This window comes from Lontra canadensis, unplaced genomic scaffold (genome assembly GCF_010015895.1).
Source record: "Lontra canadensis isolate GAN:19392208 unplaced genomic scaffold, GSC_riverotter_1.0 scaffold167, whole genome shotgun sequence".
Classification (NCBI taxonomy): Eukaryota; Metazoa; Chordata; class Mammalia; order Carnivora; family Mustelidae; genus Lontra; species Lontra canadensis.
This window is the reverse complement of record NW_022631161.1, coordinates 1,084,751-1,156,839: the sequence shown is the minus strand read 5'-3', so window position 1 is coordinate 1,156,839 and position 72,089 is coordinate 1,084,751. Positions and strand designations below refer to the sequence as shown.

Genomic DNA, 72,089 nt, shown 5'->3' with positions numbered 1-72,089 from the left:
TAACATGAAGCTCGAGGACAGAATAAAGTAACCGACATTATTTTATCAGGATAAAAAGACTGTGAGGAGATTTACAATAAGAAGACAAAGACTGCAGAGTCAGCAAAAGATAGATCAGCTGGACTATATCAAAATTAAAGACTTTTGGGCATCAAAGGACACTAGCAACAGAGTGAAAAGGCAACCTGTGGAATGAAAGAAAATCGAAAATCTAGGCAAATTATACATCTGAGAAGTGGTTAATATACAGCATATATAAAGAACTCCTTAAGTCAACAACAACCACAAAAAGCCCAATTTAAAAAAGGGTGAAAGACTTGGACAGGCATTTCTCCAAAGAAAATACACAAACAATCAATAAACACATGAAAAAAGGCTCAAGATCACTATTGGAGAAATGCAAGTCAAAACCACAAGATACTGTTTCATATCTATTAGAATGGTTGTTAAAAAAAAAAAAAAAAACAGAGAGTAAGTATTGGTGAAGATATGGAGGAACTGGAACTCTTGTGCACTGCTGGTGGGAATGTGAAGTGGTACAGCCATGGAGGAAAACAGTATGAAAATTAAAAATAGAATTACCATAGGATCCAATAGTTTAGTTTTGGGATATACACCTAAAAGAATGGAAAGCAAGAACTTGAAAGGATATCCACCCATGTTCAGAGGCAGCACTGTCAGAAGCAACCAAGTGGCCATCAATGGTGACTAGCTAAACCCAATGTGGTATAGTCATACCAGGACTATGATGTCGCCTTAATAAGGAAGGAATTTCTGACCCAAGCTATGGATGAATATTAAAGATAATAAGCAAAAGAAGACAGCCTCAAAAGAATTAATATTGTAGGATTCCACTCATGTGAGATACCTAAAGTGGTCAAATCCATACAGACAGAATGTAGAATGGTAGTTGCTAAAGACTTGTGGGAAGGAGAAAAGAGGAACTAATGTTTAGTGAGAACAGAGTTTCCATTGTACAAGATGAAAAAAGATGGGAAGACACATTGTGGTGAGAGTTGCAAGACAATACGAGTACCACTGAACTATATACCTCTTTAATAAATGGTTAAAACTGTAAACTATGTCAGGTCAATGTTACCACAATTTTAAAAATATTTTTTTGAAGACAAAGACTATGAGACTCATGAATGTATACTGGCCCATCTGCCAAGTTAGTCTCATGATATGCCAGGCAGATGCACTTCACATATCTCCTTTTCACAGTATCTTCCCACTTCCTCTGGTTCGCATATAAATTTGTGAGCCATCAAGGTGAACTGTGTGTCCACCTGCTCTGACAGGACTGATCATGGCACTCTGATGTAAGGGCGGAATCAATGGCAATAAGAAAGAAAGCTTAAAAGCTTAAAAGGGTTGGTTGAGCACCATGAGGTGAGGAGAATCATTGAAAATATTCAGACCAAAAGGACCAGTGAGCCTGATGAGATTCTTGAACAGCAAGTGCCCAGCTACATATAGGGGATACCAGATGACCTACTACAATAGGACAGATAAAGTTAGCTGGGGCAGTATGTCAAAATGACCTCTTCAGACTCCTAACAGGACGAGTGTATAGGCCCTAGGGATTGTTTATCAGATACTCAATGCAACACCAGAGAAACTAAAGGGTCTCCTTTGGAAATGTCAACAAAATGCCTCATGGACACTTAAACAATCTTGCAGTTTGGGATAGCGATGATATTCCATGTTTTAGATCCTTAGAAGTTCTGGCCTCATGTATTCTTTTTTTTTTTTAAGATTTTATTTATTTATTTAACACAGAGAGAGAGATCACAAGTAGGCAGAGAGGCAGGCAGAGAGAGAGAGAGGAGGAAGCAGGCTCCCTACTGAGCAGAGAGACCGATGCAGGGCTCCTTCCCAGGACCCTGGGATCATGACCTAAGCCGAAGGCAGAGGCTTTAACTCACTGAGCCACCCAGGCACCCCTGGCTTCATATATTCTAAAGAAGCAAAAGTTCTGACTGGTTTTTTCCATGTCCCCTGCTTCACGGGGCTCTGAGAACCTCATGTTTGCTGGGCATGGTCAACCCTTCCATTACACAGGTTTACAGGAACTTAAATACCAACAGATAGTGAGGAATAGAACACTGACAATGAATAAAGGACATACCAAATTTGATTCCTGAAGGAATGGAGAACTAATAGCAAATTCACAACAAATAAAAGAAAATTCCAACAAAATAAGATGGAAAAGGCTCAAGAAGGTATTTTTAGCGACAAATGTGAAAAATTTTCAAGGAGCCATTGTGCCAATGAAGCTTCTGACAAGGTGTAAATATATAAATTTCTGACCCTTGGAATGACAAGCTTCAAGAGCAGATGCTCGCAAGTTAACAGTGGTCTAAAGGATACAAGCCCCCGCTGTGCCTGAGGTTAGCAGTGAGGGAAGAAGAGAGAGACAACACACCTCATGGGGGGATGTGGGGAGAAGAGCAGGAAACATGAGGAGCTGCCCATCTGCGCCATCAGCAAAAAGCTCACCTCTAATGACCAGCAGCACGGGGTTACCCAACCACCCGCCCACGTGCCTGGAGCACACCCCAGAAAGACGGTGTCCCAAGACAGGCCAAACATCAAAGGCAAAGACCTGCCCAAGTGGGCAATACGTAATCGACCTATGTGTTCTTCCTCTTTAAGCTGATACACTTCTTGGTCTCCAGTTGCTCAGTATTCACATCCTCCAAGCCACATTCCATTTCCTAATGACAGCCCTTTCTGTGTTTGGAGTTTAAACAAACCCTGACCTGCCTAGTGATGACTGGCTTTATAACAATATTCCACAAGACCGATGCAACTATTATTTCTCACCATTCAACCTTGCTGAGCCTACATAACTGCTAGGTGTTATCCAAAGATGTCTATTAATCCGTAGAAGCAGGGCTCCCCAGGTGAGTAACTGCCCACATTGCATGTGACTCGCCAACCTCATTTCCTTTGAGTAGAGGTCTCTACAGCTGAACACACTGTCTGTCTAGAATATGGACAGGAACGAAACCACATTTTGTAATCACATCTCTATGTGCCCTGATGACCTAGCAATAAAGGGGAATAAAACATGCATGAAGTCATCCAAAGATGACTTTAAATGGTCTTGCTTTATGTTGCAGTAGTCTTATTTCTATTGAAATGTCATCAAGTCCTACTTGATAAAATGGACCCAGAATGGGGAGGGGGTGGGAGGTGGAATGGTAACTGTTCCAAACCCTAAGAATACCTGGACTTCTCCCTGTTTCTCCTTTTGTTCATCTAAAAGTATTTTGAGGTTCAGGTGTGTACAATTCCTTTTCAGCCCAAGTCAAGGATTGAGTATCTCTCACCAAACTTCTATTATTATTATTATTATTATTTTCAGTTAGCCAGCATATAGTACATCATTAGTTTCTGATGTAGTGTTCAACGATTCCTTAGTTGTGTGTAACACCCAGTGTTCACCACACATGCCCTCCCCAATGCCCATCACCCGGTCACCCCATTCCCCCTACCTCCCTCCCTTCTGTAACCCTAGTTTGTTTCCCAGAGTCCAGAGTCTCTCGTGGCTTGCCTCCCTCACTGATTTCTTCCCATTCAGTTTTTCCTCCCTTCCCTTGTTGTCCTCAGTGCTATTCCTTATGTCCCACATATGAGTGAAACGTCTTTAAAGAAAACCTGGATTCAGAGTTAATGCAGATCAGTCAAATGGAGGTTGGGCCAGCTTTTATAATGAGACACTGACCTGAATCCCTTGGGTCTGTATCACTCACTATTTATAGGGCCTTCCTGAGTGTCTTTACCCCTCTACACCTTGATTTTCTGTCCATAACATGGTGGTGATATTGTTTACCTCTGCTGCTGTTGAAATATTAAAAGAGGTAATGAAGGCTGCATGCTTGCCTCGCCCCCCATAGGGCCAGGCACATGGTTAAGTGTTCTAAAAACCAAAGGTAAAGAAGGCCAAGAAACTTCTGCCCTCTTCTGCAAAGGAGGTATGGTGGTAGGGGGAAACAAGTGGAGGAGAAGGAATACCAATGCAAAATGCATGGACATGTCATAGGTTCCCTAAGATACAAAGCTACTACCTTAACGTCCTTTCCAATGGAAACAAAATAGATGCAAAGACTCATCTTATTCAAGCGTCTCTCTAGGCAGGTGCAGAAATTCCACCATAACATCAGTAGTCTGACGGGTTCCATTCCATTTAACTTCGACTTAACTTCAGATATATTCAGATGCGAGGATGAAATCATTTCTTAAATTAAAAGGTCTTCAAGTATGTCCTTTTACCCCCAATCTCTAGGAGGAAGGTGAAAGAATCTCCATATTTGTCTCCCATTCCCACTCATATTGAACCTGCCAAGCCCCATCGGGAAGTATTTATCCCACCTGTGTCTCTAGGTGAAAAAAATAATCCGTTTTCCTCATATCGCCTCAAAAAATGATAATTTTGGGTCTGCTTTGAAGGATAAACTTCAACCAGCTAGCAAATTCAAAACAAGCCCAAGGTCAGTAGCACACCAGTGAGACCACTATTTGTTACTTAGACATGAAAAACATTTGACACGCCAAAGAAAAGGAGGGTTGATCCATTAATGAATTTGGCACAGCAGCATCTGGAAGGGCAGGGGAGAACAATGCGCTGAATGGGTTCAGAACCCAAAGAGTCCTGATGAACAAATAGGGTCATCACCTACATGTTTCTGCCTCTCTCCATAAGATGTGAACTTCCTTTGAATCCCGTCATTTAAGACCGTAACCCTTTCCAGCTCTGTGCCTCAGGTTGAAATGCAGCATAAATGAAAATTTAATAGCTTTCCACCTGCAGCACCTGGGCTGAAAGATCGTACCAGGCTTCAGACAAGCTGAAGGGCCTCAGCGTGTTACAGATGCAACAGCTGGTCCAGTCCGTGTTCATTGGCCAAATGGCTTCTGTAATCCCAGCGGGAGCTGGCAAAGATTCTCTAGAAAGGTAGTTAACTCAAAGCTTCCACATAAGAAGCATCTGTCATCTCAACCACATTGTGGGAGACACCAGCCCCCTCGACTGTGGCGAGTGATGAGAAGGACCACCTCAGAAAGAGCAACGATGTTAGTAAACACATCCTTCCTGTGGTGACTTAGCCAGTTTCTGTTGCCACGACCTCAGGTTGTCAAACAACATCTGGCCCCGAATCAGACTCATTTGCCCAACACTCGCCTTGGAATAAGATGAACACTTGGTTATGCATGATCCATTTTGGTCCTGTTCACTGCAAGGTACTTTAGCTACCTATTTATTCTATCAATGGAGAATACATATCCTAGGTCATTGTATCTATGCTACAAAGTTTGTTAACTTTTCATATGATTATTTGCCTTCTTGTGTGTGTCAAATAATTTTCGCCAAAGCAGGAAAAAATATACAGTGGAAAAAAGACTGTCTCTTTAATAAATGGTGCTGGGAAAATTGGACAGCTATGTGTAGAATAATGAAACTCAAACATTCTCTTACACCATACAAAAAGATAAACTCAAAATGGATAAAAGACCTCAACGTGAGACAGGAATCCATCCATCAGAATCCTAGAGGAGAATATAGGCAGTAACCTCTTCGCCATCGGCCACAGCAACTTCTTTCAAGACACATCTCCAAAGTCAAAGGAAACAAAATTGAAAATGAATGTTTGAGACTTCATCAAGATCAAAAGCTTCTGCACAGCAAAGGAAACAGTCAACAAAACAAAGAGGCAACCCACAGAATGGGAGAAGATACTCACAAATGACACTACAGACAAAGGGCTGATATCCAAGATCTATAAAGAACTCTTCAAACTCAATACACACACAAATAATCATGCCAAAAAATGGGTAGAAGACATGAACAGACACTTCTCCAAAGAAGACATACAAATGGCTAATAGACACATGAAAAAATGTTTATCATCATTAGCCATCAGGAAGATTCAAATCAAAACCACAATGAGATACCACCTTACACCAGTCAAAATGGCAAAAATTAACAAGACAGGAAACAACAAGTGTTGGAGAGGTTGTGGAGAAGGGGAACCCTCTTACACTGTTGATGGGAATGCAAGTTGGTGCAGCCACTTTGGAAAACAGTGTGGAGATTCCTTAAGAAATTAAAAATAGGGGCGCCTGGGTGGCTCAGTGGTTTAAAGCCTCTGCCTTTGGCTCGGGTCATGATCCCAGGGTCCTGGGATCGAGCCCCGCATCGGGCTCTCTGCTCAGCAGGGAGCCTGCTTCCTCCTCTCTCTCTGCCTGCCTCTCTGCTTACTTGTGACCTCTGTCTGTCAAATAAGTAAATTAAATCTTTAAAGAAAAAAAGAAATTAAAAATAGAGCTACCCTGTGACCCTGCAATTGCACTACTGGGTATTTACCCCAAAGATACTGATGTAATGAAAAGAAGGGCCATCTGTACCCCAATGTTCATAGCAGCAATGGCCACAGTAACCAAACTGTGGAAAGAACCAAGATGCCCTTCAACGGACGAATGGATAAATAAGATGTGGTCCGTATACACTATGGAGTATTATGTCTCCATCAGAAAGGATGAATACCCAACTTTTGTATCAACATGGATGGGACTGGAAGAGATTATGCTGCATGAAATGAGTAAAGCAGAAAGAGCTAATTATCATATGGTTTCACTTATTTGTGGAGCATAAGGAATAACACGGAGGACACTGGGAGATGGAGAGGAGAAGTGAGTTGGGGGAAATTGAAGGGGGAGACGAATGATGAAAGACTGTGGACTCTGAGAAACAAACTGAGGGCTTTGGAGGGGAGGGGGCTGTGGGGTTGTGTGAGTCTGGTGGTGGGTACTAAGGAGGGCACACATTGCATGGCGCACTGGGTGTGGTGCCTAAACAGTGAATTCCGGAACACTGAAAAGAAATAAAATAAAATAAAATGGAAAAAAAAAACAACTATTCATATTTTTTTTTTAAAAAGTATTTTCAGGAACGGGAGGTAGAAACCTGATAACAACCCTACTAAATGCAAAGTACGTTCTTTCTCCAGGGGAAGTGAGCATGTATTAGGGAGATAGTGTTTTTTCATATAAAATGTTTGTTTGCATGCATTGCCTAAAACACGCCCTATCTTCTCATGCAATTACTGGTTAGTGAAGAAAGCTCTTTACCTGAATTGTTTCTTGAGATCAGCTCCTTTGTTGATTCATACCCACTAACCATTACGGAACTTAATCCTGTCCTATGCCAGGGGTTCTCAGCAAAAGGAACAAGAATATTGCAAATACACAATGCTCATGTTCTCACCTACTCTCCAAAACTAGTAAACCACACACTAAGAAACCAATAAATACAAAAACAGACCCCTTCATGCTCTGTGCCTACCTGAATTTATATTGTTCCCATTCTACTCTTGGCTTTGTCTTCCATTTCTAGATCTTTTCCCATCTTTTGGCTTTATCTTCTCAAGGAGCAAATTAAGTGGCTTTAGTAAATACTCCTACATTGTCCTCCACTACACAAACCTTCTCACACATTTCCAAGGTGAGCACCTTATCTAGGTTCCCCTTGACTCCCTGTGATGAGGAAAGGGGAAAGTTCAAAATTTCTAAGACCATGAAATGGGATGCAAAAAGCCATCCCAACTTGTAGACTGTTCCAAATTTTAATCTCAGAAGAAAAAGGTTTCTTTAAATGATGATCATTTAGGGGGTGCCTGGGTGGCTCAGTGGGTTAAAGCCTCTGCCTTCGGCTCAGGTCATGATCTCACGGTCTTGGGATGGAGCCCCACATCGAGTTCTCTGCTCAGCAGAGAGCCTGCTCCCTCCTCTCTCTCTCTCTGCCTACCTCTCTGCCTACTTGTGATCTCTGTCTGTCAAATAAATAAATAAAATCTTTAAAAATAAAATGTAAGAAATTGATCATTTAAAATGAGAATCTTTGGGGAATGTACTTTAGCATCACTTCATCAGAAAAGCAAATAACACTTTGTTTCCTACAGACATTTTACAACCTACAAACTGAGTCAGTTAATACCTGACATTCAGCACAACATCATGGCCCCAAAACTGTTAGGCAGATTATTCTGGATGACTTCCTAGCCCAAGACAGTGTCCTACAATTCCTACCTATTACTAGCTATCCACATAGCCTAATTATTATTCCTGCCCCTAGCTTTACACTTTAATTTTTTATCATTACCAAGCCATCAGACATGGATTTGGAGCCAAGTCAGACAGGAAATCATATTCCACTCTTATTTTTGAGCAACTAAGAGTTCTCACGTGAAATGAAATGAATTTTCGTTTATACCAAATCCAATAATACAGCTCTAGTCCATAACTTCAGAGCTACACTCTACTAAATGGAAATTGAGCTCATCTGATTTGTGGACCTCAGCACATGAACCCTAAACTCCACTTTCCAATTCTGCCACTAAGTTACTATGTAGTCACACCTCAGTCATTTTTTTTATTTGTTATGCTCTATTTATAAAATGGCAATAATCCAAATTATTCAAGCCAGGGATCTACTCATTTTAGGATTTGATTTAAAGCTGTGTTTCTAGAAGCCCTAAAAATTCTGAAGAGTTGTTATAGGTGTCACATACAAATATTTTGTCCTGTTTTTTTTATTTCTAATGGATATTTTTAACACTGTGAGAATATACTAGGAATCACTAACTCGTATGTGTTATAGATCAGGTTTTAACACCTTTTCACAATCCCCTTTCCAAGATACAGCCCAGTGAACTCATTCTTGGGTGTCAAGTTCAGTATAAAGCTACTTCTACCAAGTCTGCACATATAAATGAACTTTCTTTAAATATGTTATTTATTAATAAGAGTACAGTTTCACCCTGGTCTTTTTTTTTTTTAAGCTAGTAACTGTCTTACACTCCTTTCTAAAATATATAATAAGGTCCTCAGAAACATGAAAGCTTTCATCAAGGACTTCATGCTCAGTTGTCCCTATTGGACACGTGTGATACGTGGCCTTATTCTGTAGCCTGTGGGCACTGTAACAAGACAGCACCAGTGGTACAGCAAGAAATGACTAAAGCCAGGTTACAAAGGTGGTTGCTTACCGGCAGATTTTGCAACCATGATGGGCAATCATGCTGGATTTTCAGGGTGACAAATTTGAACTATAAAGTGTTAGCAAAGACCCTACTTTGGGTTACATATAATCAGATAGGATCTCCCACAGGTAGAACAGAGGAGAATGCAGAGTACTCATTCCCTGAACATCTCCCAGCCTGACCTCTCCTGGTTTCATTTGCTAAGTACATGTCCTTGGAGCTTATCACAGTCAACTCTGCCTTCCATAAGGCTTGTGTGGTAAGAGAACTTGGTTTTTTCATACCAACAACCCAGTTCTATAATAACATGCTCCTCCCATTTTTTTTTCCATTTAAGATTTGGATTCATTTGCCTGGAACACAATCTTATCATAGGATAGTCTACTGTTCAATGATAAATTAATTTCCAACAGATAATATCTTGGTACTATTGATACATCCTTCAGTACTTATAAAAGGTCTTGTGTGCTTCTTTTCTGACTTTAATGTTTATGATAAGAAATACAAGTGGAAAAAAAAGAAATACAAGTGGTAGCTAGACATTGTTGATGGTTCCATTTTTATTTATTTTTTATTACGTTATGTTTGTCACCATACAGTACATTATTAGTGTTTGATGTAGTGTTCCATGGTTCATTGTTTGCATATAACACCCAGTGTTCCGTGCAATCCATGCCTCCTTAATATCCATCACTGGGCCAACTCATCCCCTCATCAACCTCCCCTCTAAAATCCTCGGTTTGTTTCTTGGGAGTCCATAGTCTCTCATGGTTTGTCTCCCCTCTCTGATATCCACCCCCTTCATTTTTCCCTTCCTTCTCCTAATGTCCTCCATGCTATTCCTTACATTCCGCAAATAAGTGAAACCACACGATAATCGACTTTCTCTGAAATTTTGAAATGAAATTTCCCATGATACCTACCTTGAGTTTCTGGATAAATAATTACTACAGAGTGTTCTGACAGCATATAGTACTCTGCCACCATTTTCAACTACCTGTCTACTGAGTCAGGATTTCCATAATATATATTATTACAGCATGGAGTTCTACAGAATAGGATTCAAATGCTGGGGGGAAAATGTTTAAAAATTGCTATTTTGAAGATATAAATTCTGATAATATTTTCAAACCAGCCCGGTCTGTAGAGCCAAGCATGGACTGTGTAGGCCAAGCTGTATCGTGCCCCAACTGCGAGTAAACATCACTAACTAGGAAGAGAAGAAGGTTTCTTACCTCCTGCCAACCTGACACACGGTTGGAACTGTGCTCCAAAATCAAATATGTGGTCAGTGCCTAAAACTAGAAAAGTACATTTCATGGGGACATATGAAATTTGGACTTTGCCTGCATCAGAAAGAATGCAAGCAGGTTTATAATATCACATGATATTATCATATTATCTTGTTAATATCATGTTATCAACGTTATCCTAAATATTGGGTGCCTCTTGCCTGGATTTTGTATTTTTTTTAAGATTTTTATTTATCTATTTGAGAGAAAGAAAGTATGAGAGACGGGAGGGTCAGAGGGAGAAGTGTAAGTACTTTCTGCTCAGCAGGGAGTCTGATGTGGGACTCGATCCTGGGATTCCAGGATCATGACCTGAGCCAAAGGCAACCACTTAAACACCTGAGCCACCCAGGCACCATGGAATTTGTATTTCTGATAAAAAATTAAAGCAGTTGTTAACTGTTGACGTGTGATCAAACATGATTTCCAGCTCTGCTCTTAGCCTTCCTGACCCTTTAAGCTCTTCCTTTTGACTCTATTCATTTACGTCTTAGAAGTGGGCTACGAGTTCAAAGTGAAGCTACCCCTGTAAGTTATGTAGTTACAACCTCCCAATTAAAGTTGTAGAATATAAGAAATAGCGCAGAGGATCATAGGAGAAGGAAGGGAAAAATGAAGGGGGTGGATATCAGAGAGGGGAGAGAAACCATGAGAGACTCTAGACTCTGGGAAACAAACAGGATTGTGGAAAGGGAGGTGGGTGGCAGGATGGGGTAACTGGGTGCTGGGCATTTAGGAGGGCACGTGATGTGATGAGCACTGGGTGTTACATGCAACTAATGAATCATTAAACACTACATCAAAAACAAAGGATAGGTAGTTGAATTTAAATCAAAAAAATAAAGGCATCTTGGGTGCCTGGGTGGCTCAGTGGGTTAAAGCCTCTGCCTTTAGCTCAGGGCATGGTCTCCGTCCTGGGATTGAGCCCCACATCGGGCTCCATGCTCGGCAGGGAGTCTGCTCCCCCCACCCCTCTGCCTGCCTCTTTGCCTACTTCTGATCTCTGTCAAATAAGTAAATAAAATCTTAAAAAAAAATAAAGGCATCTTTAAGGATATCAATAAAGTGACTTTCATTAAGAAAGTACTTACACTTTGTTTTCCATTTTTCGTTCACTCTTCAAAAACAAGAACAATGTGAAAAGAGTAGAGAGTGATACTTTTTACTATGCATTTTTAGTAACTAAGAACTAAAAAAATAAGAAGGACCACCCATTCCCCAAACATATCTGTTCTTTTAAACTTGGTCAATGGCTCTCAACTTAATTTAGTATCCCCATGACACCAATCACTATTGTGTGCACTCAACAGAATTCAACAGGACTCAATTACTGCAAATTATATTATAATTATTCTTTTTTTTTTAAGATTTTATTTATTTATTTGACACAGATAGAGAGAGAGATGATCACAAGTAGGCAGAAAGGCAGGCAGAGGGAGATAGGAAGAAGCAGGCTCCCAGCTTAGCAGAGAGCCTGATGCAGGACCCATCCCAGGACCCTGAGACCATGACCTGAGCTGAAGGCAGAGGCTTAACCCACTGAGCCACCCAGGCTCCCTATTCTTAAATCATAAACTATTTTGTCTTAGATTATTTTCCCTTAGCATTTTGTATAACTGATGCCTACTCTTAGATTCTTAAAGTGAATGCATTTAATTATAAAATCAGTTATGTCCTTACACTTTCTATATCACTTCTATGTTATATAATTATTTAAATTATACCGTAACCAAAAAACATGTGCCCGGAATTATGAGTTAACCATAATGAAAAGTTTAGTGTCTCTATTAGTTAGTATCTTGTGGTAGAAGGTAACTTAACAACTTTTCATCTCAAGAAAATGACTTGGGTTCTCTCAGAGTCAAACCCAGTAATTAACATTCTGATTCCAATCATTAATTTGAGAAATGGAAGGAATCCCCATAAGAAAGTAAGAAAGAGAGATCAGGAAGAGAAGACCAGCACTGAAGACTGTGTTATTAGCCTTGTAATAGTATAGGAAAGTGGAGCCAATCAAGGGAGAACTTCTGACAAACACAGTGTGATCCTACCTGAAGAGCAAGGACCACCAGTCACTGTTTGAGCGCAGCTCCTGGGGAGCTATTAATTCCCCTCATTTCCTTCTACCAGGTGCACAGGCTGAGCAGACTTCTACAGCTTCAGAAGAAGCTCTTGCACTAGAAAATGGCAGACACCGGCAAGTTGGAAGCTGGCCAAGTGCACAGAATGGTAATCGGTAAGACCTGTGGGAGGGGCACCGAAGGAATGGCCAATAGAAGACAAGTAGCAAACGCAAATTCTGAAGGTCTCACAAGTCATCTTAGCAGATGAGTAAAGATAGTAAGAAATCTCTCTCAAAAGAAGCCCGAGATACACGATTCTTCATAATGTGAACAATGATTGCTAAAGACCATTTATGAAACAGCTCCTGCTTACCAGGTACTGCCCAGAATGCCCAACATCCAGGATCTCATTCAGTAGTCCCAGCAATCCTATTATTATCCTCGCTCATCCACAGATGAGGACATTAAGTAATTACTTACTACTTAAGATTAAATAATAGGGATTAAGTAATCTACCGAAGTAACAGATACCAACCCGGGTCTGGCCAATGCCAGAATTTATGCTCTTCTATTGTTTTCAAAGGTCCCTGGATTGACAGCTAGGGCTTTGTTTGCATGAATATGTAATCAGATCTGGAAATTCTATTTAAAGAACATCACAGGCCTTCTCCCTCGGAGAAAAACCTGTGTCTTAATAGCTTCATAATTCCAGCCTGGGTACGAAAAACGAGGACACCTCCCACGCTGGTGGCCCTGTCGGAAATTCCGACAGTGTGGGCTTTTCACCAGGAGCCCTGACTGAGTACTTTGCGCCTGCTCCTTTGTGGTTAGCACTTTTAAACAGCTACACGTTCCATGCATTACAAAATCACCTCTGCTTCTCTCTCCTCTCCCCGGCTGACTTCCATTTGCACGTCTGAGGACGGATGGGACAGTTTCTGGTCTGCGGTTTGTTTCCTAGCCTGACTTTTCTTTCACCTCTTCACATCCTACATTCCAGCAAGTGGAAATGTATTCCAAGACCTTCAACTAGAACTTTAAAATTGATTTTCAAAGAAGAGCTGAGTGTTAGAACTTGAAAGCGGTCAAATATCTAATGAGGCTCTACAAGAAACCTAAATTCTAATCCATGTTCAGTGGTATTGGGGGTAAAAGAACATTTCAGATTCACTCGTGTTAATCCCGTTTCACTCCTGATTCTCCAAATCATTCTTAAAACCTTCGAACTTGAAGTCTTCTCACGCTATCCTACATAACCCACTTCCAATCGAAGAAACTGGACTATCATGGAGGTGGGGCAAAGACTTCCGTTACTTTACCAGCTTAATTTCAAGACAAAAGCTTTGAAGTGGTCAACAGACAGAAGGAATTTGAGTTCAGTTAAACCACTAGCTAGGAAGGCAGCCCAAGAAATAGCAAGGAAGATCAAATCCTGGTACAACAAATTCTGTGGAGAACATTGGTGTGTTTCGTTATAGTAACAATTCGTGGTAATTGGTGGTTTGATAAAGATTACCTTTCTAAGAACAAAGGAGATAGTGATGACACACCCTCAGAAATGGAGAGCAAGAAGGCTCTAAATACAGTAGCTGTGTGGAACTTATAAATGGCATCCAGTTTCTAAGAGGGAAGATAAACAGCATATCCCCACTCGGGGAATTTCATTACTTTCAAGCCACAGGGTGTTGAGCATTGCCATGATTCGGGTTCCTTCTTACACTCTGCATCTGACCCATAATTTTCTAAAACGTTTTATTTAAATTCCAGTTAGTCGACATACAAGTTAATATTAGTTTCAGGTGTCCAACATGTGATTCAACACTTTCATACATCACCCGGTGTTCATCACAAGGGCCCTCCTTAATCCCCATCACCTAATTCACCCATCTTCCCACCCACCTCCCCTCTGGTAACCATCAGTGTGTTCTCTACACTCAAGAGTCTATTTCTTGGTTTGCCTCTCTCTCTCTCTCTCTCTCTTTCCTGTTTGCTCATTTGTTTTGTTTCTTAAATTCTGCATATGAGTGAAATCAAATCTCTGACTGAGTTTCATCTAGAGTAATACTCTCTAGTTCTATTCATGTCTTTGCAAATGGCAAGATTTCATTCTTTTTGATGGTGGAGTCCTAATATTCCATTGCAAATATATACCGCAACTTTGGTATCCATTCATTAGTTGATGGACACTTGGGCTCTTTCCATAATTTAGCTATTACTGATAATGCTGCTGCTATAAATAATGGGGGAGCTTGTGTCCCTTTGAATTAGTATTTTTGTATTCTTTGGATAAATGCCCAGTAGTGCAATTGCTGGATTGTAAGTTAGTTCTATTTTTCATTTTTTTTAGCAATCTCCAGACTGTTTTCCAGAGTGGCTATACCAGTTTGCATTCCCACCAACAGTGTAAGAGGGTTTCCCTTTCTCTGCATCCTTACCAACATCTGTTGTTGCTTGTATTGTTAATTTTAGCCATCCTAACAGGTGTGAGGTGGTATCTCATCATGGTTTTGATTTGCATTTCTGTGATGATGAGTGATGTTGAGCATCTTTTCATGGGTCTGTTAGCCATCTGGACATCTTTTCTGGAGAAAATGTCTATTCATGTCTTCTGCCCACTTCTTAACTGGATTTTTTGTTTTTTTGGGTGTAGCATTTGAGAAGTTCTTTATAAATTTTGGATACCAACCCTTTATCAGGTATGGGATTTTGACCCCTAATTGTTAATCTCAATGTTGACACAGGAATACACGCGTGCATGCGCACACACACGCACACACTAAGAAAAAGAAATCTTTGCTGCGTTGTGCTTGAAAGAATCACAGGTTTTCATGAGTGTGATTAGAAGCTGCCTTCACGTCCTAGAAATACTTCTACAGAAGTGCCTCACTTTTCTCAAAAGTAAAGCTAAGGAGGCTTTCAGGAGTGGCTCCCTTTCCTGAGCCTGGCATCAGTTTTCTTCTTTTAAAATACACACTAGGGTAAATATTTTACACCCAGAGACAGATCAGGCGAGGCATTAAAAATGTGCATAACTAAATTCACAGAGACATACTGAATTCATCTTTATGATTTTAAGATTATTTCTTCAATGCCTGAGCAGATCTGAGTCTCTCTCTCTCTTACACACACACACACACACACACACACACACACACACACACACTTTGGTAGAAGAGACAGGGTTGGATAAATAAGGAATTCAGGGGCACCTGGGTGGCTCAGTGGATTAAAGCATCTGTCTTCGGCTCAGGTCATGATCCCAGGGTCCTGGGATCAAGCCCCACATCAGGATCTCTGCTTGGCAGTGAGCCTGCTTCCCCCTCTCTCTCTGACTGCCTCTCTGCCTACTTGTGATCTGTCTGTCAAACAAATTAAAATAATAATAATAAGGAATTCAGCAACCATTTTCAAAGAAGGAAGTTCTGACATTTTTATAACTTCTTCAGAAGCAAAAAATGTTCCCTGTGGCAAGGTCCAGTCATAACTCCATGGCCTAACTGGAAGGAAGCCATAAAGGCAGGGCCTCTCTGTTCCAGAGGAAACAGCCCTGCCTATGGGGCCAGCACAGGTCTCGCCCAGAAAGGTTTCACTGAGAGATTTACAAGTTAGCACATGTTCCCTTCTCTGACAACCCGGGGTATATGCACATCTCCTCAGGTGGCACTCCTCATTTAATCATCACAGTTATTAACATAATCTTTTTCTCAAGAGAAAGAACCAAGCTATGGATTATATGCAAAGGGTCCGTACAAGGAAATTTGAGCAAAGGTCTCTAGAATACCCTTTCTTCCTCATGAGGCTGGGGTCAGGAAGAGAAGGTAGAGGGGCCTGGGAGCTGGAAGGGCCCTTGGCTGTGACCTAAATTCTAATCATGTTAAGATTTCTGAGGCTGGGGCACCTGGGTGGCTCAGTGGGTTAAGCCTCTGCCTTTGGCTCGGGTCGTGATCTCAGGGTCCTGGGATCGAGCCCCACATCGGGCTCTCTGCTCAGCGTGGAGCCTGCTTCCCCCTCTCTCTCTGTCTGCCTCTCTGCCTTCTTGTGATCTCTCTCTGTCAAATAAATAAATAAAATCTTAAAAAAAAAAAAAAAAAAAGATTTCTGGGGCTTTCTGCCCCAGAATCCCTCATCTTCTGTTTTTTGGTTTTGGGTTTTTTGTTTTTTTGTTTTTTTCCCAGCTGCTTTTTCCATTCAGCTGTTATAGGTACCAGACCCCTTTTCAGGTCCTGAGGTGATATTTTTTAAATGCCAAGAAAGCTCTGCCTTGTATAATCTCAGGAGTTTTTCACTGATTTCATGTTGCTCTTAATGGAATGAAGGCTTGATGGCCTCTGGCCAAGTCTCATACAAAAGAGAAAACAACTTCCCACGCACTGGTCCACTTGACTCCAGGGACCTACGTAGTCCCATGCGGGACCGTGGTCCCCACACAGAAGACTGTGAGCTTACCATCTATGTTGATGACCAGTTAGATCCACCCCAGACACGGTCACCTAAGTGACTTTTCTGAGACACTCTTGTGACAGAGTCACTTCTCTGCCTAACAGCTCCAGTGAATTCCCTTTGCCCAAAGAACAAAGTTTAAGCTTGTGAACATGGCCCATGAAACCCCGCCTCCCTTCCCGTCCACATGTCCTGTCACTCGTCTCCCTCAGATTTCATGCCCCAGACATACTAAAGAACATCTTAAGGGTTTGGAACGGATTGGTCCCTCTTCCTGAAATTTTCTTCCTTCCCTCCATCCCTGCCTGGCAAGGTCCGGAAAATTTCCTACTCATCCTGCAGATCTCCCCTATCACATCCCTTGAGAACTCCCTCTGGTCCCCCTACCCCTACTGCTAGGCTTAGGTAATTGACCTTCCTGTTTGTACCCACAGAGACTCTGCTTCTTCTATTAGGCAACTTATCTCCTATGCCGATTAATTAATTAATTAATTCCTATGCTTGTGTATGTATCCATCTCTCTGAACTATGAGCCCCAGAGGGACTTAGGTCTTATTTTCTTCACGGCTGTGTCTCAAAACCCAACACCATACCCGGTGCATGACAGCAAACCAACTGATGAATGACCGAATGAATGAAGGAAAAAAAAAGGAATGCATGAGAAGCTGGCCAGGTATATAAGGCCAATTCCATTACTCACTCCCTTACCAGCAACTGAAATCACAGCCCAGGACTTCCAGTGGTCCTCCCTGGCCCCGCAGCATATGTGAAATCCCAGCAATATCCTTCCCACCCCACACACCTCCACTTCCAATCACCTGTTCTCCTTGACCCTGGTGATACCACTGAGCCTAAACCTGACCAGTCTTCTCCCACCACATCTGAAATTCTATGACACAGGTGCAGCAGCTTCCTTTCATAATGCTGTGACAGGTCACAGAAGAGACAAAAATCCTGCTACACACATCAGGGAACATCATGAGTCTTTAGGGCCTGGGCGATGCCACTGTCCACCATATACATTTCTATAGTATCAGCCCTGCCTTCTCTCTGGGAATGAAGACCCAAAGAACATAGTTGAATTCTCTGGACTTCCATAGATGTAAACAAGCTCTACCATGAATTATAATTTGGATCGAACCAAATATAGAAGCCTGCACCATGGATATAACTAAGGTTTGGCTCCATGACTTCCCTTCTGGGAACTACATGTGGTTCATTGTTGTCCCCACAAGGCGTAAGAGGTAAACTTCAAACTCAGGTCTTTGCCTGGTTCTCAGAAATATCCAAGCCTGGGTCTGTGTTTCTAAGACCAGAGGTTCACTCTTTTTTTTCTTTTTTTTAAAGATTTTATTTATTTACTTGACAGAGAGAGATCACAAGTAGACAGAGAGGCAGGCAGAGAGAGAGAGAGAGAGGGAAGCAGTCTCCCTGCTGAGCAGAGAGCCCGATGCGGGACTTGATCCCAGGACCCTGAGATCATGAGTCGAGCCAAAGGCAGCAGCTTAACCCACTGAGCCACCCAGGGGCCCCAGAGGTTCACTCTTTACAACACTAGAGCCTGGCCATGTATCCATAAGTATGACAAGACTATTTCTGTCTGCCTGGGACCCTGAGATCTTCCACATTGCTCATAGTAAGTCTCCCAGGACAGTGAAACTTTACCCATAAAGAAAAGGTATACTAACCCCAAGTTCACAAACCTTTTCCTCTCTTATTATTTATATGCAACTAATTCTAGGAAGACTCCATTTTGAAATGGAAATGTAGTTGTAAGGATGAGACTCACTTTGGGATTTCCTCCACCTTGGATATGGGCTTCAGATTTACCAAAAAGCCATTAAGAGCAAGGTTCATCCCTGTGAAGAGAAGCCCAAGGAAGTATTTAGAGTCAAATACTGGCCATGGTTTCTCAGCTATACCCATATGGGATTTGACACCATACCTAGAAGTCCTTAAGCAACTTGTGACTATCCAAGAGCCTGTGTGTACCCACTCTTAGCTGCCCCCACCATGGCTTATCTCTAAGGTTGTCAGATTTACTGAATAAAAATCCAGGACATCCAGTCAAATCTGAACTTCAGATAAATAATATTTATGTTTTACCATAAGTATATCCTACATAAGATGCGGAGTATACTTATACCAAAAAATGTATTCATTGTTTTTCTGACATTCAAATTTAACTACATATCCTATATTTTATCAGTCAAATCTTATTCATTACAAATGGTAGAGACTCATAAGGATCCCTTGGATGCCTCAGAGAAACCTTGGCTTTTATTTATATACCCTAAACAGTGTGAACCTGAATTTTCCATTCCAATTAACAGGCCATAATGAAGTATAGCCTCAATTTTCAGGCTTTCTCTGCTTGTCATTGTCAATATCTTTTTTATTGTAGAGATGTTGATTTTTTTCAACCTCAATAGCTCATCAGGAAGTATGTAAAAGTTCATCAGACAAAAGAAAAACAACATGAATCTGAAAAATTACAGGAACCGCCTGGTGTTTAGTGAAAAAGTATTAGGAAGATTGAAAAAGACAAATTTAATAAGCAAGTCTCTCCAAGGATATTTTCATAGCTTCATATCCTCCCACTCTCTGAAAATATGATTGCATCAAGAATGCAGAACCGCTAACTGTATGGAAGGCTTCCTTGTGGGTCTATCAAATTGAAGATGCGGTATACTAAGTGAGCTGACTAGCTGCCTCAGGGGCCTAGGCAGTTGGTGGAGCTCTTCCAAGGGTCTGGATGGAAATATGAGGTTTTTCTATGGGTCTCCACCTTGGTCCCTGGTATTACCACACTCTTGGCCCTTATCAGCTCGAAGGAATGTTTTACCCACCTTCACTTCTTTGTTGCTGTTCAGACAGCATACTAGACTTGACATTACATAAATGAGTTTAAGAAGCTACTTTTTAAAATTTGGTAGGCAATCTTAAATCTGTAGCTTACCTTCATCCAGATGCATAAGGGTTTTTAAAAAGAATCAGTTGACGTACCCCATGTAAAAAATCCATGCTTGTTTTAGAGATGTAAAAATGGAACATGGTATTTAAAGGTTTTAGTGGCAAAATCACCCAGTCTTCCAGAGACAATAAAGGAGAATGATTAAAAGCATGGATTTGGACTTGCTCCAACGTCTCAGGCAAGCCCCCGGAGTAGATGATCATGCCTTGTCTGCCCTTATCTGTCACAGGGGGCTTCTAACTGTACCTTTTCGGTGGGTAGGTCGTGAAACTTACATATGATAGTGACACATAAGCCATTAGAAGAATAAGTGACACAGAGTTAGCACTTAGCAGATGTTTACGATTCACTCTTGGAAAATATCTCCATGAAAATGGTTACTTTACCAGCGGATGAGTCAATGGGAGAGAGTAAATGACAATCACGGCAAGCTGGTGGGGACCCAGTTCATACGTATGTGAAAAAAGAAAAGTGTGTATGTGTGTGTGTGTGTAGAAAAATGTATGAAAGTTTGCCTATCAAATGGTTCATCATATTAACTCTGAGGATTGGAATACACTGGGGAAGAATTAAAGAAAAAAAGTTTTGTTCCATTCCTCTATCATTTGAGTTGTTACAGATTTAATATATTCTTTGTGAAATTTTTAAAGATGTGTCAGGATAAATGTTTTGAAGTTTTCCTGCCATGCCTGTATTATTTTGGAATTGCTGGCATTTCTTCCTATCTTTGGATCTACACTCATTGAGTCAACAGACCATTCTGGAGGGAAGAGACAATAGGACTGAAATGAAGTGAGAGAAAAAAAGCCTGGGAAGTGGGGACACCTTATCATAACCATCCTTTGGGGGAAAGGATACGATGACAAATGAGGCAAATGTCCTACCCTTGTGATGAAAAGGACTCCTTGGGCTGAGGGTGGATGGAATCTTAGGGCATGTACACAAGAGAACCAACCAGAAGGGAACACACACACACACACACACACACACACACACACACACGTAGAGCAAGCACTCTGATAAAACTCTGCTTGTCCCCAAGTAAGCCTGTGTCTCCAGTAACCAGCACTTCACCCATAGCTCCCCAGCAAGATACACACCCAGATGGAACCCATCCAACTTCTTGTGTGTCCACTCTGCCAAGACATTCAAAACCAACTTGTGGCATGGCCCATACCCCTAGAGAGACTGTGGGGGTGGTCATGAGAGGGGGGAACCCCTGCACACACTGGGTGAGATCAAACAGAACCAGCTCAGAACTCCCCTAGGCCAGAAGTTATCTGCACAAAAAACACTCTGGCTACCTGGGCCAAGTGCACTTCATCAATCTTGACATTTCTTAGTACCTGATATGACTACAATGTACAGTGACCTCAGGCATGGATAAATCCTCCATCCACCCCCGTGGAGGCTCCAGGCTAGTGCTATCTGGTCCCAGCTGAACTCAGGGCTACAGAATGAGACCAAATTTCCCAGATGGCTCCAGGAGTTGTTCCCACAATCCCTTTGGCCAGATAAGTCTCATCCTACAATATAATAATGGGGCCTGCCTCACAGAATCATTTTGCAGACTAATAAATCCACACACGTACATAGAAAAGAGCTTTCTCATTAACTGCTAGTGTTATATTCTATTTCCCTTCCATGTTAGAGAGGTTTAAAGATGAAATTCTCAAGCCTCTCAGAAAAAGGGGAACTAGCTGTTCTGTTGACCATCCGGCTTCTCACCACATTCTCAGCATAAGCTGATTCTAGGTTTAATGAGCCATGAACATTTATTGTTCAGATTTTGAGGAATAAAACATGGAGTGCCTCAGAGAGGGAAGAGCTTGGCCAAGAGACGAGGGAAACTGTTCTCCGGCATTGAGATGATGAGAGGAGGGGTGTGGGGACCCAAAGCAGCAGGGTGCTCAAGTCAGATTCTTGGATGAGGTGAGGAAATGGTAGAGTAGAAGATCACCTAAAACACCTATGAAGGGAACCAAAGGCCTCTGCACTTACAGGCTGCTCCAAAAAGCATGATAAAAATGGCGGGGGCCTGTCAGGTTGGATGTACCCATTGCAAATGGGACAATGGGTGTCTCCACTGAACCTGCCTGCATAAGTCATTAGAGATGAGAGGACCTTTCCCACTCTATCCCCACACTTCCAACATACTAAAGCCACACACACACACACACTTGGTACAGATTAAAACCATTCCCTAATTTGTTTTATGTGTGATTTCCTTCCAATTTTTGTTTTATGGTTTCTTTGGTTTTCTACTTACATGGATTTTGGGACACATTTACCTCATGACTTTTATCTAAGTCATCTTAAATGGATGGTAATTCAAAGCTGAGCTTGGTCAGTGGTCTAGGGAATCTAGTTTGCTGGAAGGTATGCTTGGTACGAGCTTTCTTGTGTTTAGAAGAGTTTGGAACTCAGCTGGATGTCTCCATGGGCCTCCTTTTGTGGGTCTCCAGACAGGGAAGCTTCCATAATTGCAAGAACACTGGTGAGCTTAGCACTTTCAACAACCAAACATCCTCTAATTTGTGAGGGAGGAACCCCAAATGTTTATGAGGAAATTAGGATAGGAGACTGAAAGTTGACCAAAATCAGGAAAAAAAAAAAAAAAGATTCAGGAGAGTAGAGAACCAAGAAAAGGATCTTAAAAGATAGAAAGGAATTGGCAAAGAAGAAAGGGAAAAGGCAAAGATTCCTCACAGGTTCATTCACTTCAACAAAGGTAAGAAGGATTATTGATCTGTGAAAACAGCAGCCTTTAAAGCAGATAGAGTTTATCAGAAGGTGCTGAGAATAAAATGAGAAGCATGATTATCAAATTATACATTCACTGCAGTGGCATTTTAATGGGGGGGTGTTCTGGGGGACAGCAGTAAATGCTCAGGAGAGAGAAGAGTAAAAAGTCATCTTAGAGGGATGACAAAGCTCGCAGCTGTGTATCAGATGTGGACAAGTGTTAGTGAGCACCGAACGGATCAGGAACCCTGCTTCCTTCACCGAGTGAACCCAGACCCACAGCCAGCCTTGAAAGAAGGAGGACTTCAGGAAATCCTCATGGTAGTGACATTAGATTTTGTTCATCAAGACTTGAGAAAACCCCCCTCACTCAGATCCCCTCTTTAAAGCCCATCTTCCCTTCATGAGCTTAGTCTGGCCTCCTCCCTCCCTCCCAAGCTCGGTGACACTGAGCAGCAGGATGGGTCATGTGGGTCTTCTACCTCCTGTGGTCCCCATCTGTGGAAGACCAAAGGCAAGGACCAAATAATGGGAAACAAGAGTGACCAGGAATAGATACCGACAGAGCAGAGCTTTCTGGGACAGGGTGGCCCCTGTCAGTTGCGTGTGCCTGGCATTGCCCCAATTAGGAACATCTCTGGAAGTTCTCAGAAGGCAGAGCCTGGCCATCTGCACCCCAGAGTCCACTCAGAGACCTCAGTCATCGCTTCCATGCCTGCATCTCGCCTGTGTCTGCTCAGAGTTTTCAGATTCTCCTTTCCTTCACATTTCTTTAGAGAAGCCAGGGTGGGTGAGGTGATGGGGGAAGGCTCAGGGCAGCCCAGACGTTCCTGCGGTCCAAAAGGACACCTGGCAATAACCTCCTACCTTCTGGCTCCTTCGATTTTCCCATTTGGAGGAGTGGTTACTTCTCAGTGCTTCCAACTGCTGGCTGGAGGTAGGCTGTTGCAAGGCATCTGAAGGCAAACAGCAATCCTTCAGATAGTCTGGCCCTTCCTGACTGACAAGAGAAGTCTGGAAGGCTCTCAGAAATACTGCTTGCTCCAGAGAAAGGAGGGACATAACACAATTGTGCAGTAACACCTGAATCGGGGAAAAAAAAAAAAGTGGTGCTGTATTCATACGGATGAATAACATTGAACAGTTAAAATAACAGACCTAGGTCAATTAAAAATTGATACAGATAAAACACGCAACCCTAGGACTGGTTGAAAGAAAATGTGATGCACAATGTTATATTGTGATTATATGTATATGAAAATATGGACTGGATACCTGCAAAACTCTGATACTGGTCACTTCTGGGAAGCTGGGGGAGGGGCACTAAAAATAGGTCTAGAAATGGTTATGTGTTTAAAAAGTATCTATAGGAGCCTCTGGGTGGCTCAGTCAGTTAAGCATCTGCCTTCAGCTCAGGTCACGATCCCAGGTTCCTGGGATGGAGCCCTGGGTCGGGCTTCCCGCTCAGCGCAGTCTGCTTCTCCCTCTCCCTCTGCCCCTCCTCCCGCTCATGCTCTATCTCAAAGAAATAAATAAAATCTTTAAAAATAAATAAATACATAAAAATAAAAAGTATCTATAAAATGAATTATTCAAGTTATCCTTGGAGCATAGGATTTACCTTCAATATCATCATTTACCCAGGAAACCCAAAAGAACACACAGATAAACTAGTAAGACAGTTCAATAAGCCAGGTGGATTCAAGGTCAGCGCATGGAAAAATCCGTCAAGTTTCTCTAGATGTAGCAATAACTGCCTGCTGCTGACTTGTAGTCATAGGCCCTCGTGTGACTCCGTGCTTTCCTGGGAAGTCTTCTCTCTCTCTCTCTCTCTCTCTCTCTCTCCCCCCCTGCGCAAGGAGAACAGCCGGAACTCTGTGTAACCTGCACACTCCCGAGTCCTGTGGAATCAACGCTAGGTGTTTGAAGCTGTCAGTGGAAGACCCAGGAAGGCACAGGGGGACGGAAGATTCCTGGGGGTCTCAAGGAGCAAAGGAACAAAGGGGAAGATGACAGAGCACAGCAAAGCCTGCCAGAGAGAGAGCAGAATCTCCCAGAGGGTGGTGTGAGTACAGAAGGGTAGACAAGCCTTAAATTCTGAATTCTTGGAATGACCGTTAAAGGGGGCACAGGGCATCTAGAGGCAGAGGGATGTGGACACGCAGATGGCACCCCCTTTGGAGAGGCTGAGAAGCTTGAAGCCAGTGAGGAAGCTGGAAGATAATAATGATGGTGCCCGAAATAGTGACAACAATACCAGATCACAGGAACAATGGCTGATTCAATAAAGCCCCATGAAAGTCACCTTTCAGCTCCTGGAAAAAAAATCCATGGGACTTTGGAATTAGACCTGGTTCTGCTTCATTTTACAGAGTCTCTGAGCTTTGAATTATTTCCTTCTAATTCCATCAGTCCTCTGAAGCCTGGCTTTGGCCCCCTACTCAGATTAGAAAGACACACGGCACCCCCCTTACCTCTCCGTCCATGGACAGCCTCATGCATTGAAATGAGTCTTCAGGCCCTCCCAGACATCTGTAGTTCTGGGGGCGCTGGTAGCAGTGGGGTAAGGATGAAGTTCAGGGATGACAGAGTCCCAAACTTGAGCAGCTAGAGTAAGAATTTATTTGGCAACTGACCCATTAACATCAGAACTAGAAATATCCAAGTTTCTTGGCTGAACCTCTGATTACAGCCGTGTCTTCCTCCAATTCCTAACTGTGGTCAGGTGGCTTCTTTTTGAGTGCCGTGACAAAGTCCCACCAACCCCAGAAGAAATTGTTCCAAGCACAGCTTCCACATGAAGGCATCTCTCCTCTGCCCTGCTGCTTCCTTGCCAAGCCACAACTAAGAGGCCTCCGTCCAGGCCAGAACTGGGGAGACACGCACAGCACCCACCAGCTCCCTGAAGACCGTCCCAGTGCTTTCACTCACAACCCACAGGACACGGTTTCCAGAGCACCTGCTACTTACCAGCAACCTCAGTGGAACTCAGCGTGTTTGTCCTAGTCTCCTGCAAGATGTGGAAGCCAGCCTTGTGAAAATGGCCACAGGGAAGTCTCATCCGTCCCAGGGGCGTGAGTACTGCTGCTTCTGCAAAAGGACCGTGGGGGTCTTTGGCACTTACATGAAACCTGGTTCGCCAGCCGCTAGCGAGACCAGTGCACATGGTGGATAGACAATTTTGACTCAAGAATATATCCAGGTGAGGTTTGGAAAACAGCCTTTATTGCATAAGACATTTATATGGTCCTGTGATGCTAGACAGAGCGCTGGTTCCTTCGTCTTCCCTCACATCATCGGCATCCTGTCTGCTACTCTCCCCAGGGTCCTGTATTCTCCCTGGAAGCAATTCAACAGATAAGGCACAGCAGGAAGAGACAAAAGCAACGGGAGTCCCACTAGTCCGAGTAACCCTTCACCTCCATCTTAAAGCTCAGAGCCATGCACACCAGAGTGGGTTTCTTTCCAGAACAGCTACAGCCCAGTCAAGGTGCTAGAGCGTTTCCAGATCTCCTGGGGCCTCACTTCCGAGTTTCTCACCCCTCTCTCACTCTGGGACCTCTGGCTCTGGCCCTCATGCCTCAGACCTCTGCTCCCGCTAGGCCGCTTGTCCCCGCTTCACACCACCCCTGGCCCTTGAGGTTGTGCCGAGCTCTCTCAGTACCCCTAAATTCCTCCGCAACCTCATGACATTGGCTCAGATGATGCCAGCTTCAGGCCTTACCTCTCCCAAGAGAAGGCAACACCATCTTCCGGGATCTTCTGGCTCACGAATCTCGGTGGCTGTGTGGAAACCAGAACAAAGATGCTCCGTAATTCAAGAAGAAAAGTGCTCTGTTAGCCTGAAAAGTTCAGGATAAATCCCCACTTCCAGTCAGATCTTTATTAGAGGCCTGGACAAGAAGCCAGGGGCCGCAGTTACCTGTCCCGCCCCCAACCTTCAGGTGTCCTCTGAGCTCTGAAAGCCCCCAGCTCTCCCTCCCTGGAGGGGTGAGCCTGGACAGGAGAAACAGGGGCAGCTCGGAGAAGGCATGGCTCCCACAGCAGCACCAGCCCCTGCTCACTTCTTGTCCTTTGGAGAATGGAACACACAGCCTGGGCACTGGCTCCAAGGTCGCTTTGGGCTGAGGTCTTCCTGCGGGGACCGCTCGTCCTCCTTCTCCTTTTCCTCCTCCCGCCTCTCCTGCTCTTCCTCCCCCTTCTCATACTTCTCCTCCTCACAGGTGCCTTCTCCTTCTACGGTGCCTGTCAGCTGGGCCATGGTGAGGTGAAACACGTGGCAGCTGAAACCTTCCTGGATGCCATGCTGCACGTGCTCCTGGAGGAGCTCCAGGGTGGAGAAGACCCGGCAGCAGGCCATGCACCTGTAACCGGCCTCCATGGTCACCAGCCAGTCGGGGGTCTTGGCCCTGGGTCTCTCCTCAACCGCAGGCGACCCTGGTGGGCTGTCGGACTCTGCCCGTTCCTCGTGCTCCTTCTCCTCCCCGCTGGGCTCACTGTCAGACAGCAGGTTTCTGGTGGACACGTCAGAGGGGGGAGTCCCTACCTGCACGTCCTCAGGAAGGGTCACTTCTTCTATCCTTGGCTGCTTTTCTAGTGACTCCGAGGTCTCCTCGGTCTCCCAGGAGACAGCCACGCCCTTTTTCATTTGTACCTGCATGTAGTATATTTTCATGCCCTTTTCCTCTTTGTTTGTGTGCAGAAAGGACACACAGGTTTTATAGGACGAAGGGGATGAAGAGACTTGGTGTGAGGGGGCAGCAGTCTCCCCTTGTTCTTGAACCTGGGTTAGGGGTGATCTAGGCTGGGGACCGTCTTGAGGTACTCGCCGGAGTCCTGAGAAAGGAAGTGAGAGACATAAGAATGTGAGTAGGGGGCGGGCCAGAAGTTGAGGGGGTCTTCACATGTGAAGATGCATGGTGTGGGGGGCCTGGGGTCAGTGTTCATACCCGGGGTGGGGTCATCTAGGCCCTTTTCATGCATGTGTAAGGATGTTGGCAGGGTATCAGTATCCAGGGCTGTGGAGCAGTGTGGCAAGGGGTTGTGGAATGTCTGGGATGTTGGTGGGTTGTGTGTTATCTGTGATACCATCGGTGTGCTTGTGGAATGTGGACAGTCATGTAGGAAATGGTGCTGCGGATCCCATGTGTCGGGGGCAGGAGTTGTGTGCTGAGAATGAATGTACATGGTGTGGAGTACAGCTGTGTGCCTCAGGGTGCAGGGATCTGAGCTGGACGGTCCTGCTCCAGGGCTGGAGACCTGGGCTGAGGAGCTCTGTCCTTCTTTGGAGGCAACGGCAAAGGCACAACCTACATAGCTCCTCATCCCATCTCTGGGCACCATATTTCCAGCCCAGATCTTTCTGGCTCATGCTTCTTAACATCCCCACTGTGGTTGCAGCAGGGATCCCCTCCACACACACACACTGAGCTCATACCCACGCTCTCCTAACAGCGATGCCAGCTTCCCGGGCTCCTCCGAGGAGCCCTGACCACCTCTGATTGTCTTGGGTTTCTTCTTGGCCTCTCCTGGGTCTATGTGCCCCACACCCAAGGAACCCTGAACCCTTACCAGCACAGATGAGCTTGCGTGGAGAAGAGACACAGGAGAAGTATTCAGAGGCAGAGGACAGCTCCCCCACCGCCGTGTCCCAACTTTTGGCCACCCCAGTTGATTCAAGCTGAGGAGCATCCTCCTGTGACTTTGAGACCCCTGGAAAGATAGGAAAGCCTCAGAAATATGGTGAGTGGGCCATGTCTGGGCATCATTTGTCCGTCCAACAAATATCAACCAAATGATGTATGTCAAGTGCAGTGAATACACACGGTTCAAAATCTGGTCCCGGGTGGCTACTCCTGTATTGAATTACTATCAACACTTATTTTGTTAGTGTCTGCTTAGGATTGAAGGCTTGAGTAGGTCTGAAATGTGAACATCGTGTGTATCAGCCAAACCTTTCACAAATGTGAGGGTGGCGTGATGAGGAGGGTACACACGCATCGGTGTGGTGTTTGGAGCAAAGTTGGTGTTCACAACTCCAGAATGGGGTGACACATAACCATTTTATAGAATATGGTATGTACTTATGGTGTGTAGTCAATCATTTATTCATTCACTCAAAAATAGAGAGTAGCTACTATGTATCGGGCATATGTATCAGCTACTATTCTGGGCTCTGGTAAGGCTGAACATTCTAGTAGAAGACAGACACTAGATATAAGTACAGTAAACGTATGATATGTTAGCTGGTATTAAGTATACAAGGGTTGCCAGAGTTAGCAAACAAAAACAGAGGATACCCAGCAAAATTTGCATTTCAGCTAAACCACAAACAATTTTTTAGTGCAAGCTTTCCCCATATAATACTTGGGTGATGCCTATTTTTAGTGTAAGTATGTCCCATATGGCATTTTGGGATATACTCATACTCCAGAGCTCAGAGTAAGAGGAGAGGACTTTGACACCCGTGGATGGTTTGTGAACACAGTGCAGCAGTGACGTGCATATCTACCTATATGATCTGTGTGTGGTTTGATAAAATCGGGTGTGCAGAGATGTGCAACTTTTTTTCTGTACAAAGTGTGTATAGGTGTATAAGTGATGCTCTCGTGAAATTCCCTTATTATGAGTTCTGTATTCACGCTTACGTGTTTTGAATGTCTCCCAGATCCAGGCATGGTGACAGAAACTCTACAAGGCCGACTTCACATCTGAGGATACTCTATCCGCATTCTCCCCACTGCTCCCCCCACCCATCATACACACAGAGGCAAAAATACCTCACCAATCACTGCCTTTTCTGTCCTACAGCTGCTGCCTGAAAATCTGCCTCCTGTCCAGGCCTCCAGTCCCAGGGCTCATCCTATATGCCCAGCCCTGTGCCTTGCGGAAACTGCGGGCCTCCGATATGGGCCAGAAGGCTCCGGCAGGCTTCCTGGGGTGGGCTCCATTCTGCCCGCCTCCCAGTGTGACCACACCCTCTCTTAAGGCAAGCTACTAGTTTACAGAGACCCTGGGGAGTAAATCCACAGCTCTCAGAGCTCCCTGCAGCGCCCTGACACCATTTCTCACCCCCATCCATCTGAACCTAGTCTCTGAAAGGACCTCCCTTCCCCTAATCACCACTGCTGAACCCCACATCTGTAGATCACACAGACTCCTACGGATCCGTTGATAAATTTTTCCTGCTGAAGGAATACCATCTCCATGCTTTCAGTATGATGCCATCGCTAGACAATCTCCTTTCTTGCTCCTCAAAATCTTTTTCAACAAGGCTTCTCCTTGCTCTTTGGTAAAAGGGACAGCGGAACCCATAGATCTTCATCGGCATCCTTCACAACCTCCCTGCCCCCACCCAGTGACCCCAGAGGAAGGTGGAACAAAGAGAATGAGAGAGAATACAGAACTGAGAAAAGCCATCCACTGTAAGTCTGGGCAAGTAGGACCCCGGCCTGCGATGAGTCCAACAGAGCTCCAGCCCCGAGCGCCTCAAGAGAGAAGTCCTCAGACGGGCAGTGCTGACCCCCTCCAGGCAGGGGCACGTGGCCCTCCCATGCCATCTCACACCACAGGGATGCTCAGGAGGGACACGACAGCGTCCTTGGCTACGTCCCCAGGGACACGTCCTCCTCCACCCCAGCTTCCTAGAGAAGGTCCAGGCTGGCAGCAGCCTTTGTGCCCCAGATAAGGTGCCCAGCGCATACCTCCTCCCTGCTGGGCACCTTCCGGGGACTCTTCACTTTCCAGATGTTTCCTCTTCTGTCGCTGTTTCATGGTACCGGCGACAGGAGCTGCTCAGAAGATGCCTAACACCCAGCTCCTCTTTCTCCCTACTGGCTGGCCCTCTTTGACTCTCAGGAAATTCGCTGAGGTGACCCGAAAGGAATAAGAATTGTCGAGTGTCCTAAACGGCTGAGGAACTCAAACCACGCAGAGAACCAGCAACACCGCCCAGTGCCTGCTCCAGCACAGGGCTGTTAAGGTTCAAAGGTCACCCGGCCCCCAGCGGGGGTTCTCTGACCTGAATGATGACATCAGAGCATTCTGGGGACCTGGATCCCACGCAGTCTTTGCAAATGCACGGACCCCATGTTCAAGAACAATTCCTTTTTCACCGGTGGAACCTCTCCCATGAATTCAACTCACATCTTCTTAAGAGGGGTAGGGTACTTTGAGATACTCATCTGCTGGTGTTTCATTTATTTTCCCCTTTCTCCCTTTATCATTATTATTTTTTTCCCTTTCTCTTCTGCATTCAGGCAGGTAGCAGACTCTGTGTTCTCTGGCCAGAGGAAAGGCATGGCAGGGCTAAAAGCTGCAAATCATACTCATCCCCTTGGCTTTTATTTCTAAAATCCCCAACTCCACAGATAAGACAGGGCACTTGAGCAGAAACCTAACAGAAGCAGGATTCTTGAAATTCAGTACTTACTGTCTTCTTTTTCTACTAGCTTGTTGAGAGGTACCGACTGTCAGAGAGAAGTCTGTGGACCACAAAGGAGGAGTCTCCAAGGCGTGGTTAGAGTGGAAGATGTGGAGAAAACTCCACGAGGAGAAGGCTACATTGTGCATACAGGCAGAATCATGGCAACCTGTCCCACATGTCACCCAAGAACCACCAAACCCAAAGGAGGCACGGCAACCAAGCTGCAGGACATCGAAGCTGTAAGTGTGTCCTCCCAATAAACCGTAACCATGCTCTCACCTCAACCTTCATTCACGGTGGCCCTGTATGACCTCCCAATAGGGATGGTGGAAATCCAAAGGGGACACCAGCAGGATCAAGGCTTAACATAAAAATCAAATGGAGTTACAAAAACAATTCCATCCTCTTTCTTTTTTTTTTTAAGATTTTATTTATTTATTTGACAGACAGAGATCACAAGTAGGCAGAGAGGCAGGCAGAGAGAGAGAGAGGAGGAAGCAGGCTCCCCACTGAGCAGAGAGCCAGATGTGGGGCTCAATCCCAGGACCCTGGGATCATGACCTGAGCCAAAGGAAGAGGCATTAACCCACTGAGCCACCCAGGCGCCCCTCCATCCTCTTTCTTGTGCACCTTGCTTGTGGACTGAAACGTCTACCAGTTATAAGTGGCGACCCAACTGCATGCTCTTGATTCCAGTCCAAAATGAGAGACACCTCCTTTTGAAGGTAGTACGCGTGTAGAGGGAGGAGGCAGACCTCCCCGAAGTCCCTGGCACCAAGAAGCCCGACTGGACCAAGGTGAATCCAGATCTGAAGGGCACTGCCATCACGGTCTCCAACAGCAGAGAGTGAAGACAGGACAAGTGCAGCCTTGCGAGGATTTGCAGATGAGATTCAACCTTCCTGTTTCTTAGAGAACCCCTAGGTAAGAAGGGGCAAGGAGGGCTTTTCAAAACTTCTTGAGGTAGAAATTTCCTTTTCTTTTTTTTTTTTAAAGATTTTTATTTATTTATTTGACAGAGAGAGAGCACAAGCAGCGGGAGTGGGAGAGGGAGAAGCGGCGGGGAGCCCGATGTGGGACTTGATTGCAGGACCCCGGGATCATGACCTGAGCCAAATGCAGACACTCAACCAACTGAGCCACCCAGGTGCCCTGTGGTAGAAATTTTCAAGCATACACAAAGTTAAAAAAAAAAAAAAAAAAAGTTGTCTAATGGGGATGTGGCTCCATGGACCTATGACCCAGGTTGAACCATTATCAATATTCTGTCATTCTCGTCCCATCCCCACACCCCTCCCCCACACCACATACACACAGTGAGCTTTTCCTTCGATTGTTCCAGTTTAGATGTTTCTGGGAGTGTGTAGGGGTGGCGGAAGAACTGTGTTTTGAAGAAAATCTCAGATGTGTCCTCTCTCTCTAAATGCAACAGTATTTATATCCAATAGATGAGGAGATTTTTGTTGTTGTTGTTGTTGTTGGGTTTTTGTTTTTGTTTATTTATTTCACAGAGACACACACAGCAAGAGAGAGAGAGAGAAGAGAACACAAGCAGGGGGAGAAGGAGTGGGAGAAGCAGGTTTCCCAATGAGCAGAGAGTTTTGCCTTACCATGAAAATTCCCACTGGTCCAGCTTGTTTTTAATGATGTTGAGATGGATCAGTGGGTTCCTGTGACGTCGATTTGATCCTTCCACGATAATGATCCCATAAGCCTTTCAACAAATAGCATGAGGAACCACAGAGGATCATGCCTTCATTAGGAGTTCAAACTTCACTAGGTATTCTAATCCTTTCATTCCAAGGAAGGGAATTCTGTTTGCTTCCCCTTGCCCCTCCTTGCCCCCATTTTTCCCCGCCCCTCTGGTAACCATCTACTGGTTCTCTGTATTTATGGGTCTGTTTCTCCTTTTTTGTGTTTGTTCAGAAGGACGAAGTTTCTTTTTTTTTAATTTTTTTATTTTTTTATAAACATATAATTTATTTTTATCCCCAGGGGTACAGGTCTGTGAATCACCAGGTTTACACACTTCACAGCACTTACCATAGCACATACCCTCCCCAATGTCCATAACCCCACCACCCAGGAGGAAGTTTCTTAACACATCATTCTTAGACCCAGAATTTCCAAAAGAATTGAACCTCTCCTTTCAGCCCAGGTCATGATCTCACGATCTCATGAGCTCCCTGCTCAGTGCTGAGTCTGCTTCAGACTCTTTCTCTCTCTCCCTATGCCCCTGCCCGCTCAGTCTCTCTCTCTCTCTCTCTCTCAAATAAATAAATAAAATGCTACAAAAGAAGAAGAAGAAGAATTGTACCTGTCTTTACAAAAGGAAAGATGGTTCCGAGGGTACCAGCTCAGGATTTGCAAGCTAAGACCAGTGGGATTTATCATGGTAAGGCAAAGCTAGATTAGAACATACCTTACCCATTCCTTCTTTATTTGTTCTTCATTCTGTAAATCTTTACTGAGTCTTTACCATGTGCCAAGCTCCCCCAGATCCTCATGGTTGAACAGTTATGAACAAAACCGATAAAAGAATTTTCTCTCAAGGAGCTTAATTCTAAAAGAAAAGACAGATAATCTTTTAACATACATAAAATATGGAGTAGGTTAGATACTAACAAGTATCATGAAGAAAAAGAAAACAAAGTGAATTGGGGTCCGTAGGCAATGGGGCATTTCTGTGTTACATGGGAGGTCATGGAAGTCTTTACTCAAAATAGCCCTTTTCAGTAAGACTTCAGGGCAAATGAGAAAGTTGAGAACTAAGGTTACATTTTCCAGATGAAAAGAAGAGACTGGAGTCCTGGACAGGGATGGCTTGGCCTGTTAGACCTTCACAAAGAGGCCAGTGTAGCTAGAGCTGAGATAGAAAGATAGAAAGAGACATAATGAGGGACTCTGCAGACAGTAAGCTATTGTCAAGATTCTGGCTGTTTCTCTGAGTGACATGGGAACCGTGGAGAGTCCTGAGTGAATAATTGTATTTAAAAAGATCACTCTGGGGACACCTGAGGGCCTCAGTTGGTTAAGCCTCCAACTCTTGATCTCATCTCAGGTTTTGATCTCACCATTGTGAGTTTAAACCCCCGTGCTGGGTTCCGCGCTGGGTGTGGCATCTACTTAACAAAACAAGAAGAAGGAGGAGAAGGAAAAGAAGAAAAGAAAGAAGATTACTCCGCTAGATACCCAACTGGGGGATGCCTGGGTGGCTCAGTCGGTTAAGCATCTGCCTTGGGCTCAGGTCATGAACCCAGGGTCCTGGGATCGAGTCTGGCATCAGGCTCCTTGCTCGGCAGGGAGCCTGCTTCTCCTCCTGCCTGCCACTCCCCCTGCCTGTGCACTCACGCTCTTTGTCTTCCTGACAAATAAATAAATAAAATCTTTAAAAAAAAAAAAAAAAAGCCACCTGGGAGGCAAGGACAGAATCAAGAAAATAGGGAGCTTTCTGGGGCATCTTCCTGACTCAGTTGGCAGAGTATGCAACTCTTGATCTCAGGGTCATGAGTTCAAGCCCCACGTTGGGTGTAGGGTGTGGAGCTGTTTTAAAAAATATAAAAAAGTAAAAATTCTGAAAATAAAGACAAATTCATCTCTTTCCTTCAAAAAACGAAAAAATAGGAAAAAAGAAAATAGTAGGCCTATTGCAATTATCCAGGAGAGAAACGACCTGTAAAAGGAAAAATAAATAAACTAGGCTTCATGAAAACTAAAACCATTTGCTATGCGAAAGATCCTTGAAGGAGTGGGAAAAGACAAGCTACAGACTGGAAAAAAAGATTTGCAAACCTCATAAGCCAACAAACACATAAAATCTGTAACATGTAAAGAACTCTCAAACTCAGAGTAAAAAAGGAAACAATCCAATTGGAAAATGGACAAAAGACTGGAAGAGATGTTTCAGGGAAGAGGATGTCCAGACAGCAAATAAACACATGAATTGCTGTTTCATGTCATTAGCCATTAGGATCATGTGCACGAAAGCCTCAGTGAGATACCTATCAAATAGCTCAAATAGCTCAAATAAAAAGCCATGACAATACAAAATGCTGAGGAGAATGGGAAGATACTCCATGTGCCAAGCTCCCTAGATCATTCACACACTGCTGGTAAGAACAGAAAATGACAGCCATTCTGGAAAGTATGGCACTCTAGAGACCTATGGATGGCTCAGTCAGTGAAGCATGTGCCTTCAGCTCAGGTCATGATCTCAGGGTCCTGGGATCGAGCCCCACATCGGGCTCCTTCTCAGCAGGAAGCTTGCTTCTCCCTCTGCCCTCTGCCTCCACTTGTTCTCTCCCTCTATCTCACAAATAAATAAATAAAATCTTAAAAAAAAAAAAAAGATTATGGCATATTCTTAAAAAAACAAACAAAAAAAAAAAAAAAAAACTAAACGTGCAACTACCATCCAACCCAGCAAATTGCATTCTTGGGCATTTGTCCCAGAGAAAGGCAAAGCCTGTTCATAAAACATACACATGAATGTTGGTAACAGCTTATTCACAATAGCCAAAACCTAGAAACAACTCAGATATCCTTCAGTGGGTAAACGTTTAAATAAGCTGTGATACAGCCATACCATGGAATTCTACTCAGCAAGAAAAGAGGAATGAACTTGGACGCATCTCCAGAGAATTATGCTGAGGAAAAAAGCCAGTCCCAAAAGATGATATACTAGATGATTCCTTTTATATAACAGTCTTGAGATGGCCAAAATTATACCAATGGAAAATAGGTGCAGAGTTAAGTGGTTAAGGGGTATGGAAGTGTGGGAGGAAGTAGGTGTGGCCATAAAATGGCAACATGAAGTATCTTTGTGGTCATGGAAATGTGTGTCTTGATACTATCAAGCTCAAAATCTAGGTCATGACAGCAGACTACGGTTTCGCAATATGTTTCAATTGGCCAAAGTGGGTAAAGTTTCCATGGGATCTCTATATTCTTCCTCACAACTGCACGTGAATGCACAATGATCTAAAAATTAGAAGTTTTGGGGCACCAGGGTAGCTCATGACCTGCCTTCGGCTCAGGTCATGATCCCAGGGTCCTGGGATCAAGCCCCGCACCTGGCTCTTGCTCAGCAGGGAGCCTGCTTCCTCCTCTCTCTTTCTCTGCCTGCCTCTCCACTACTTGTGATCTCTGTCAAATAAATAAATAAAATCTTTAAAAAAATAAAAATAAAAATAAAAATTAGAAGTTTAATTAAAAAAAAAAAGAGCAAAAACAAACAGGGGCACCTGGGTGGTTCAGCCGGTTAAGCGTCTGCCTTCGGCGCAGGCCATGAGCCCAGGGTCCTGGGAATGAGTCCCACACTGGGCTCCATGCTCAGCAGGGTGCCTGCTTCTCCCAAACCGCCCACCTTCTGGCCCCGCGCATGCTCTCTCTCTCTCACTATCTCTCTCTCTCTCAAATAAATAAAACCCTAAAACAAACAAACAAACAAACAGAACTAGGAGTACTTGTTTAAAAATAGAGGTGGGTAGCTATGGGATTCAGGTAAAGAATTCTCCAAGCAAGTTTTTCTTACCACTTGTGCGTGTCTCCCTGGTGGGCACATTATGGAAATCCTCTTGCTATGCACAGGAGAGCCAGGAAGTTTACACTGGAGAAAACACTTTATAAACCCTACTTGCTGCACAAATGTGAGCCACAACAGTTACCCTCAGGAGCTACAAATCTGAATGGTTTAAGCAACAATGGACTGTGAAGTTCTCTAATTCAATCTAAGATTCTGGTACCAGTTCTCCCCATAGGAGGCAGTGGTTCCACCAAGCAAATCTCCAACACCAGCTGTGTGTCCTTTAACCCAACTCAAGGCAGACACTGTCTACCCAGAGACAGCGTCAGAAATCCACAGGTTAACGAGTGAGCCCTACAAGACTTCCCTAGCCCACCTACCCTCTCTGCACATGCACACACACCTCAGACACCAGTTGTCACCTGTCCTTACCAGTTGGCTGTAGATGGGAGGTTCTAATGGCCTACCACCTTAGGGTTTTGTCATTTTGCTAGAGTGGCTCACAGAACTCAGAGAAACATTTTGCCTATGAGATTATGGGCTTCTTTGAGAGGACAGAACACAGAAATGGCCAGATGGAAGAGAGGCACGGCACAAGGTATAGGGAAACGCAAGGAGTTTCCACACCACTCTCCCCAAATCTCCATGTGTTTCACCAGCCAGGAAGCTCTCTGGACCCTGTCTTTTTTGGTTTTTATAGGGGCGTCATTACATAGGCATGATTCATTAAAACACAGGACCGTGAGGACTGATTCAACCTTCAGCCCCTCCCCGCTCCCCAGAGGAGGGGGATGGGACAGAAAGTTCCAACCCTCTAATCATGTGCTTGTTCCCCTGGCAACCAGCCCCCACCCATAGGTGCTTCCAAAGTCACCTCATTAACCTAAGACACCCTTATGGCTCTTAGGACTTAGGAAATTCCAAGAGCATTAGGGAGCTCTGTGCCAGGAATGAATATCTTTTTCTTACTATATCCTTTAATTTCTTCACCTTCAATTTCTATAGTAATGCCTTCAAGAGGTTGCCTTGTCTATATCTTACTCTTTCCAATGACAGAAAATTTACTTCCCCTCAGAGCAGCTGGACATTTATCTGTAGAAGACTTTGTAAAACTTAATTTAAGGAAAGGAAACATCTCCTACATCCCTGAGTTTTCCCACAAATCATCACAGTTAAATTCTTTGGATACCATATCAATCAAGAAGCTTCATTATTTTTTTGGAACAAATACCCCCCCCCCCAAATAACAGCAGCTTAAAACCACAAAGGTTCATTTCCTACTCCTCGTCGACACCCACTGTGGGCTAGCTAAAAGTTCCCTCCTTGATGTCCTCCTTCCCGGATTCAGGTTGATAAAGCCACCGGTGTCGGCCATAACTGCCAAGAGAATTCTGAAGTCTCACCCCGGCATTGAATGTCCTGTCCGCAAAGTAACATATGACTTCTACCCAAAATTGCTGACCACAATCTTATCATATGTCTCTCCATTTTCCAGACTCCTTAGGCAAACATAATTGTGAACAGTTCTAATAAATAGCACAGGGACCCTGTAGAAAGATTCTAATCCCTCCCCACTAGGTAGGACACCTGACAAAACCATCAAGTCACATATTTACAAAACCACACCTAGAACTCGGGTCTCTTGGATCACAATTCAGAACCTTTTCCTACCAAGCTACGTTAGGATTTTTATACCAGGACAATGTTGTTGTATTACATGGCATTTGCTTGGGTTTTTTTCTGTTTCTTTCTTCTAAACCAATTCAGGGGAGAGAGGGCTCAGGAGTTCCTAAAACACTTGCCTTAAACTGGAAAATAATTTCACCGCCTTTTGAAATGTGTGACATAGTAAAGATTACATGTCTGGGTGGCTTTTATACTCTTGAATTTAGGGAATACAAAGGAAGCAATCTTCCAAAGACTCGAACCAACAGGCAAAAAAACTCTTGACTTGAGTTATTTCACTATTTCGATGATTCCGCTGACACTCCGGGTCTCCGAGTGATCACGGTGGCAAGAGCCAGAGTTTAGTGAGGATGGAAGTATATATAATAGCGTGGCAGGCCTTAAAGAACCAAATACTACAGTAAATGCATTAGCTCCATCCTATTTGCTCATAGGTCCGTGCAAAGTAACAAATGGTTCTAAAACATGTATTCCAAATAGCTTTTGTTCTTATTATTCTAAAGTTAACCTGGCTGCCAGATATGTGCTCCGTGATGACAAAGAATGCATATACGGGAGGAGGATGTACGCATCGAGGTATGCTGCTCATTTCGCTCCTGTAGATACAACACACATCTGATGAATTAGCGACCATCTTCCAGTCTTCCCCAAACTGGGAACACTCGAGTATGTCCTTCCCAGCTTTTAACCCGGCCAGGTCATAGTTATTTTCTTAAGGAATATTAGTTTCCTGCTCAAATGGTCAATGGCTTCTGCATTAAAATCTAAAATATCCCACCTAGTATTCAAAGCTCTGCAGGGTTAAGAACCCTACTGAGTTTTCCACGCAACTGCACAGCACCCAGCTTCTTGCCTCCACTCACTGGACCTGACTTCCCTGCCTCAGAACGCAGTCCTTGCTCACGTCATTTCTTTCAAAGGTACAGATTTTCAGGGCACCCAGCTGGCTTAGTCGGTTAAACATCTGCCTTTGGCTCAGGTCATGATGCCGGGGTCCTGGGATCGAGTCCCGCACGGAGCTCCTTGCTAAGCAGGGAGCCCGCTCCTCCCTCTCCCACTGCCTGCATCTGCCCCCGCTTGTGCTCGCTCGCTCTCTGTCAAATAAGTAAATAAAATCTTCCAAAAAAAAAAAAGTACATATAGTCAAAGTACATGATGCATTTTTTTGTTTTTATATACAATGCTAGTACTTACCACTGACTACACTCCCTATGCTGTACCTTTTATCCGTATGATATTCTACACTCCCTATGCTGTACCTTTTATCCGTATGATATTCATTCCATAATATTATGGTTCTTTTCAGAGAAGCCCGTTTCTCCCTCTCCCCTTCATCCATCTTCCCCATTCTTTCCCCTTCTCTCCACACCTCTCCCCCTCCAGCAACCATCAGGATGTTCTTTGTATCTTTGCATCTGCCAAAGTACAATGGGGTTTTAAGTAGAACCAAAATCCTACTTCATAAAGAAGCCTTTCCAGATATCCTGAGAATGGGCCCCTCTTAGCTAAATGTCTATGATAGCTCTTTTCATAGTGTGCTTTTGGGCCACTCTATGAATGAATGTGTCTAGTTTCCCCCACAACAGGGTATGAATCCTTAGAAAGGAGAGGCTGTGATTCCTGATCTCTGGAGTCAGCTCCTTGCACTTAGTATGAGCTCTCCCACCTGCTTCCCCAGCCCCCCAAAACAAAAACTTAAATAAATAAAGTGCCCCAGTACAAGCTCTTCTTTTCCCCTAGACCAAACAATGTCCTGACCAGATAGCTCTTTTATTTTTTTTATTTTTCCCCACACAAGTGTCACCTCTGCTTTATCCCAGGCTTGTCACCTTACCCACGTATCTGAACTGAAATGAGTACCCTGTTTATCCTGTGTCATCAACCCAACTGCCTTCTTCTGCATCTAAAACTATCTTTTTTTCCACTGCCTAAAATTCAGCCATAGAGATTCAGTATTTCAAATACTGAGACCTCCCGAGAGGTGCTACCTTAATTGAAACATTATCAGCCACTGTTTTAAGAAGTACTAGGGAAAAAGAGACTGAGAATCAGGCCTTTTTTTTTGTGGGAAGGAGATGTGGAGATTGGGAAAAGAAGGAACAGTATCTGGGAGGGAGGCAGATGTTGGGCGCAGTGGTGAGAAAGAACCAAAAATAAATATTGGACTTCCTCTTAAATTTGCAACAGACCAGGTCTTCCTGAGACATGTAAAGACATGTATGAAGAACACAAAAGATATATGTCCACTGCAAATTAGTCATGTTAACAAAGTGACATGAGACTTGGGGAGTTCAAAGAGCGACAGAGTAATCAAAGTCTAACTGTAAAAGAACCCAGGAATTGGGTGGGACCCACAACTAGAAAAGAAACATTGCCATCAGGACTCAGCAGTTCTATATATACTGTGAGCAAGTTAAGAAGCTTGATGAAGCAGAGGAAGATGATTACCGGTGTATAGGAAACACCCCAGCCCAAAGGATTCCTCTGAGTCGAGCCCTGTCTCCCTCAAAACCCAGTCAGTAGGGCTTGGAAAATCTCCATGAACCTAATACCTTTGACATCACGTCATGGAATTAAATGAGACTCATGGTCCCAGGGTCCCTTCTGAAAGATGGGTGGGGGATCCTCAATGAGGAGGGGAGCATGGAGTGTCCACAAAGCCCATGCTTAGAACGCCTCTTGGTCTCTAAATCATGCTTCTCTGCTGTTTATAGGTCTGTAATGGATGAGGAGAAACCCGCTTCTAGGTGCAAGGAGGGAGGTCACTGAAGATGACATGTGGCCATGAGCCCATGGTGTCTGCCTTGAGGAGAGCAATAAAATGAGCAATGCCTACTTTTTTTTTTTTTCTGCAATATTTACTGGTTCATTCTTTAACAGTCTGGCTGTCAGCTGTGAGCAAAAACCTTCTGCCAATCTCATTCAGTCTTTAAATGGGTGACAAGCCAGTAGAGGCTTGAAACAGTTGAACGTTCCTAACTAACACATACCTGGCAGCCCTCTACTAGCTTATGAGTAATTTTTAAAGCTCCTTTAATGTGTGTAACGAAACCCTTTGACTGGTTCTCTGTCTTTTGGATGACCCCCAATTTCCATCTCCTTGAACTCTAGGAAAGAATTCAAGTACTGTCTTCCCCAGAAGACAGTAGGCATCCATCAGTTTCAAAAACCTAGAATTTGTACCAGCAGTCAAGTCAGACGGTCTGAGGGCTGGAGCATGACAAAACTGGATCTCTGATTTGATACTTGATAAAAATCATTTCAAATAACATTTAAAGAACCCAGTGGCAGGAGCTGGTAGGTTAAGTTGAGGGTCACGATTTATACAGTTATACCCACAGGTTTCCTATGTACCTACAGTCTAAAGTGAGCCTGTGCCTATCGAGGAAAGGGAAAGTAAAAATGGTAGACAAATGAGGATGGTCCAAAAAACTGCTCAGCCATTGTGGGTTCTTCCCATTCCCTGCCATCCATCCCCCCAAAAGTATATCCTAACTATGACCAAAGTGGAGGCAAAGCGTAGAAAAACAGTCCAGTGCTGCTGAGATGTTCACGGTTGGCAACATGTTTGATGCTTTTGAAATCCAATCCCCCTGGTAATTTTGAATTTCCTATGCAGTGTCTCTACCAAGTAATTACTCTGCTCAGATTCCTACACTGTCAAGGCCCAAGAATCCACCACTTCCCAAAAAACAAAAGAACAAAAACAGCAATTCTCTATTTGTGGGTGGGTATAATGAAAAATTCTTCCTTGTAAGGACACATATTCCCCAGAGGCTGATGTTTCTAGTTGTTACCTCTTGGAGGGGGGGGACACAAGTAACAAATCTATATTCCTCTTCTGTAAGATAGTACATTAACTTCTCTTTTTCTTTTTTATCTTTCTTTTTTTTTTTTTTTTTTAGGTAGGCTCCATGCCCAGCATGGAGCTTGAACACATGACCTGAGATCAACACCTGAGCTGAGGTCAAGAGTTGGACTCTCAACCAATTAAGGCACCAGGGGCCCCAGTCCTCCCAGTTTTGAAGACTGACATCTCAGCCCCTCGGCCCCTTTCTTTCAGCTACAGACTCCTGTTCCTCCAAACATCCACACTTCATTTCCTCATTGCCATTCGTCCTTCTCCTGAATGTGTCCTAGTTGCTTTTTGCCATAACGTGCTTTCCCCAAAACTGAACACGGTACTCCAGTGGAGGTCTGACCAAAGCCAAGTGGAATGGGGCTCTTACCTCCCCCATTACAGATATTTCTCCTAAGACTGGGCCCTGGAATCATGACCTGATTATGTGAAATAATCACATGTAACTGTGAAGTCCAGTGGGGCTGACTTAGCCAATCTAAAATAACCATGGCACAATTCAAAACCATTATTTCTTGCCAAGTAATATAGCCAAGTGGTATCCAGACTCTTTCTATCCCCACCCAAAGGCCATCCACAAGCCCTCACTCCACAAACACAACAGCACAATAAATAGATGAAGTGTTCTGTTTTGCACATGACTTTTTAAAAAATCTGGCAATTATCTGAGATGCCCAAGATTCTTCAAAACATCCCCAAGTCAAAAAATGGTCATCTCTAGGGGTGCCTGGGTGGCTCAGCGGGTTGAGCCCCTGACTTTGGCTCAGGTCATTATCTCGGGGTCCTAGGATCGAGCCCATATCAGCTGGGAAGTCTGTTTCTCCCTTTCCCTCTGCCCCTCCCCCCCACTTCTGCGAGCGCTCCCTCTTTCAAATAAATAAAATATTTAAAAAAAATGGTTGTCTCTAAGTGTTACACAGCTTGATAAGCTAACTGCATAAGCCTTTAAATCCCCTGAAGGCATACCCAATAAGGTAAACCATTAAATGACAATTGGCATCCTGCCTAATTAATAGCAGAACAGAGGGGAAAGAGCACAGGTCTGTCTTTAGAACTACGGGAGTCTGAATCAAAGCCACATTAATAAACTGGCTCAGGCCACTGAGGCTAAACCTTAGTTTCTTCCCAGAAAAATGGGGATAACCCTCTTCTTCTGCCAAGTCCTTACTGGAAGTGCTGGATACATTGCTTGGTCTATGTAGATACACAGTAAAAGGAATGTTTCCCCTCAAAGCACAGATTATTCCTGGCTACATCTTATTTCTCCTAGTAGATTACTAGCGCTGAGAGAAAGGGATGGAGGCTTGTCTGTCCTCACAGCCTCGACACCTAGCGTGAGGAGACACGCACTTCCTTCTGGAATACAACTGTAGGTATCTGCCTTCAAATTCACTTGAGTATCACACAGAAATAATAACACTTCTATTTGGACTACTCAACTCCCCCAGGGATATTTGACAATTCCCAGGAAGTATCTAAAGTTATCCGTTATTTAAATTAAAAAAAAAAAAAAGACTCCCTTCAAGTCTGAGGCAGTCATGTTCAAAGGCTGCTCTAGGTTGGCAGTGACATTTCTAATGTTTTTTTAAAGATTTTTTATTTATTTATTTGAGAGAGAGCATACACATACAAGCAGGGGCAGAGGGAGAAGGAGAAGCAGACTCCCCACTGGGCAAGGAGTTGGATGTGGGACTCGATCCCAGGACCCTGGGATCATGACCTGAGCTGAAGGCAGATGCTTAATCCTCTGAGCCACCCAGCCACCCTGACTTTTCTAACATTTTTAATTTTGACCCAGTTTTAAGCTCTATTTGTCTCCTCCAGTAATGGTGTTCCAAGATACCACAAAAACAGGAAGGGCAAGGGGAGGCTGCTGACAAAAGCCAGCATCTGATACATCCAGTTTCTGACTTATGGCTCAGGAAGCCAGAAGAAAGTTTTGTTGGTCTCCGGTGTCTATCCTGAGCAATAAAATTCAGAGAGTTCACTCCCACACAGCCGCAACAGGATTGAGGTAATTGTTGCTGTTACAGCTTTCTCAGTTTGAGTGGGAGAAGATGAGAATTCTGAAAGAGATTTATTTACCGCAAAGCATCCCAAATATCTCATTAATCTGCTTTTCATTTGGCAAACTTTTCCTTCATTAAAAGTGCCATGGTCTGCAGTTTATGACAAGGCAGAATTGCCTCTGGGAAGGCACAGCAGCAAAATGAAGAGGATCTGGGCTGTGGAGAGAGGGAGACGGGAGTTTGATTTGCAGGTGTGTGATGCCCTTGTTCTGTGACCTTGAGCGGTTTTCCTCAGGCTGCTAGCACCCCAGCATCCTCATCTGTAAAGAGGGGATCATTGTCCTGGCCTGATGTATGGCTGAGATCGGCTGTAGGACTTTGGGCACATTTGTTTGTGTCCGTTACTTCCTGAAGGCTCAGGCGGTCATCTGCGAAATGATGATCAGGATAGTACCAACTTCACAGAGATGAGGAGGAGGATTTAAATGAATCTATGTAAACAGATGAGAACAGGGTCTGGCACAGAGGAGAGCTACGTGTCTCTTCTCATCATCATGATTAAGGATTAATGACTCAGGTCAAGGGTGTCTTGCACAGTGATCTGCACCTTGTACATAGAAGGTGCTCAATAAATGCATGAGAGAACCTCTCCCCCCAACAATGAGAGAGTTTGCACTGGGGACTGAAGAAACTCCTTGGATAGGAGAACTTTTTCCACAGTTAAATGCTCAGGGCTTTAGAGAAGGAGAGATCATGTAGATGAGCCTGTCTACAAATCAGAGCTGAAGGGGGAGACCTGCGACGGGGAGAGCTGCGAGGGGAGGTAGAGAAGGTAGTTACACTGATAATATGACAGGTTTAATAGAAAAGAAAAATTCGAGGTCTTGTGACAACCAGACTACTGCATTATTTTCCCCCACATCAGGCTGCCTTTTAAATGCGACCTGGTTGCGAGATGCCTGGCTGGCTCAGTCAGGAGACCATGTGACTCTTGATCCTGGGGTTACGAGTTCGAACCCCATGTTTGGTGTAGAGAGGACTGAAAAATAAAATCTTTCAAAAAATAATAAATAAGTGGTACCTGGTTGAGGTAACACCTTTCAACAAAAATAATAAATAAATAAATAATAATAATAAATAATAAATAAATGTTACCTGGTTGAGAAACACCTTTCAACAAATGGAGTCCAAACTGTCAGGTTGCATCTGATCCTATTTGTGGTTTTCAGGAAGAATGGGAAAAAAGACACTGTTGTGCACTGCTGGTGGAAACGCAAGCTTGGTGTAGCCACTGTGGGACCAGTATGGAGGCTTCTAAAAAACATTAAATCCCCCTCTCTCTGTCTGCTTCTCTGCCTACTTGTGATCTCTCTCTCTCTCTCTGTCAAATAAATAAATAAAATCTTTAAAAAAATAAAAAATAAATAAATAACATTAAAAACAGAATTACCATATGATCCAGTAATTCCACTGCTGGGTATTTACCCAAAGAATAAGAACACACTGATTTGAAAAGATATAAACACACATATGTTTATCTCAGCATTACTAACAATAGCCAAGATACAGAAGCAACTTAAGTGTCCATCAACTCAAGAATAGACATTCAGTAATGTCTATGGTATGTCCATGATGTGATAGATATATATGATATGGAATGCAATGGAACACTACTCAATCATAAAAAAAAATAAGAAGAAGAATGAGTCCTTGCCATTTGCAACAACATGGAGGAAGCTAGAGGGAATTCAAGAAGTGAAATAAGTCAAACACCACATGATTTCACTCACATGTGGAATTTAAGAAACTGAAAAAATGAACAAAGGAGAAAAGAGACAAAGACTCTTAACTACAGAGAACAAGCAGAAGGTTACAAGAGAAGAGGTGGGTGGGGGGATGAGGGAAAGAGATGAAGGTGATTAAGAGTACACCTACCGTCATGAGCACTGAGAAAGGTATAGAATTGCTGAATCATTATGTTGTATGCCTGGAACTAATGTAACACTGTATGTTCATTATTCTTGAATGAGAAAAATATTTTTTGAAGAGACAGATAAGAAAAGACATGGACTCAGGGTGGTTTGGGGAGATGTTGGGAATGTAAAGGGAGAAAATGTCTTCCTGATAATATTCCTGGGAGTCCCAGTTCAGAGCAGGGAATCTTCACCCCACTCTGGACAGAGAAACAGGGGTAAGACATTGCGGAACTGGACAACCATAAACCCAGCCAGCCAGCTCTGCCTCCCTTGGTTCATTCTAAACGCAGTTTTTATAGCCCAAATCAGACTTGTTTTGTACATACAATATCTCCGAGTTCCAGATCCCTTACCTTTCAGGCCATTCCGGCTGTTTTGGTGTCACTCGCCACCCCCCGGGGGAAGGAAGATGTTCCTCTTCTCAATGGGAACACATCGCTTTGCTTCTGTGGGTTTCCCTCATTTCTTTTCCTTCAGTCAGGGAGATAGATCTGACCTAAGGACTTTTGTCTTTTAAAGCATCTCTCACTTGATGAGCTTAGACTAAAAAAAGAAGAAAAAATCAATTAACCAAAGAAACAGAAGTCAAGGATGAAAGAGAGAACAGAAAATAGAAGCAGGGGTGGGAAGTGGGAATCAACCTGGGTTCCGCACAAAATATTGATATTTTGGGTGCCCAAGCTTGAACCTTGTCTCTGGCCTACCCAACCTCAATGACTCACATTGTCAGTAAGTTCTATTCTAAAAAGAAAAGGGACCATGTGCTCACAACTGCACTCTGCCTTGAGATCCAAGCTTATCCCCAAAGGGAGAAGACCGCATCATCTGCTTACATTAAGAATGCTGAAAACGAAATCCGAGGCAGAGGCAAGAACGTTAATGGGGGAGGCCGCCAACAGAGTAAATTCTGTGTCCCCTCTGAGGACAACCAGCCTGACTCGCACGGGGCTGAAGCAGGGGAGGAAAGAAACCCATCACGAAGTGCACAGGTGGTGGACAGAACCAGAGAGGGCATAGAAGACAAGCTCCGGGGACTCCCTCAGGGGTGGGCAGGAAAGCCAGGGGTTTATAACCATCAAAGGGATCAAAAGCTAAAAATATGGGTTATAACCATTCATGTGACCCCTTTTAAAACTCCAGGCTAGTGTGGCCTGAGAAAATGGGCTGACACTGATAATATCACTGCCTTCTGTTCTCTTTCTACAATTTAAACTGTACACAGGGTTCAAATGAGGCTCCCCAGTGGGCTGTGTTCATTCAAACTCACTCTTTCCGGTGGCAGGTGTTCCCAGTAAGAGAAATAGGATTCTGGATTCCTAGAATTTAATTAGGTGTTGCTCTTCAAATACCGAAGTAATCCAAACTATTAGACCAGTGGGGTCTACGATCCGTCTTACTTTTCTGTGTGGGATGGGCTGGTGACTGAATTCTCCATTTTTCTCATTCAGATTCCCTTGCAACTAAGCATACATATCTGAGAAATGGCAGGTCAGGGTTAGGGGTACAGACTGTGTCTGTGAGAGGATTTCTCTTCAGAGAAGCCGTATAATGTAAAGACCCTTGAAGTCAATTAAACAAGGAAGCTATTAGACTGGGGGGGGGGGGGGTTTCTAATGCCTTAGCAGCCTATAGAAGCAAACCAGAACCTAAGCCTGTGAATGCCTCAAGGTTAAGGAATCAAAATCTTAGGACAACCCATTACAGACAGCCAACAAACCTACTCCAGATAAGGCAAATGCTGACTTACAGTCAATCAAATCTTTCCCTCGCTTTGCTTCCGAATCCTCTCTATGATATAAAGCCCCTCTGGAGCCTCTGTGTGTAGGCCACTCTTAACCACTTCTGGATTTAATCAGTTTTTACTCAGATTAACTTAAAATCTGTAATATGCCTCAGTCTATTTTAACAGAACTAAACAACACTAGTCCAGAGGGTAACAAAAATATTATTATTAGGCAGAGCCTTCTGCTCATCCTGTCTGGGCCTCCGTTTCTTCGTGGATTAAAAAAAATAATAATAAAAATGTTATAGACAATATCTCCTATGCACTCCTTGAGGTTCTTATGAGAGCCACAATTTTGAAACAATTTTTTTAACCTATAAAGGACCATAAATAATAAGGGGCGACCTTGTCCATTGGAGTAATAGGACTTTGCTTTCAGGTAAGTTAAAATACCTGCTTCCCTAACTATGGCATTATAATTTAAAAATTTGTAAAATGCGCCTCCCCAGCTCATCATTACCTAAAGTACAGAGCAAAGAAAATGAAGATCAAATGCCTTCCCATCAGTTTTGGGCAGTTTAATTCATATTAAAAATCTGGGAGTAATGTTTCCTTCTAATATCCAGTAATAATTAATATTATTCTTTCTCTCAAAGAACAAAGAAAATCTGTCCCAGTACCAAGTTGCTTTTGTCCCTGGCATCTTGAGGACACATGGGTGTTTTCTGAAGGCTCTATGCCAATCAATATCCCACCAACCTAAAGAAATATGGCCACACACACGAAGAGTATGACTGAAGAAATCACTCTTCCCATGAAAACTAATGGATTCCAGTGAAGAGAATAAGAAAAAGATTACACTGGAATCTGTGGGTGGTAACAGAAGAAGTAGGTCATTCTTTTAAATGCCATTTCCTCCCCAATTTCATGTTAGTTGCCCAACCTCCAAAAAACAAGCTCCACGTTGCCCAGGAGAAACAACATCAAAGTACCTTGAATATTTCTCAAATAACTTTCCTCAACACACTGTACAACCGAGAAATCCCACAGGCCTGTAGATGTTGTTAGCAAAGCCATTGTTCCCAGCTCTCAACTCCGTCTTTGGGTTTGGCTTTCTCTCTTCTTTTTATGGATGAATAACATTTTCAATCACATTGTTTTTCTGGTTACTCTGGGAACGTTCCTTTTGAATAAGCATCGTCTTTTGTCCCACATTCACTGGCCTTTACTTCTTTCTCATCTCTGCTAGAATATGAGGTGCACATTCCTGGGACTGTGTGGGGAGCAGGGGAGATAGTGTGGGGTGGGACAAAAGGCTTCTGAAATCTTAAGAGCAGGATCACCTGGGAGACAATGCTTCACCCCTCTGAGTCAGGTTCCAACTGGACGATTGTGACCCTACTGAGGATCGCATAAGAGTTTGCTCACTGACCCCTCCCCTATGAATGCTCTCCTGTCCACTACCTCCTCCCTTAGTGAGAACCACCTGTGTCCCTATTGTGGGGTTTACAACTTCAATCACAGCATTCAAGCACACTTCTTGCTATTTCCTTCTCCCCTCTATGGATTAAAAACTTGCCCTATTTATTTTTGGAATCCCCAAATCATGCTGCCCAATGTGTGTCATGTAACAGGTTCTAATATAAGACTGACCTGTTAATCGACTAGTTGATTGACCGAATGGATGTCTACAGATGAAATCAACTTATAAAGCTCCAATCACTAGAAAAATGTAAGTTGTTATTACGTGGGAGCCCACAAATCTGCTTTGAACTTAAGGTAATGAGGCCACCACTCAAAGTCAACGGTAATGGACTTTACAAGTGTTATTTCAGAGCATCTTTAGCATTTGTTTGCTCGTTTATTTAATCCAGACAGCCACAAAGAATACACACACTCTACCATAATAACACACTAAAAAGCCAGTCCATGCAACAGAAATATTGAAAAGTACTCTGCTGGTTAGGTTAGCATCACCTCTAAAAGACACAGTGATGAAACAATACACTTGAAGACATTCCTTGGGTACAAACTGGTATCCTGGTGAGACCATTACCACAGAAGGCCAGTTATCAAACCATTCTGAACACCAATAAACTCAACAGGAGATTGAAAGGAAGAAAAGCAGCAGTTCTAGGAAGAGAAGAGCAACTGCTTTCTGGAAGGTAGGGTGTACAGAGAAGTGAATCCAAAGTGATGGGAAGATACACCGCGGGGGGAAGGGTTGGCACCCAGCAAGCAGTGGAGCAGTAGAGCACAAAATCCAAACTTTTAGAAATCTGCTCCACTGAGGGATGTGGCTCCAGCTAAGTGAGGGTGGAGTCCTCATGGAGACAGTGTGGTCTTAGGTCCCTCAGGATCACAGAAAGACCGGGGGTGTCTGAGTGTGGCAGAGCTCCCAGGTATTAGAGCGGGGAAGCCAGCTGCAAAGGTGGAGCCGAGGAGTGAGCTCTCAGCTCGGGGTTACCTTAAACCATGATCCAAGGCATAGTGGGGCCACTGCTCTTCAAGCGGGGACCCCACAAGCAGCAGATCCGGAAGACTCACCTTCCTCTCTGGGAGGAGCAGCGTGAGCACATGGCAGGAATCTGCTGGGTTTGAAGACTCCAAACAGGGCCATGTGCCAGAGGAAAAAAGGCTCAGTCACTGGCCAGGTGAGCTCAGAGTGCGGCCAGAGATGAGGGAGACAGGAGGGATTGACTGCTTTTCTCTGAGGGTGCACTGAGGAGTGGGGCCCTGAGTTCTCAGCTCCTCTGGGCTGAGATTGGGAGGTCACCATCTTCATTCCCGTCCTCCAGAGCTCTACAGAAAGCTTTCAGAGAACAAAAGCTCCTGAGAGGGAACCTGAGCAGATTACTTAGCCCAGCCCCTGGCAAGGGTGGCAAAATTCCGCCTCGGGCAAAGACGTTTGAGAACCATGGCAACACACCCCTCCTGCAGAAGATCAGCAAGAACATCCAGCCAAGACCAAGTTCACCCATTAATGAGAACTAGGAACTTGAGAGCTAAGGGAAAGCAACGCATAGAATTCATGGCTTTTTCCCCCATGATCCTTTAGCCTTGCAAAGTTAAATTTTTTTAATATTATTTTTTTCTTATTCTATTTTTTAAATGTTTCCTCTTTCCTATTTTAATGTTTTTTAACTATAATACCTTATCAGTACATTTTTAAAAATCATTTTTAGTTTTCATTGTTACAGTCATATTCTATCCCTTCATTGTATTTAACCTTATTTTTTGTATACATATAGGTTTTTCTTTCTTGAAAATTTTGGGATACAGTTTCTTCTAACAGATCAAAATATACCCTAAATCTACCACATGGCTTTGTTCTAGACTCCAGAATGTTCACATTCTTTTCTTTTTTCTTTTTTCAACCAACTTATCAATTCCTTTTTTAGAATATTTTTAAATTTTCATCTTTACAGTCATATTCCATCCCTTCATTGTGCTTACCCTTATTTTTGTATATATATTAGTTTTTTCTTTCTTTAAAGTTTTGGGAGGCAGTTTCTTCTAACAGACCAAAATACACCCAAAATCAAGTATGTGGCTCTGTTCTATTTACCAGTCTGATACATATACATATATACATATATATGGAAAAAAATACATATATATATGTGTGTGTGTGTGTGTGTGTGTGTGTGTGTGTGTGTGTGTATTCCACCCCCCCAGGTTCAGGTCTCTTCTGATTTGCTTAGTGTATATTTTTCTGGGGTCATTGCCACTCTTTTAGTATTTTGCTCTCCCATTCAGCTATGTTTATCTGGATAAAATGACATGGTGGAAAAACTCACCTCAAAACAAAAGAACAAGAGGCAGTACCAACAGCTAGGGACCTAATCAACACAGACATTAGTAAGATGTCAGAACTAGAATTCAGAATGACAATTATCAAGGTGCCACCTGGGCTTAAAAAAGCATAGAAGATACTAGAAAATCCCTTTCTGGAGAAAGAAAAGAACTAAAATCTAACTAAGTTGAAATTTAAAAAAAGCTATTAGTGAGGTACAATCAAAAATGGAGGCTCTTACTGATAGGATAAATGAGGCAGAAGAGAGAATTAGTGTTATAGAAGAATTAATGATATAGAAGACCAAATGACAGAGAATAAAGAAGCTGAGCAAAAGAGAGAGAAAAAACTACTGGACCACAAGGGAAGAATTCGAGATATAAGTGATACCATAAGACAAAACAATATTAGAATAATTGGGATCCCAGAAGAAGAAATAAGAGAGAGGGGGGCAGAAGGTATATTGGAACAAATAAAAGCAGAGAATTTCCCTAATTTGGCAAAGGGAACAAGCATCAAAATCCATGAGGTACAGAGAACCCCCCTCAAAATCCATAAAAATACGTCAATACCCTGTCATCTAATAGTAAAATTTAAAAGTCTCAGTGACAAAGAGAAAATCCTGAAATCAGCTCAAGACAAGAGGTCTGTAACATACAATGGTAGAAATCTTAGACTGGATGCACACCTATCCACAGAGACCTGACAGGCCAGAAAGGACTGGCATGACATATTCAGAACACTAAATGAGAAAAATATGCAGCCAAGAACACTATATCCAGCTAGGCTGACAATGAAAATAGGAGAGATAAAAATCTTCCAGGACAAACAAAAACTAAAAGAATTTGCAAACACCAAACCAGCTCTACAGGAAATATTAAAAGGGGTCCTCTAAGCAAAGAGAGAGCCTAAAAGTAACAGACCAGAAAGGAACAGAGACAATATACAGTAACAGTCACCTTACAGGTAATACAATGGCACTAAATTAATATCTTTCAATAATTACCCTTAATGTAAATGGGCTATAGGCCCCAATCAAAAGATACAGGGTATCGGAATGGATAAAAAAACAAGGCCCATCAATATGCTGTCTGCAAGAGATTCATTTTATACTGAAAGACACCTCCAGACTTAAAGTGAGGGGGTAGAAAACAATTTACCATGCTAACAGACATCAAAAGAAAGCTAGGGTGGCAATCCTTATATCAGATCAATAAGATTTTAAGCCAAAAACTTAAATAATAGGAGATGAGGAAGGATACTCTATCAGACTTAAAGGGTCTGTCCAGCAAGATCTAACAATTTTAAATATCTATGCCCTTAACATAGGAGTAGTCAATTATATAAACCAAAAAATATATAAATTATATAAACTAAAAAAATCATGGAAACAAATGAAAATAAAACACAACTGTTTAAAATCTTTGGAACACAGCAAAGGCAGTCCTGAAAGGAACATATATAGCAATACAAGCCTTTCTCAAGAAACAAGAAAGGTCTCAAGTACACAACTTAACCCTACACCAAAAAGAGCTGGAGAAAGAACAGCAAAGAAAGCCTAAACCCATCGGGAGAAGAGAAATAATAAAGATCAGAGCAGAAATCAATAAAATAGAAACCAAAAGAATAGTAGAACAAATCAACAAAACTAGGAGCTGGTTCTTAGAAAGAATAAGATTGATAAACCCCTGGCCAGACTTATTAAAAAGGAAAGAGAAAGGACCTAAATTAATATAATCATGAATGAAAGAGAAAAGATCATAACCAACACCAAAGAAATACAAACAATTATAAGAACATATTATGAGCAACTAATGCCAGCAAATTTGACAATCCGGAAGAAAAGGATGCATTCCTAGAAACATATAAACTACCAAAACTGAACTAGGAAGACACAAAAAACACAAACAGACCCATAATCAGTAAGGAGATTGAAGCAGTCATCAAAAATCTCCCAAGAAACAAGAGCCCAGGACCAGACAGCTTCCCAGGGAAATTCTACCAAACACTTAAAGGTGTTTGTACTGTACTGTATCACATTGATTGATTTGTGGATGTGGAACCAACCTTGCAGCCCAGGAATAAATCTCACTTGGTCGTGGTGAATAATCCTTATAATGTCCTGTTGGAGAATTAATACCTATTGTCCTGAAACTGTTCCAAAAAATAGAAATGGAAGGAAAACTTCCAAACTCATTTTATGAGGCCAGTATTGCCTTGATCCCCAAACCAGACAAAGCCCTCATCAAAAAGGAGAATTACAGACCAATATCCTTGATGAACATGGATGCAAACATTCTCACCAAAATACTAACCAATAGGCTCCAACAGGACATTATAAGGATTATTCACCACCACCAAGTGAGATTTATTCCTGGGCTGCAAGGTTGGTTCCACATCCACAAATCAATCAATGTGATACAGTACATTAATAAAAGAAAGAACAAGAACCATATGATACTCTCAATAGATACTGAAAAAGCATTTGACAAAGTACAGCATCCTTTCTTGATCAAAACTCTTCACAGTGTAGGGATAGAAAGTATATACCTCAATAGCATCAAAGCCATCTTTGAAAAACCCACAAAAAATATCATTCTCAATGGGGAAAAACTGAGAGCTTTTCCCCTAAGGTCAGGAACATGGCAAGGCTGTCCAATATCACAACTGCTATTCAACATAGTACTAGAAGTCCTAGCCTCAGCAATCAGACAACAAAAAGAAATAAAAGGCAACCCATTCAGCAAAGAAGAAATCAAACTCTCACTCTTTGCAGATGATATGATACTTTATGTGGAAAACCCAAAAGACTCCACTCCAAAACTGCTAGAACTCATACAGAAATTCATACAGTGTCAGGATATAAAATCAATGCATAGAAATCGGTTGCATTTCTATACACCAACAGCAAGACAGAGGAAAGAGAAATTAAGGTGTCGATCCCATTCACAATTGCACCCAAAACCATAAGATACCTAGGAATAAAACACTGAAAAAATAAAATAAAATATTTTTTGAAAACCTAATCAAAGAGGCAAAGAATCTGTACTCAGAAAACTATAAAGTAGTCATGAAAGAAATTGAGGAAGACATTTAAAAATGGAAAAACATTCCATGCTCATGGATTGGAAGAAGAAATACTGTGAAAATGTCTATGCTACCTAAAGCAATCTATACATTTAATGCAATCCCTATCAAAATACCATCAATTTTTTCAAAGAAATGGAACAAATAATCCTAAAATTTATATGCAACCAGAAAAGACCCCGAATAGCCAGAGGAATGTTGAAAAAGAAAGCCAAAGTTGGCAGTATCACAATTCCAGACTTCGAGCTCTATTACAAAGCTGTCATCAAGACAGTTTGATACTGGCAAAAAAACAGACACATAGATCAGTGGAACAGAATAGAGAATGCAGAAATGGACCTTCGACTCTATGGTCAACTAATCTTCAACGAAGCAGGAAAGAATGTCCAATGGAAAAAAAAAATAGTCTCTTCAATGAGTGGTGTTGGGAAAATTGGACAGCCACATGCAGAAGAAAGAAACTGGACCATTTCCTTACACCACACACAAAAATAGGCTCAAAATGGATGGAAAACCTCAGTGTGAGACAGGAATCCATCAAAATCCTTGAGAACACAGACAGCAACCTCTTCAACCCCAGCCACAGCAACTTCTTCCTAGAAACATCACCAAAGGCAAGGGAAGTAAGGGCAAAAAGGAACTATTAGGATTTCATCAAGATCAAAAGCTTTTGCATAGCAAAGGAAACAGTCAACAAAACCAAAAGACAACTGACAGAATGGGAGAAGATATTTGCAAATTACATATCAGATAAAGGGTTAGTATCCAAAATCTATGAAGAACTTTTGAAACTCAACACCCAAAGAACAAATAATCCAATCAAAAAATGGGCAGAAGACATGAACAGACCTTTCGGCAAAGAGGACATCCAAGTGGCTAACAGACACATGAAAAAGTGCTCAACATCACTCGGCATCAGGGAAATACAAATCAAAACCACAGTGAGATACCACCTCACACCAGTCAGGATGGCTAAAAGTAACAAGTCCATATACACTGTGTATTATGGAGTATTATGCCTCCATCAGAAAGGATGAATACCCAACTTTTGTATCAACATGGACGGGACTGGAAGAGATTATGCTGAGTGAAATAAGACAAGCAGAGAGAGTCAATTATCATATGGTTTCACTTATTTGTGGAGCATAACAAATAACATGGAGGACATAGGGAGATGGAGAGGAGAAGGGAATTGAGGGAAATTGGAAGGGGAGATGAACCATGAGAGACTATGGACTCTGAAAAACAATCTGAGGGATTTGAAGGGGTGGAGGGTGGAGGTTGGGGGAGCCAGGTGGTGGGTATTATGGAGGGCACGTATTGCATGGAGCACTTGGTGTGGTGCATAAACAATGAATTCTGTTACACTGAAAAAAAATTAAATTTAAAAAAAAAAATAGAAAAGTAACAAGTCAGGAAAAGACAGATGGTGGAGAGGATGCAGAGAAAGGGGAACACTCCTACACTGTTGGTGGGAATGCAAGCTGGAAAACAGAATGGAGATTCCTCAAAAAGTTGAAAATAGAGCTACCCTACAACCCAGCAATCACACCACTGGGTATTTACCCTAATAATACAAATGTAGTGATCCAAAGGGGCAACGGCACCCCAAAGTTTATAGCAGCAATGTCCACAATAACCAAACTATGGAAAGAACCTAGATGTCCATCAACAGATGAATGGATAAAGAAGATGTGGTATCTATATATACAATGGAATACTATGCAGCCATCAAAAGAAATGAAATCTTGCCATTTGCAATGACATGTATGGAGCTAGAGGGTATTATGCTAAGTGAAATAAGTCAGTCAGCTAAAGACAATTATCATATGATCTCTCTGATAGGAGGAATTTGAGAGACGGGGTAGGGGTCATGGGGGTAGGGAGGGAAAAAATGAAAAAAAGATGGGATCAGGAGAGAGACAAACCATACGAGTCTCTTAATCTCAGGAAACAAACTGAGGGTTGCTGGGGGGTGAGGGGGTAGGGATAGTGTTGCTGGGTTATGGACATTGGGGAGGGTATGTACTATGGTAAGTGCTATGAATCGTGTAAGACCGATGATTCACAGACCTGTACCCCTGAAGCAAATAATACATTATATGTTAAAAAAAAAAGAAAAACAAAAAACAAAAAAGGCCAACAAGAAACACTGAGGTGACTGTCCTCAGATCTCCACTTTGTTTTTTACCAATTATTCTCAGTATGAGAATACTTACAAGAAGTACTTGGGTTTGGAGGGTTGTTGGTTTTTGTTTTTGTTTTTGTTTTTGGTTTTTTGGTCACTTTTCAGTTCATAAATATTGGACACCAGCTGCGTGTTGGCCAAATCAAGAAATGCAAACACAGGTTTTAAGACAAGGTGTGGGTTGCATGAGAAGGTGTTGAAAAGAACGCAAGGATCATAACCAAGGCATGTAAACTGTGAAACACACATATAACTCCCCAATGTAATGGATGTAGAGAAAGAAATTAACAGGCACTTGAAGATCAGAATAGACTTCATGGAGAAGGTAGTATTTCTCATAGAAGTTAAGCTCTGAACATGTCAAAGCCCGTAGATAGGGAGGATAGTACAGTAGGGCCAGGGGGCAGTGGGCATTCTTGGTGGGGGAGGGATGGTATGATGTTACACAAAAGCCCAGAATGGAAGATCAACACCCATGGCTCTTTTTCATCTTCATTTCCAGAAACTTCCATCTGCTCCTCATGTACTGATCTGAATCTGCTAATCACCAATTCAAGCCTAGCTGTGTGTAATGTAAAATAACACTGATATTATTACTGTGAAGATCTCTCCCTTTCCGCAACAGCAATGAATATTATTTTGAAGTAATGCACTATTACATTTATATAATATCCCTAGAGAAATTATTCATAATTGCAATACATTCGGGGTGTACTATAATTATATTCTTCAATTTTTATTAGAATTCAAAACAAATGCTTCTCAACCTTTTCTGCAAATGATCTGTGCGTCACATGGAAAAACCTTTTAATTATTAGAGTATATGTTTTCGCCCATTTCTACATCATTTTGTCCTTGCCAAATTCTGAGTCAAGCATTAGAACAAGTTGCTTTAGAATATTCTTAAGAGCTGAGATTCCTTAACTCCAAATTTCAGAACAGCCTCATTAATCTGTGATAGAAATAAAGAACTGATTTAATAGAATGTTTCCCAGACTGGTGTTCTGCCAGATATGAATTGGCATTTCATCCAAAATGAGACATGTTAGTGGAACAAAGTTAATTTAAAGTTTTTGTTTTCTCTACAAGCCTTCTCAGTCATTAGTATGTTCCTTTAAAAAAAAAAAAAAGATTTTATTTATTTATTTGAGAGAGAATGAGTGAGAGAGAGCATGAGAGAGGAGAAAGTCAGAGGGAGAAGCAGACTCCCCAAGGAGCTGAGAGCCCGATGCGGGACTCGATTCCGGAAGTCCGGGATCATGACCTGAGCTGAAGGCAGTCGCTCAACCAACTGAGCCTCCCAGGCACCCAGTATGTTCCTTTTTAAAAAATTTTATTTATGAGAGACAGAGAGAGGACAAGAGACAAAGGGAGAAGCAGACTCCCCACAGAGCAGGAAGCCCAACCTGTGGCTCGATCCCAGGACCCTGAGATCATCACCTGAACCAAAAGCAGATGCTTAACCCACTGAGACACCCAGGTGCCCCCTGAATATGTTCTTACAAATGGTGAATCTGTAAAGAAGGGACACATGTCTCCATGCTCATTTTACAATGAAACATTTTTTTTAGCCACATTCCTAGAATGTTGTTTCAGGAAATGCTAGTCTGAGAAATACTTATTTAACAAATTACTCTAAAGCTAATTCACAAGTCAGCTTTGGGAGGTCAGCAGATGTCTAGGGAAACGTTCCCCATCATCCAACAAAGACCATGCTTACAAAACAAACAAACAAAACCCCACACAAAAACAAAACAAAACAAAACAAAAAAAACAGTATAAATCCAAAAACAGAACAAAAGTTATATGAACTACGTGGTAAATGCCACTTAGGTAATTCTTTTCAGATGCCAAAACAAAAACTTCAGTCGTGACTTGCACAGAGATACTGAGGTTTTCCTGTAGTATAAAACGTACTTGGTGTGCTAATAAATTGGTAGTCAGTTACCATTTATGAGACGAGTTGATACACAAGACACTTTCTAGAAGTTTCCTCACTTGCATCAGAGTATCTGCTTTAACAACTTTGCAAAATTCACTAACCCAATCAAAAAAAATCACTTCAATGTGTCTGCACATGCGTGCCAGAAAAAACATTTTGGTCACCCATAACCCACCTGCCCCAAAGAGTCACCTCTGGGCTTCTCCAGACAGTCTCCCACACTCTTTGATCCAAAGTACTGTGGGTTATCACCGTCCCCTGCCTCATGTTATGAAGGGAAAGTTCTACCAAAAGAAGAGAAAGCTAGAAAGGCCCGTAAGAAAAACAGCCATGTCTAAAAGGGATGGAAAAGCCCAAAAAGTAGAAGAGAAAAGATGTAAGTGTGGTCACACCCATGTCCCCATCAGCCAAGGCTATAACTTTTTTTTTCTATGTGTGAAAACTTGGGAAGATATTTGAAGTTTCATTTGGTTCCAGATAACTTCACTGTGTTGTGTAAATATGTGAGAATGATTTAGTGATTTGGGAGGAAACGGTTCTGTGTTTTTGAGTGGGCTAGAAATGCTTTCCAATTTCTCCCATTTAAAATCATAGGATATAGGTTACCACTATTCAAAATGTTAACATCTAAAATCTTTGCTCAGATTTGGAGAAGGAAAGATTCCTGAACATGGATTTCAACTATTTGCAGAGTAGGTGGTTTGTACCTGCGGAAATGAAGAATTAGTTAGCCTTTTTCCAAATAGGCACCTTGGGAGTCTAGGAGTTTCATCTGACAATACTGCCATGATTTAAAATATTTTTGAACTCCTCTTTTAAAATTGCCTTTAGTCTGTGATGTAGACTCTTAAATGTCCTTAATGGTGGGAAATTTTCAGCAATTATTTTTTCAGCAATTGATTTGGAGACTAGACAAAGCCATTCAGAGCCAGGTTCTGGAAAATAAGGTAAAAAATGGTTCCTCCAAGAAATGGTATTTTGCTCAACAGGAGTGTCCGTATGCAGTAATGACGTCACATTTCTGGTGTGACTTATGAGGTGGTTTTGCAGTCAGTGGGATAGGAGGAATTCCAAAGAGTTCTATGAATGGCAACATCGTTAGAAAAGATAGCTTTCCCAAAATGAATGTGAAGAATAAAACTCCTTGTTATAGGGACGCCTGGGTGGCTCAGTGGGTTAAGCCTCTGCCTTCGGCTCAGGTCGTGGTCCCAGAGTCCTAGGATCAAGCCCCACATCCGGCTCTCTGCTAGGCAGGGAACTTGCTTCCCTTCCCCCTCTCTGCCTGCCTCTCTGCCTACTTGTGATCTCTGTCTGTCAAAAAAAAACCAAAAACTCCTTGTTATAAACACCTGGATAAGGTTGTTCAAAACAGTTCCCATTACTTTTTTTCCCCCTCATTTTGTTCAAAACAACTTGTCCACTTAAGGCAAGTCCCTAAAGAACTAGATACCTACTTATTTTCATCCAAATAGGTGATTTCCCTTTCAAGTATTTTCTGGAAGGATACTTACACTGTCTTCTCTGAATCCCTCCCATTTATAGGACAGAAAAAATAACCTGACAGGAGATTGAAAAAAAAAAAGCCACAGTTGGCAGATGGTGGATGGGAAGTGGAAGGAAGGTAGACAGCAGGTATTATCAAGCTGTCTTTTTTTTTTTTTAAAGATTTTATTTATTTATTTGACAGAGATCACAAATAGGCAGAGAGGCAGGCAGAGAGAGAGAGGGAGAAGCAGGCTCCCTGCTGAGCAGAGAACCTGATGCGGGGCTCGACCCCAGGACCTGGAGATCATGACCCGAGCTGAAGGCAGAAGCTTTAAACCACTGAGCCACCCAGGCTCCCCTATCAAATGGTCTTTTGACCTGGAGGTCCATCAGATCTGTACGACAGAGAAGGTTTCAGACTCTGCCAAGACCTCTCAAAGCAACCACACAAACCAATGATGGTTTTCCATCACAGTGTTTTGTTTTTCACTTGAATTTCAAGGAAACTTAAAGCTCCAGTCCTTTCGGCCTGGAGCAATAGAGCAATGGTTATGTAAGCCACGGGCCTTCTGGTCTCCTTCCAGGGCCTGCAGGAAGGAATGTGGCCCCTGAGGCAGAGAACTCTGTTCCGTTCACTAATGAGTCCCAAGAGCTTGTAATAGACCCTTGTAGATACTCAATAAATGCTCTCAGTAAATGGGGTTCATCTCTCTACGCCTCCGTTTCCTCATTTGTTAAAAGAGGATGCTGGCTTAGACCAAGAGTTTCCAGTAGTTACTAATAGGGCCTTACCTTTGTTCTCCCCTTTCCTTTCCAGAGCTATAAAGCTCCCCCCAGGCTAGACCAAAAGGGCAGAAAATCAGTTGTGTCCTCCTTGTGCCAGATTACCATCTCTATTATCAACAGGCACTTCACTTTCATAAAGTCAACGTTTTCCAGAAATGAAAATAAAGTGGGACAGAAACTACTGGCCACCCATAGAACATCTGTGTTTTTCTTTTTTTCTCAGGAGCAGAACTCAAATTTGCTGGAACTCTCTTATGTTTGCTAACCCCAAGGGTTGCTGTAGTTAGACGACATGACTCTGGGCTAAGAAGGAAGCAGTAACCTTTTCTAAAAGAGGAACAGAATTGCCTGACAGTGCCACATTCAGCTGGAAGCATGGTGGGTACAAGGCTGAGATGCTGGAGGTGCTGTTTTTGTCACACGGGTCACGCCTACACTGTCAATAAACCCCAGGCCATGGGGCATTGACTCCTGATTCCTAAAGGAGCCCAGAACTGCTAAGGAGAACTTTCTGATCCATCTCTAGCCCTTTTGGGGACCAGACTTCCAAAACAAAACCTTTGGGTATCAACTAGAGCAAGACCAAAACTAACATTCCTCACCCACCCCTCCAATGCGACTGTGTTTGGTTTTCTAGAAGCTTCTGGGTACAACTAGTCACCCAACAGTATGGAGGAGCACACAGCTGAAGCCTAGCTCATTTTGTTCCCCATGAGCCTCATTTTTATGTCCCTCCCCCAAATATTACAAATTGAAGACAATACTTATTAACACAAATACGGCGTTTTGCTCTCTTAGAAAGACAGGGCTTGATTCCGTGAATAGGTAGCACCGGTTTGCCTCCCTCGGCTTCTCCCCCTCTCATCCAAAGTTCCAGCCGCACATGACATAGTCACAAGGGCTCCAGGAGGCCCACGTGGTGGCTGAGAGGAGGCGGGTCACTTTTCGGCTGTAGCTCAATAGAGCCGAGCCAGCAAAAACAGGAGAGCTCATCAATGAGGTCACAGAATTTTCTTCATGCCTTAGAAATTTTACTCCCATGTACCCACGACACTCAACACAAGAATGTAGGAAGAGATAGGGCCAGTTGTCAGGTTCAGGAGAAAGATCCACGGAAGTAGCTGGGAAATTTTACCCGAGAATGAGTTTTTTAAAGGAAGGCATTTATTTAAGGCAATGGAAGTGTCTATCTTGTTTATATTTAACATTTTAGTGGTTGGAAGGTTAAGGTCTTAGAGCAAGAATTGTTGCTACTCACCTACAAGCTACTGATTATATTTTAGTGAACTTGACCCTCTCTTGGGTATTTAAGGAAGCCTGTTATAATGTCAAGCCCTGGTCTTTTTCCCGAAAAGAGGAAGGAGATAGAAGAATTAAGTCTACAAAATGGCACCGAATCACAGCAAAGCCAGCCTACTCAGCTGCCTTCAGGGAAGCTAAAAACAAAGAACAGGCAGCGAGTCTGAAAGGATAGAGGGGAAGGAGTCCCTGAGAAGTGAAGTTTCATGCTAAGTTCACTGCAGAAAAACAGGAGGCAGACTCTCACGAGGGGACTTGCGGGAGTTACTCCCATTACAAGCTGGGGTTCTGCGGCTGATCTCATTCTCTCTCTCTGCCCCCACCCCCTTCTGCTCCCAAAGGAGGACACAGGTAATTAACAAGCACCCCGAGATGCAGGCCCTTGTCAGCAGCTCTCAATGTCTTTCTGATGGTCCAAGATAACATAAATTTGGGATTTTCTTTTTTTTTAAAGATTTACTTATTTATTTGACAGATCACAAGCAGGCAGAGAGGCAGGCAGAGAGAGAGCAGGGGAAGCAGGCTCCCTGCTGAGCAGAGAGCCCGATGAGGGCCTCGATTCCATGACCTTGGGATCATGACCCAAGCCGAAGGCAGAGGCTTTAACCCACTGAGCCACCCAGGTGCCCCAGGATTTTCTAAACCAGTTACACACATGGACCCCAAAAAAGAAAACTTACACTTAAAACTACTATCGATGGCATTTTCCCCTGTGAAACATGTTTTCTTCCATCTCGTGCTTCTATTTAAATAGCGAGTTGTACAGAAAATTGTTCCTCCAGAGAGACTTCCATGATGTCCATCACCCAGAGTCCGAGCGGCTTCAGGAGCAGCAGCCTCCCTCCTGCCACAAAGCCGGCTCCAGGAGCACCTGGGTGGCTCAGTGGGTTAAGCCTCTGTCTTTGGCTCAGGTCATGATCCCAGGGTCCTGGGTTTGAGCCCCATTGCTCAGCAAGGAGCCTGCTTCCCCCTCTCTCTCTGCCTGCCTCTCTGCCTGCTTGTGATCTCTGTCTGTCAAATAAATAAATAAAATCTTAAAAAAAAAAAAAAGCCGACTCCAGGTGGACATGGGACACAACCTCGATGAAGGAAAACAGGTGAGGGAAAGCAGGTCGGCAGCAGCAAGCACCTGATCACCATCTTTAGACCAAACAGGAAATGAAAATAAGCATGTCAGAGATGAAAGGAAGAACCTTCTATTGTCAGTCCACAATTCCCTAATATGAGCTTTCATTTTTTTTTTTTCACCTACAAAAAATGCTCTCAGCTATGGGGCCACGTTGGAATCACCCAGGGAGCTTTAAGGGGAAAACCTGATGTCTGCTCCCACGCCAAACCAATTAATTAAGATTCTCTGGGGGAAAGCCCTGGTGGGGGGCAAGGGGAGGGGCAAACAACCCCCAGAAGAGACCAGTGTGACAGGCAAGTCCACTGTCCCTCAACTCCAGCATCCCCACCTTGATCAAGCAGCCACATTCGACACATCTCCAAAGGCGAAGAATTCACGGACCTTCCACAGAATTCCATTCCACGTTGACACCATTCTGAAGTTTAAAGGTTTTCCTTATGTGGAGGGAGGATCCACCTACTTTTCTGCAACGGCCCCCAGTTTGTCCTCGCTCTGCCCACAAAGGCCACGGAAATCCATATAACACATCCACTGAATTTGGGAAAGGTGCAAACCCAGAGGAATTCTTTGATAGCACAATTGACATGCTGAGGGCAAATTTGAGGGCAAATTAAAGAGAATGAATGAAATCCAACAGGTATCTGCCTCCTGTCTTTTATTTTATGTAGGGCTAAGAAACACGGGCCAGGAGAGAGGATGGGGGAAAGCGGGCTTTGGCAGCAGGAGTGCCGTGAGGGATTGAGGGTTGGGGGACGGTACCTTGAGCTGAGTCACCAGGAGTGATATGGCTGTCCATGCTGCCCATGCTCTCCCAGCTGCATTCACAGAGGGCAAAGGGGGGAGGGCCCTCGTGAGACACGCCTGTGGCTGAGGACTACAGGGACCACTCTTCAAAAGAGATCCAGAAAACCAGAGAATGTGAACCCTAGGGTGATAGATTTTTCAATGTCTTCAATAAAGAACTACTGGCAGAAAAGCTACTGAAAAGGATGTTAAAACGGCTCCCAAAGTCCAGCTGGTATATTGAGGAAACCACCCATCCCTGGGAGGGATACACCCTGGGGACCTCGTCATTAGCCTAGATCCATAAAGTGAGCTGGGCAGTTTTCACTCCCTTCCATCGTCTGCAACGTCTAATGTGAGTGAAGAAGCAACTGTTTTTTTGAAAGTTTGGTAGAATGTACCTGTCAAAACGATCTGAGCCTGGGGTTCCAGGGAGCGGAGGCTGTTAAATGCCATGTGGACTGATGTAACCTTCATGGTTTTTATTCAAGTTTCCTGTATGTGTGCTGGTTTCGCCGTTTTCCATTTTCAAGGAACATATTCATTTCACTGCTTTAACTTTGTTTGCATAGAGGAGAGCAAATCCCGTAATTGGATAAGTGGAGTGCACACAAACAAAAGAAATCAGTTGTATAAATGAAGAGCTGTTGAATTGTGAGGCGGAAAAAAACATCCAGGTTAAACCTGAGCCGCCAGGGAGGGGCCAAAGGTTCCCAGTCACAAAAGTTCCTATTTTTCCAGCTTGCTGCAATGTGATGCCATCTAGTGGTCCTTGCCTGCTCTGGCTGAAGTACGTACCAGAATAAATCTGGGACCCGAGGCTGGCCAAAGCTTCCAGATCACGGGCAGGCTTTCCAGAAATTTCCCTGGTTGTCCAATGCTACAGATTTGGGCTAAAGAGTCTCCTGCTCCCTTTGAAGCCCCTTCAGTGGTGGCCTACAGAGGCCCCCTCTCTGGTCTCACTCCCCAACAGTGGCCCTCCCAGGAAAGATAAACACTTGAGGCCACAGCCATTTGAGAAGGGTGGGATATATCATCAAGCCCAGTATTACCAAGCTCACGCTATTGGGAGATGAGAAGGTAATGTTTTCATTATTTTTTTATATTCCTGTTGTATCTTATTGGGCCATTCTCATTCTGTAGGATATTTAATTTCATCTTTTTCCTCATCACTTTGGAGAAAGGTTTGTCGATCTTATTTATCTGGTCGAAGAGAGGGCTTTTGACTTTGTTCATCATTCTATTTTTTTTTATTGAGATATAAATGGTTTCTTATGGATAGATAATTCATACGCTGTCAAACGTACCCTTTAAAGTGTGCAATTCACAGGTTTTTTAGTATAGTCGCGAGAATGTGTGGCTGTTCCCATTATTTCCGGAACATTTTCATGGCCCCAAAAAGAGCACCTACACCATTTGGTCACCACTTCCCATCCCTCCTTTCCCTGCCCCCAGAAAACCATCAGTCTGCTTTCTGTCTCTCCCTGAACAGTTCATATAAATCACGCAGGATGTGGCCTTTGAGGTCTTGCTTCTTTCATTTGGCTTTCTGTTTTCAAGTTTCACCCCACAGTAATATGAATCAGTTGCCTCTTCCTTTTTATGGTGGGATAATAGTCCACTGCATGGATATACCCTATTCTGTTCGTCCATTCATCTGTTGATGGACATTTGAGCTTCTCCTTCAGACTACTATAAATAACGCTGCTAGAAATGCACAAGTTTCTGCGTGAACGTAGGTTTTTGGATCTTTTGTGTATATACCTAGGAGTCAGATGGTGGGGTTCATGTGATAAGTTGCCGTTTAACTCGTTGGGGAACTGACACATTTTTCCACAGTGGCTACACCACTTTATGTTTCCACCAGTGAAATGAATAAGGGTTTCCGTTTCTACACATCCTCATGGGTGTGAAAAGGTATCTCATTGTGGTTTTGATTTGTATTTCCCTCATGACTAATGATGCTCACTATCCCTTCATGTTTATTGGCATTTCATAACTTCTCTGGAGAAATGTTCTATTCAAGTTCTTTGCTTATTTTTATTTTTATTTTTTTGATTTTTATATGTTGTATTTGAGTAGAGCTGACATACAACTTAACCCTAGTTTCAGGTGCACAACACAGTGATTCAGCATTTTTTTTAAAGGTTTTAAAGATTTATTTATTTTTCAGAGAGAAAGAACACAAGCAGGGGGAGCTACAGGCCCAGGGAGAAGCAGGCTCCCCACTGAGCAGAGAGACCAGTGCTGGACTCCATTCCAGGACCCTGAGATCAGGACCTGAGTTGAAGGCAGACACTTAACAGAATGAGCCACCACGGTGTCCCTCTTTGCCTCCTCCTTCCCCTTTGCCTGTTTTTAAGTTGGTTATTTGTCTATTGATGGGTTCCAAGAGCCACGTATACGCTGGTAACGAACTGGCTAAGATTTTACCACTGCTCAGAGAGAAGCAGCACAGAGAGGAGTTTTCCTGAGACAGTAATCTGTGAGCCCCAGGCATATGGGGGGGCAAGGTGGCAGCAAAAAATTAAGAAGGGCATAGGTCAGCTTGCACGTGTTTTTATCAACTGTTTACCCCCTTGGAGCTCCGGCATTGTCTGGATTTTACCATCCCAACACCAAATATTTGAGCCTTTGCTAAATTTCTGAAATAAATCCCAATTTTAGTCCACGATCTTGAATTTATTACTGATCCTTCTGCTCTACATGTGTAAAGATGGAGAGGACCTCCTTGCAGCACTGCCTTGAGGCTTATATGATGTAATGTATAGGAACACTGGGCTTCTAGCTAAAATATTAGATCCTCCTCCCCTATTTTAATGTTTATTCTCACATTCTGCTTGCCAATATCTTAATCTCTTACCCAGATGCTCACTTTTTAAATATAATGAAGCTGTTCTTCCACTACTGTAAATTATAGAGACCTGGGCTGGCCTGCTATGGGAAGAGGTACTTTGGTCTAGTTAGATAACTGCATATAGACATGGGTCTCCAGCTTTCTGGGATCAGTTTATGTCCTACGAGGTTAAAAACAAGCTCTAAGTTAGAAGCGATCCTGTTTCCTGATCGCATTTCTGATTATGGTTTGTCGCTTATCATTTATTTCCCACAGGTGTTGCTGAACAGACTTTCACCCCAGAGCTTCATTTATTAAAAAGAACACTATTAACATAAAAGAATCCTCACCAGAGCTCCACAAGAAAGATACATTGCTTTGGTTTTTCTCTAGACATCTAGTAGCAGCAAGCACGTATTTCATTAAAAAGATTTAAAAGTCCGTTTGTTTACAAAAATGACACAGGGAAAGCTAAGTCACAATTTATTTCTAAAAAAATATAATGAGAAGAATAAGTCATACATACAGTAGACATATGAGGAGCTGAGAAACTTTTTATTTTTATTTTTATTTTTATTTTTATTTTAGTCAGTGTCTGAGATTATATCCTCCTTCTAAAAAATAATTTCACCGTTTCGGGACAGTCTGAAAAGGAAGCCAATCAGCCAGAAAGAATTCTTTAATTTTCTGTGGCATATAATAGCCATCCAAGGGACATGGTAATTTTAGAAAATTAAGAGCTTCATATCCCAAAAGGAAGGCATCCCCCCAAGGTGACAATTTTAGTTTTGTATATGGTTTCTCCTTCATGCATATAAAAGTTCTTACCGTCAGAAAGCCCTGAGGCACAGTTTGCATCTTGTATCATTTGCATGTTGGTGTAACTCTGTGGTCAAAAGCTTCCTCCCCCTTTGTATGAATGTGGCCAATGTTTCCTCAAGTGATTTCCCTAAAGAGAACATAGTCTTAGGCCAACCCAGGAGCCACCTAATCCATTCTGGTTACATTTACGAAGAATAGTCCTAAAATTCGGTATTTCCATTGGAATTCCTTGCATTACCAAATGAATTAACCTTAACCTGATGAACTTTACAAATATAATGATTTGCAGGAGGGGTTTCACATTTCCTCTTTATACCATGTCATATTCACCTCGGACCTGTTACATAATGGATCCCAGGCTACAAGAGTAAAACTCCAGCGACTCTCATCTTCTCTTGATGTTGCCTCTGAACTGCTACAGAGTTAATAACGTAATTTCAGGGGCACCTGGGTGGCTCAGTGGGTTAAGCCTCTGCCTTCGGCTCAGATCATGATCTCAGGGTCCTGGGCTTGAGCCCCACATTGGGCTCTCTGCTCAGCGGGGAGCTGCTCCCCCCGCTCTCTCTCTGCTTGCCTCTCTATTTGTGATCTCTCTCTCTCTCTCTCTCTGTCAAATAAATAAATAAAATCTCTTTTTTTTTAAACGCAATCCATAGGTAACTTGGGATGTATGCTCTGCGCCCAGTCCAGTAACAAGAGAGTATTCTAATTTGGGAGACCTTAACAAATCTTTCTAAGAAATATCACAAGGAGGGGTGCCTGGGTGGCTCAGTGAGTTAAAGCCTCTGCCTTCGGCTCAGATCATGATCTCAGGGTCCTGGGATCTAGCCCCACATTGGGCTCTCTGCACAGCAGGGAGCCTGCTTCCTCCTCTCTCTCTCTCTGCCTCTCTGCCTGCCTGTGATCTCTCTCTCTGTTAAATAAATAAATAAAATCTTAAAAAAAAAATTTTCTGCAAAATTGCCTTTCCTGAAATTCAATGATTTCAGGGTAACTACCCATCCATATTTAATTTTTATGTGCTATCGTTTGGATAAAATTTCATTTACTACCGTCAGATCAGTTCCCTTTGGGGGATAACTGTTAGTTGGGCACGTAGCTTGGTGTTTCCCAGAATCGCCATTTTTCCTTTTCCTTATTAAGTCAATACTTCCTTTCCTAGATTCAGGAGTCTCTTCCACTCAAGAGGCAAGATATCTTCCAGATTTTTAGAAAAAAAAGAATTTGTGGTTTGGGGCACCTGGGTGGCTCAGTGGGTTAAAGCCTCTGCCTTCGGCTCAGGTCGTGATCCCAGGGTCCTGGGATCGAGCCCCTCATCAAGCCCCGCATCGGGATCCCTGCTCGGCAGGGAGCCTGCTTCCTCCTCTCTCTCTGCCTGCCTCTCTGCCTACTTGTGATCTCTGTCTGTCAAATAAATAAATAAAATCTTAAAAAAAAAAAATTTGTGGTTGGATCTGTGGTCGACTTTCGCCACCCAAGCTCCACCTGCCACTCCCTCGTTTGCAACCTGAAAGCTCACAAACCCAGTTCTGTCTTTCACCACCTCAGTGAGAGCTCTGGAGATCGCCCCCCTTCCCAGTGCTGGGATCCAGTGAAGCCATGTAGACAGGTGGTGTTCTGACGAGACCATGCCTCCGACTGACATGGAAACTTGTTGAAACAGACTGCTCATTCAGTAGGTCTGACGTGGGTCCAAGAATTTATGTTTCTAACCAAGTACCTGGATGACGCAGGTGACTGAGTGCGGTGACCATAATTTGGAAACCACTGCATATATCCCAGGGCATCAACCTCCCACCTGGAAAGTCCTAACTTGTCTCAACACATACCAACGTCAGAGATCGAGAAGACTGGAAGAACAGCTAAAACCGTCAAGAACTCATTTCGGCCGACACCAGCTCTAGAGATGGGGGATTTTGTAAATGACTGGCTAAACCTGGCAGATTCCCTGGCTGTCTGGATTCTGGACCGTGCTCCCTTACCTAGGTGTTCAGAATTTTCCAGACTCCTTTCGCTTCACTCCTGGGCTGCTGTTACCCTGCCTGGTCTCAGTATCATGGCCTCATTGTTACATATCTTCTGATTCTGATAAAAGCCTGATGAAGAAAAACTTCGGTCCATTTTTGGAAAGCAGATGAAAACTGTTCATCAGGTCAGGATTTCTCTAAAGGCACAAGCCCCTTTCAAGAGTGTAACATTCATTAGCAATTCAGTAAGTTCCTGTACATTTTCAACTGTTTCCAAACTTGTGGGGAGGGGAAGTACCTGATATGAGCTTCCACTGCGGCAAATACCTTAAGAGCTTGTGAACAATTCCACAAAGCAAAACCAGGCCCTCAGTGAGCTTGCTGCTGTAATAAAAGGCTGTGTAAGGCCAGGAGTGGGGTATAATGGGGCTGGGATTCACATCCCCCTGACAGCCCTCTTAATTCATTTCTCCTCATTCCGGGTGATTCACAGACACCCACACAATACAGCTTAGGCTCTTGAGTAGCCGGCACAGAAGAGGTTGCCACAGGGCCCTGCAATTTTCATCACGGAGCAAAATCATCTACTGATTACCTTATGGCTTACATTGTAGATGAGATAGTTTGGGGAGAACACAAAGACAATCTTTATGAAAAACAAACACCCCTCCCCCAACAAAAACAACACCCCTTCTGAATTATCTTCCCACAACTAAGACAATGATTGAAGACTCTGCCAAAGCATGTTAGCAACTACAGGTGATTTCTGGCAAGGAGCACGGATGAAGCCCAAGTCAGAAGGCCTCGTGCTGGGACCCAGAGCTGGCCCGGGTCACCTGTGCTGCCATCGTCTCTGTGTGACAGACTCAGAGAGGAGGAAGACCCAACTGTTAAAATACCCAGCATGAGCCCCCCACCCTGGCTCCTGAGTCCATGCGGGACACCCTGACGGCCGTACGCCCCACCCTCTCATGGTAGCTGCCTCCTTGACTCTTGTCTTCTCCGAAGCTCGGACAGCTGCCCTGTCATGCTTGGAGAAAGACCACCTTACAGTGCAGAACCATGAGATTCATCTGCACTGGCCAAATGTAACAAGGAGCCCCTTAGCTGCAAAAGCAACTGTTGGGGTTCCTGTGGGGGATCTCGGGTGCTGGAGGCAGGAGAGGCCAGAGAGGGGAGCAGGGCCCCTATCGGTCCAGCACAGACAGGAGGGAGTCCGGAGCCGCCCCTTCTGCTTCCCGGCGCCACCTCTGCCATCTTCTTCCCCCTCCTGAGAAAACCTCTCCCATCACCACTTAACTTCTGTTGACTCGGCCGGGTATTTACTTTCATACATTTTATCTCCAGATACAGATTGAAGCAGCAGGTACAAGCAGGGCAGTTCATAGGGAATACTTAAGAATTGTTTCCTGGAGGGGCGCCTGGGTGGCTCAGTGGGTTAAAGCCTCTGCCTTCAGCTCAGGTCATGATCTCAGGTTCCTGGGATTGAGCCCCACATCGGGCTCTCTGCTCAGCGGGGAGCCTGCTTCCCCCTCCCCTCTCTCTGCCTAAAGAACTCTTTCCTGGAAATAGAAAGGAGGTGGTAGGTGGGAGGCCTGCGCCAGAGGAAAGTGGCCCCCAATAAACATGGCCAGAGGGGCTGGTGCCTCCCTGTCTCCAGCAGAAATATCCCAGCTGTCATGCAGTGTCAGTTGGAATGTAGAGAGCAGGGCCTGTCCTTTCCCACCTACCCCCGTGCCTCCCAGCCAGATGCCAGGATCCCGGGCCCGCCAGGACACATGGCAGTGTCTCTGGTTATGACAGAAACCCAGGAGGAGGCCTAGCATTTCCCAGGATTCCTTACTCATCTTTCCAAACCAGACGGAGGGCAGGGTTCACTCTGTCAACAGCTTTCGTCGGGTCACACAAATGTCCAGTGATTCACCTCAACGAGCAGCTTCTGATAAACAGATCTGGAAAACACAGCTTAGGCCCGAGGTCACAATACTGGCTTTTCCCTCAACCTACTGTGTCCAGGAAGTCGGTGTAATGTCCAAGGATATAACCTAAAATTAAGTGCAGCAAAAATGGGGCACCTGAGTGGCTCAGTGGGTTGAGCCTCTGCCTTTGGCTCAGGTCATGATCTCAAGGTCCTGGGATCGAGCCCCGCATTGGGCTCTCCGCTCAGTGGGGAGCCTGCTTCCCCCCTCTCTCTCTGCATGCTGCT

The 72,089-nt window shown here is 43.4% G+C and overlaps 1 protein-coding gene across 1 annotated transcript; it reads right to left on the bottom strand.

Moving 5' to 3' along the window:
* Positions 1-26,307: 26,307 nt before the first annotated feature.
* FAM170A (family with sequence similarity 170 member A) lies at positions 26,308-30,533 on the bottom strand. The gene is made up of 4 exons (XM_032845596.1): positions 30,265-30,533; positions 28,133-28,273; positions 26,626-27,397; positions 26,308-26,344 (listed from the first exon to the last, which is right to left on the bottom strand). Exons 1-4 carry the CDS (start codon positions 30,332-30,334, stop codon positions 26,329-26,331), a joined length of 999 nt encoding a protein of 332 aa, XP_032701487.1. The 5' UTR covers positions 30,335-30,533; the 3' UTR covers positions 26,308-26,328.
* Between the last annotated feature and the right edge of the window lie 41,556 nt (positions 30,534-72,089).

What these genes read in the sequence shown, in the direction of transcription:
- FAM170A (XM_032845596.1), bottom strand. Translation starts at nt 30,334, where the DNA reads ATGAAACAGCGACAGAAGAGGAAACATCTGGAAAGTGAAGAGTCCCCG. An exon ending in AGGTGCCCAGCAGGGAGGAG is followed by an intron (nt 28,274 to 30,264) that starts GTATGCGCTGGG and finishes CTATCTTTCCAG; the next exon opens with GGGTCTCAAAGTCACAGGAG. An exon ending in ACGCAAGCTCATCTGTGCTG is followed by an intron (nt 27,398 to 28,132) that starts GTAAGGGTTCAG and finishes TTCCTTTCTCAG; the next exon opens with GACTCCGGCGAGTACCTCAA.